This window comes from Neofelis nebulosa, chromosome 5 (assembly GCF_028018385.1).
Source record: "Neofelis nebulosa isolate mNeoNeb1 chromosome 5, mNeoNeb1.pri, whole genome shotgun sequence".
Lineage (NCBI taxonomy): Eukaryota > Metazoa > Chordata > Mammalia > Carnivora > Felidae > Neofelis > Neofelis nebulosa.
In genome coordinates this window covers 55,828,164-55,900,252 of record NC_080786.1, presented here as the reverse complement: position 1 = coordinate 55,900,252, position 72,089 = coordinate 55,828,164, and the positions used below count along the sequence as shown (strand labels likewise).

The following is a 72,089-nucleotide window of genomic DNA, read 5'->3' as shown; positions in this document are numbered from 1 at the left end:
TTTTTTAATTGTAAAAGTAATGAAAACCTTATTGTTTAAAAAAAAAATTAAGTATCTAAAGAATGCAGATATACACACAGATCTCTTTGACTACAACTTTGAGTCTTTAAAGTCTCACTCTTCTTAATCTAACTAAAGACATAAGTGCATATATCCTAATGTCTTTCTTGCTAATAAACAGTATGGCTTTTCTCCCTAGAGTTTTCTAAGGACTTTTAAACTCAGTTTAAGACTTTGGGGAGGGGCGCCTGGGTGGCTCAATCGGTTATCCATCCAACTTCAGCTCAGGTCATGATCTTGTGGCTCATGGGTTCAAGCCCTGCTTCAGGCTCTGTGCTGACAGCTCAGAGCCTGAAGCCTGCTTCGGATTCTGTGTCTTCTTCTCTCTCTATCCCTCCTCTGCTGGTGCTCTGTGTCTGTCTGTCTCTCTCTCTCTCTCTCTCTCTCTCTCTCTCTCTCTCTCTCTCAAAAATAAAATAACCATTAAAAAATAATAAATAAAAAAATAAAGACTTTGGGGGGATAAAAGACTGTGAAAAGAAGTTGCAGAAAATTTAACATCTATTATCTATCCATATATTTATTTATGATTACCAAGTTATTTATTCAGTGGCTATTTTGTTTGGGACTGTGGGTAGTACCCTAAAGTTACCACAGTGAATAAAAGACACATCACCTGTCCTTAAGAGCTTACTATCTAGTATAAGAGGTAGGCATAGAACGATAACTTATCTGCCCCATACATTTATCTCAGTCAAATTCAGATTTGCCAGATCTGCATGTGGACAAGTCTTTCGTCCTCATTTATCTTGCTCCTAATTTATTTTGCTAGAAACATCCAAGTGTGAATGCTGAGAGGGAAGCAGCCCAAGGAACACTATCCCATGATTCTTCAGACCCAGAGCCAAAAACAAAAACAAAAACACACAACCACATTTCTTATTTCATATGGCATAGAATCAGTTTTTTGAGGTGTCTTGTTGCTACTAAAATGCCTCCATTCTGAAATCCATCAATTATTGAATCATAGTAATGGAACGAAACCTTGGAGATTACGTAGTCCATGTGTCCATTGTAAAAATTGCTTCTCCAACATAAATAGTATATTTGTATATCTCCAGGGATAAGGAATCTACAAACTCATGAGGAAATCAGTTCCATTGTCAAATGGACCTTGGTTTCTAAATCAAATGGGAGTATGTTTCCCGAGGACTTCTGTGCATTTTTCCAATTTCTATTATTTGAATCCATATAAAACAAATCTACTTCTCTTCTATTAATATTCTTCAGACTCTTAAACATGTCAAGGAAGCCAAACGAGATGAATATGTTCGTGCTTTGGCGTCGTCAGGGCTTATTGAGCAAATATTACTGGCAACTTGGGTTAAAAGATGTATGAATGGCAAACAAGTCTTGAAAGTTAATGACAGAGGTATCTCCCCTGAAGCTATTTATTTATGGTTCAAAAGGTAATAGACCCAGGGATCAGCAGTTTTTCTTCCCAGAGATGATTTATATCATTTACATTACAGAACAAAGCTCTGTCTCATCCTCCTCCCTCCTTTCCTCTGTCTCTGTCTCTCTCTGTCTATCCTCCCAGAGGTGAGGAGTAACAGCTGTGCCATCAACCCCTAAACAAACTCTGAGATTCATAATTTTGGAGTTCCTGTCCCCGCTGTATGTGCAGATGACATCTTTCCTCATTATGTCAGCCCATGGGGGTTTAGGAGGTAGGGAACTGATTAAAATGTTCGTGAGTAATTAAAAGTCTGTCTCTGAGCCAGAAACCTCTTATTTCCTGCCATAATAAAATAAATAAATACAGATATGACAATTTGGCAAAAAACAGCTATTACTAAGATTTTGCTTTTTCAGGTTGAACATCCTGAGACTCCTCAAGCCTCAAGCTAATTATCAATCCCCTTAAGCACATTAATAAGAGTTCTCCATTAGCATGCCAGTTTGCCAATGTCTTTCATAAAATAGGCCCTTAAAATAAAATCATAAGCAAAATATAAGAAATTACATGTCAGTCCTTTAGTCCAACTTTACATGTTTTTATTAGTATATGGAAAAGTGCCTTTCTCTATGTCTCTGTGTTGATCGGGCATGGCGTTAGGTCTTCCTTAGACTACCTGCATTAACTTGAAAACCTATCCTCAGCTTTCTAGAAGTTTGACTGTGCATGTCTCCTATTATATTCCTTGGCAGTCTTGGAATCTTGTCTGTAGACTACTGGAAGAGGTCCATAGCATTTTGAGTCACAGCAGAGTCTCAGGAGAGGGAAAGCAGGCCCTAACATCTGCTTTCAAGTAGTCTTCAAATATGATCATATAAAATAAACTAAAATACGGATTCAACATTTAAGTAGAGTTATATATTTCTGCAAGGTGAACTCCTTAGGCAATAGTGAATGTTATGAGGGGAGGGAGATTACTTAAGGACACTTGTCTTTCTTGAACAGAAGGACAATAAAGCCAAAGTAAAAGTTTGCCTAAAATCTCAGCGTTTGGGGCTTGTGGCTTTCAATTTGCATTCGCGAAGGTTCAGAATTTGGTTAGTCAAAATGTTTGGCCAACTCTGACAGGTAATAATCATTCTTAAGCATAAGCTTTTACTCATTTGATGTGAATATTTTTGTGCCTCCTAGAAACAGCTGATGGTCTGACACATCAGGTGCTTCCCTAACACATTTACAGCTCTGAAAGTGACAATTTACTCAACACTCACATATTATCTAAAGAGAAACCTGAATAAGTAGAAAGCCATTTTAAACATATATCTCTTATTAGAAAAATTTACCCACTAATGACATGATCTTTTGCTTAGATGACCAGCGTGACTCTATTACTTTCTTGCAAAAGACCTCTATTTCATGCTATAAACAACCTCACCTACAAACTGTCGGGGATATGATTAAGTATGTGTTAAAGAGTAGTTACAATCCTTTAACTCCCAACGGTTTTTAACCATTGCCCAAGTCAATTTGAAATTTTAAAGTTATTAATTCTCCTCCATTAACAACAATGATCAGCAAGGATTCATTTATATAATTACTATAAAATAAAACACAATGGATCACTTATTTTGTTGTTACCAAAGATACAGGCACTCAAAGTAATGTTTCTTTGTTCCACATCCCCAAATTTCTCACACTCTATAGTCAGTTTCATTCTCAACAGAGGGAACAATTTTATCTATAACTGGTTGCATTCCTCTTAGATGTGCCCATATTCATTATTTTTATTCTGGTGTTCTCCTTTAGAAGTTTGCATTCGGGACTGAGCAACTTTCAAAAAGAGACACTCTGTGTCTAAACAGGGGCCCCCTTTCTTTAATGCGGGGGTTGACAGGGTCCAAGAGCACTCAAAGGGAGTTTAAGGAGCAAATGTACTTCTCCTTGAAATTGGCAACAGTCCACACTTCAAATGCCAGCCGTTCCCAGTGAGCCTGAGACTGTCAGCTAATTTCAGCTACAAAATGACTCCTATGGTGATTTCTTCCATTAATTACGCTTAAGAACTTGTTAATTGTCGGCAAGGTGTTAAAAATAACTTTTTTCAAAGGTTTGTATTAAAGCTCCTCTGCACTTTGTTGTCACTGAAAAGCCGTGATACTCACTCCAGTGAGGCGCTCAGCATCAGGTCACGTCTCCCGTCTCCTGATGCAGCTGATCCGTGCACTCAAGTGACAACGCTGTGCCACCATCTCAGCCTTTCAAAGAACCATCCAGCTCGACGTCTTTTTATTTTTCAAGATGAGGCTCTATAGAGGGAAAATATTGGGGGAGATTATTGTTGTTGTTGTTGTTGTTGTTGTTGTTGTTACCATCATCACTCTTATCAATCTCTGAAAATCAGGCCATGCGCTTTCCTGAGATCACTCTCCTTCCCCAACAACAAGCCAACAAAAATAAACAAGACAAAAAAAAAAAATAAATAAAACCGTGGCTTAGCATTCACATCAGCACTTTTAATACAGCCCAAATTAGTTTAGCTATAGCTCAAAAAACACTTCATTGTTTCAGGTTGTTAACCACAATGTCTTATAAAATGAAGCATGTTTACTGTCATTTCGCAAAAGCCATTTCTTCCTTTATGAATTTGGCAACGAAGAATTTCAAAGATACCAATGTGGGACTGTTATCGCGCCCCAGCCAAAGCCGTCAGGCCTCATTACCTCCAAGACAAAAATTACACACTAATGCATTGAATGCTTGAATAAAAACACACCGCGCACCATCTCCGTCCTGCGGTAATGGGATGACACCAGCAGCCCGCACGCTGAACTACAGCCAGCTCCCCTCCCCCTTCGCAGCCGCCGTGCACAGAAGTGCAGAGATGATACACATCCCCGTCAGAATCGAATTGTTGGATTTATTGTCAGCAGGACCAGGCAGCTGCCGCTCCTGCGAAGGCAGTGAGTGCATTCATTTTCACAAACCCCATTTCAAGGGGTCTGTCGCCGAGAAGACACGCTTCTTATCTGGCTGAATATTAGCATGGCAGCTCCCAGGCCCAATTTATCTCTTTCAAGATGGGAACTAGAAGTCAAGTTGAGGGGTTTGTTCTGATTCTATAAAAACAAATTGATTTCAGTGATTACATAATGATGTCATCCTGGCCGAAGGGGATTGATTTCTTTTTTTTTTTTTTTTAGTAGTTTTAAGTTTCCAGTCACTTTTTAAAATTCGCTTTTGTTTCCCTGTGAGGTTCATACTTCCAGACTTTACAGATAAGTCCTTGACACATTTTGCATCCCTAAAACAGACTAGTGAGGTCATATTTTAAAATCCATCACACTGACAGTGACTCTGAACTTCCTCTCCTCCTGCTTTTCATCTACTTTACACACCCGGGGGGGGAAAAAAAAAAAGAACTCCAAATTACCTCTTCCTGCCTGAATTTAAGCTGTGAACTCCAGCCTTGTCTTCCTAAATCGTTAATGTTTATGGTGGACACCTACAAGATCTAGGCTGGCAAGAAGAAAGCGATGAAACTTAAATATATGACAAATATGTTGGTCTGCCCACGGTGCAGAAAGAACCTGAGCCTCATCCTAAACTGGAAGGAGTCACTCTCTTGTCCTCGCCAGGCAAATGTATAAGCATGCCTCTCATTTTTTCTAATCTGGAAATTTCAAAAATTGCCGAAGCATGGAAAACTCATTTGGGAAAGTAAGGTAAAATAGGAAACTCATTTGGGAAAGTAAGGTAAATTAGGAAAAAAATGGGGCTTGGAGTGAAACTGACCTAGGTGGGCATCATGGTTCTAGTACTTACCAGCTAGATGACCTTGGGCAAGTTTCCTAACCTCAGTTTTCCTTTCTGTAAAATGGAAGCAATTAATGCCTAACTCATAGGCACTTGGGAGCAGTAAGAACTATAAGGTATGAAATTCACTTAAAATAGAGCATGGCACACTGGAAAAATTCAGTGGTGGTTACAGGTTATTATTTGATTGGGAATAATTATCTTAATTCATCTATTAAATATTTTCATTTGCCAAAATGTTATCAGCTTTATAGTCATGTCATAAAAATCTAGGCTATTATAGCAATATTTACTAGGTTACTGCCTCTCTCCCTACACCCCCCCCCCATCCCTTTTAATGTTGATCAGTGGCATTTAATGTCTACTCAGCTGAGAACAGCTTCCAAGTCTTAACTCTGAGGCTTTGGTAAGTGACATTGATGCACATGGTCATGTGGACATAGTTTCACTCTTAAGTCCACACCCAGTGTCCCCTACCCCATGGCTCTACCATAGCCAACCAAAAATTGATCAGAAATCAAATACTTTATTGCCACTCATGTTTTAGTTCAATATGTCACTTCTGCTATCCTAATATAATACACATTAGTGGCTTTGGAGTATAATTTAACACTTATTTTCTTAATTGAGTACCTATGATGACCAATGCAGCATATGTTAGGTGCTAGAATAGATCAGAACATAGCCTCTTCCTTCCAGGAGGGTGCATTCATTTCAGGAGGGTAAGATAAAATGATACCCAAATGGCTTAGAAGGTGAAATGGCACAAGTGCCATGTGAGAAAAATTAAATCCTAAGGAAATGGCATATATTAAGAGAACCAGAAACAGTTTATATGAAGAAGTATTTAGCATAAGCCTTTAGGTACGCTTAGGCTTTCTTTAAATTGGAAAAAATGGGCTGGCCTGGGGGAAGAATGGGTATAAAAGGAAGGACAACAATTCAGGCAGAGGACAATGTATGTATAGGGATTAATAGCTGTAGATCATATTGTAGAGGATCTCTAATGCTTTGGTAAAAATTGGTGCTGAAATTGTAAGCAATGGTTAAACACTCAAAGTGTTTGAACGTGGAAATAATACGATTTTTAAAAATTGCTTTAAAGAGATGAACCTTGTAGCAACGTGAAGGTAATATGATAATGAGGAACAAAGAGATACTGGGATTCAATAGAATCCTATTTTAGGAAATAATTAGCAAAGGCATAAGCAAACCATAAGCCCCTGGGTGATACAACATAGTTCACCTGGTGAAATACCTATTACAAAGCTTTGTTCAATTAGGTACTTGACAATTTTGAGGGGGATAGATGCATTCATATTAAATACCCAGGACATCTCTATTTTCACGAATGGCAACTCCTTATCATATTCTCTTTCCTACATATTCATGGAAAAGCCTAAGATGGCAACTCTGTCTTACCTGCCCCTCAGTGTGGCGTTGGGAACATTGGGAACACTTTCCTGCACTACAGAAGGAGGAGTGACCAAAGAGCAGACCAGTAACTGACTCCATTCCCAGAGTCCTGTTTTCTGAGATGCCATCGCAGGCCATGTAAGGCCATAGGCAGCCATGAAAAAGTAACTAAAATTTTCTACTTTTATAAGGCATTTTTTTCTCCAATGGACCAAAAATGTTCTTTTAATAATTCTTTCAATAGCCCTCTGAAGGAAAATGTTGTACAAGAATTATCATTCTGTCTTTACAGATGAGGAAAACAGAGACAGGGAGATTGAGTGTCTTGCCAGAGGCCCCGTAGCAAGTCAATTTTAGAACCAGGAATAGTGATCTTTACTGTGTCTCCCGTGTTTTGGTATCATACTATATTATTTTGAGTATGTTCCTTGTAATCCCTGTGAATGGCAGCAAGTATTAAAATGATGCCCACATTCTAGATACTGATAAATATATACCAATCTTATGAATGCCACAGATGAACTAAGCTGAGAGGAAGATCATTGGGTTTATTCCTATATCTCACTCTTTTTCATATAGTTAACTTACTTAAAAACTTCTAGTGTAACCTATACTTAGCCTTAAATTTTTACTTTTTTTTTTATCCAGTTTGTCACCAAAGCTGAAGTCTAAACAATGTAAGATTTTGCCCTATGGGATAGCATGTTTCTCAGAAACATAATTTACTTTTTCTTATTCTTGTGCCTCTCACAATAAAGGACACAAAAATGTTGTAAGCTCCAGAAATGTTATTCAATGCATTCGATACTTATATTAGTTTGAGATGATCTAGGCTATAAGTAACAGAAAACCCAACTACCAAGAACTTAAACCATAAAGATAATTATAATTTATATAGTAAGAAGTGTGGACGTTAGATGATCTCTGAAGTGATTCAGCAACATAATGCTGTCATCAAATGCCCATGCTCCTATACTGTTGTGTTTTCAATAATGATTCTTTTTGTTACCTCATGGTGACGAGAAGGCTGCTGTAGATCATGCATCAAATCCTTGTTCAAGAAGGGAAAAAAGAAATGGGAAGTGGCAGTACCAGCAAGCAACCACTAAGTGCTTCTTTATCAGGAAATAAGAATCTTTACCAGAAGCTTTCCAGAATTTTGTTTATATCTCATTGACCATGATAAGGAGGCCACTTTAGCTTAAAGGCAAGCTGGAAAGAGATTAGCTTGGCTTTATAGGCAAGAGAAAGAAAGAAAAATAAGGATGAGAACCAACTGTCATGGCCACAACTCTCATGTCAATCACTGGAGATTCATAAAACACAGTATGCATGTTCTTCATTTAACTGACTTTTACAAAGCTACCTTTTGGGTAAGGTACAAAAATAATTGTAAAGAAATTAGAGAAATGAAGGAAATAAGAGTAATAAATGGGTAAATGTTAAAGGGAAATGATTTCACAAAAAGGGAGAACTTTGATACGATTGGATAAATTAAAAGGTGTCTTTTACAAGAAAATTCCTTATGCACTTTTGAAATATGCTGTGAAAATCAGCAGAGAAATGGGGCATGTAATTCAGCTTATCTGAGCTCACATGTGGAGTTCTCAATTTTTAACTCCTCCTTTAAATAATAATGTCACGGCCAGGATTGTTTTATAAAGATAGTTTCACATGGCATTACGTATACCCTTTGAGCAAAATAACTCTTAACTTTCCAATCATTCTGTAAAACACTGGAAACAGAAGAACTCACTGAACTTTGTTTCCAGTATCTGCTTCAAGTATACTTAAGAGATTCTGGATGTCTCTGCCTGATTGGGGCCCCAACAGATAATTAAGTTTCCTGCCCACACACCTTGGGAGTCAGAAATTTTCCCCTGGGTGGTCCTAGCTACAGAAATGACTATCAGGAGTCAACAAAACTCTAACTGGCAAATATGCAAGGCAAGAAAACATTTTAAATGACACCTCAGAGCTGATAATGTAACAATTTCTGATTGCTACTGCCACTCTGCCATATGCATTTTAAATAAAAGAATTTTCCTTTTCAGCTATGCCCCGAGGCAAACCGATCCAGAGTGGCACCAAGTCATAAATTTAATAAATAAAATTATGTTGTCCATTGTGACATCTTAATGCCAGGCATACATAGGAAATGCTCTTTGTCCTTAGATTCCTAAGCTCCAGTGAGTACTAAGTGTCCTCGTTGGTAAAGAGAACAGGTGGGCTGAACTGCTGGTCCTCCACACTGTTGGTATTTACTCCCCTGAAAATAACACAATCAGCAGCAGCATAGTAACAAGTGTCTATGGAACAATTATAATGTGTCAGCCCCTGTGCTAAGCACTTTATGTAGCTCTTCATTTGTTCCTCACAATTACTCTATGAGGTAGACCACATTATCCCATTTTATAAAGAAACTGAGGGCCAGAGATATTAAGTAACCTATCTAGGATAACACATCTTAAGTCATCTGTCACAGAGCTAGCATGAGGACCGAAGGCATACAGTTCATACCGATACTCCAAAAGAAAGCTTTCTCTTTGTAGTATAGCATTCTGAGTCTACTAGAACCTCTCAAACCAGGAAATAAAAGTATTTCTAATATAAGAGTATGTTTCAGACAGTACAGGGCTAGCCATAGTGCAAATTCTTAATAAATGGTAATTAAATTGAAATGCAGTGTTTAGGGGCACCTGGTGGCTCGGTTAAGCATCCACCCTCGGCTCAGGTCATGATCTCGTGGTTCGTGAGTTTGAGACCTACGTCAGGCTCTCTGCTGTCAGCACAAAGCCCACTTCAGATCCTCTGTCTTCTTCTCTCTATCCCCCTCAAAAATTCTACAAATAATAAAATAGTTTAGCTATAGCTCAAAAAACACTTCATTGTTTCAGGTTGTTAACCACAATGTCTTAAAAATAAAGAAACATTAAAAAAAATTAAAATGCACTCTTTAGTTGCTTGTGTATCTTTATTTTCCAAGAAGCACTGCCCTTATTAAAATAAAAGTAAATACCACAGAATGGAGAGACAGGGCATTTCAAGTTACTGCCACCAGAAGGCTTCATATACCATCTGACATGAGACACATTGCCTAACAATGCAGACCCAGTGGTTACAGGCAACCAAGAGGCGTCAAACAGTTCATAGCCTAATTGCCTTCTAAGTTTTTATAACACCAAGAAAAGGCTTGACCCTCCCAAGCAAGCTTGCAGGAAAATATGTCTTCTTAAAGCCTTCTGACCTTGAAGCACTCATATCAAAAAGCTTCTTCCACCTATAGGCAGGTAAGTTTATCCATCATTCTGGGTGTGAAAGAAAATGAGTCTACTGAGACAAGTTTCACTAAAAGAATTACAGATTAAAAAAAAAAAAAAACACTTGGGTGCATTGGTTTCTCATTTCCAAAGGAATGTCATGGGAAAAGCCATGGGAAATGCCACAGTGAGAGTATTTCCAGGGCTGAACTTTCCAACTATTTACACATCTCAGGGATAACTGATTTCTAAGGAATATGAAGCTCAGTACCAAACAGCAATTAACATTCTTTTACAAAATAGCATAAAAGTTTCGGCAAATAATGACTATTACCCAAATAATATTGTTTTTAAAGTACCTATTCGTTATTTTTACAGGACTTGGTATCTCTTGTTCTACATCTTTAAAGAATTCTTTTAAAAATGCTATGCCCTGAATACCCACCCCCCACCTCCACCCGAGACACACACACACACACACACACACGTGCGTTCACACATAAAGATGTCTGTTGTAGTTAAAAGAGTGATATTTTAGAAGTCCTACCTGGGCTATTACCTATGATATGATCTCTTGCCAGCTACCATTTACCTGATTTTACTGTTTCCTCTTGTGTAAAATTGAGGTAACAGTACAATGTACACTTGGTTGTCATTATTTACAGTAGATATAGTCTATAAAATAGCCACAAACACTGAATGAGCAAATACTTAACAGCTGTTCTTAGGGAAATGCAAGTTTCGTTTCCTGCAACCCTCTGGTCATATTTCCATCAGCCAATAAATATTTACCTCTGTTATGTGTGTTTCTGTTTTAAGGCATCTTTTTAAATTTTTTTTTTTTCAACGTTTTTTATTTATTTTTGGGACAGAGAGAGAGACAGAGCATGAACGGGGGAGGGGCAGAGAGAGAGGGAGACACAGAATCGGAAACAGGCTCCAGGCTCCGAGCCATCAGCCCAGAGCCTGACGCGGGGCTCGAACTCACGGACCGCGAGATCGTGACCTGGCTGAAGTCGGACGCTTAACCGACTGCGCCACCCAGGCGCCCCTTAAGGCATCTTTTTAAATATATATTGATGAGTTATTAACACTGAACTTATGGCCAACAGCACTATAACTCATGCTGAGAGAAGCTTTCCTAATCCACATTTTTTTTCTTTCTATAAGGTACATCGCAACCTTCTTGCAGTTAAAAATGTTAGACAACACCTGAGCCTTGTGTTTGGGCACCATATTAAAGGACAAAATCACCACACACACACACAAAAAAAACGTACTGAAATGTGAAAGAACTGGCATGAAACTCAATAAACCATGAAAGGGACACGTTTCTCTATGAGAGCTGAAACAAGAAGGCAAGACATAGCTTTGTTCACCTTCAACAGAGGACATCGGCATTGGGCAACTCAAATTTCACTACACCATGCTTGTCTGCCTTGAAAGTGCTAGGAGTGTTGATTTTGGGGTTGCAAATAAATCTCAGCAAAATAGGTAAATGTGTGTAAACACAGAATTGGCTAATCGTAAGGATATACTTGGGAATATTAAAAATCAAATTCTGATTTTCTCAGATAAGATTCTTTATATTAAATAGAAGTCCTTATAGAAGTTATTTGCCATTAACATGCCAAGGGTGTGTAGATCTGCTCTAACTTTTGCATGACCTTGGGTGTCAAAAGATGAAGAGAGGACAGTGCTCCAACAAAGAGTCATGAAGGTGTTGACTTGCAAGAGCCCAAGGAGCGAAAGCAAGAACCGAAAGGCTGCTTCTGAATTGTTTATGCCACACTGCTTTGAAATGACTTCCATTCGTTCATTTATTCAGCTAACAATTTAACATCATAGGGACTTTGCCAGGCAGCGGGTACACAAGGAAGAATGCAATACAGGCACTCCTGTGCAGGACTCTTCTAAGCTTCTGTGGAATTGTACATAGGCCAGACTTTTGTAGCTCTGTGTGCTCATGTAGGAAATGGCAATACAAGCTTGTATTTGCTTCCATGTGTATCTTGTCAAACTAGACTGTACTCCCAGACAGATCACATTGGGAAAGTGGGTGAAATTTTAAGGCAAAACAATGACTACCCCCCATTCCCTGAGGGTTAATAAAAGACTATAATGCATGTGAGAGCAAGATGGAAGCTGACAAAGAAGATATTCATGTTAACCTATTATTATTATTGGTGAGGAGAACAAAGTTATATTGTTAGCATAAGTCACCAGCCTGGTAAGGTAGTTGTTTGTTTTCCCTGAATGAATGACTATTTTGAAGAAGCACCACAGATTGATTTTTAGAAGGCTACTGTTTTTTAAGACATGCTGAAAACTGCTGGTATGTGCTCTCCCCTGTGGTTTAAGGATTTTCAGACCATCAATATAACTATATAACAAAGCATTTATCATGCCTCTGTAACAGAATGGAAGCTGAAATTCAATGCCGATACAAATAATTTATATTCCGGGAATTGAATTTTTAATGTATAAAATTAAGAAACAGCAACACAAGTTCACTTGTAGATGATCTGAGTCTGAATGTACTGCCCTGAAAGTGATTCACGTCTTCTCAAACTCCCCTTGTCAGTGATGGTCGTGTCATCAATCATTCCCGTCAGTATGTGACAGAAAAGAGTTTTAAAACCTATCTCAAAGTCAGTTTTTCATCATCCTTTTCTTAACCTTAACTATCTAATTCTCAGGAGTTGGATACCGTGCATATTTTTATTCTCATTTTTACTGTAGTCTGTTTTAATGGCTCCTAGGATGTTCATTGCAGTCCATCATCAATTTCATCTTTTCTGTTTGATTATATTAAAAAAGTGAATTAAGAGAGGAAGTAATTGCACCATTTCTTCTTTGTTAATAGAAAGCTAGAGTACTTACAGGGTCTTTGTACGGCAAGGCAATAGCATTTACCACTCGTATAAATATTAAAATTCCAAGTGGAAGAACTCCATATCAGTAATCATGTGACTATAACTTTATCATGGCATTACCATCAGCACTAACGTTAACCTACACATTTCTTACGAATTGACTAATACTTCACGAATCATCATTCTTTAAGATCCTCAGTTGCTTCAACCATCCACCAAAACTAGCTAAATTAGGTTTTCATGCAAGAACAGTACCCAAGCCCTCGTTTATTTTTCTTTAGATATGTTCCACACATTCCAATGAGCTGTTGCTCCTTATTATTTAGGGTGTTACTCTTCATTGTTCCTGAATATGAAGTGAAGAGATCACAAGAGCAAGAACCTACTTAAGGAAATAGGGTTCAGAAATAGAATCATGACCCAATAGATGATACTCTGGGTACAGTTGTACCTGTCAAAAAATTATCAATCTTTCTCAATTTTCATAAAACCGGTGGGGTGAGGGAGTGGGGTGGGAGATGTGAGTGGTCAGTTATCACCCTAGAATGTGGAGCAAAAATGATCTTGAAAATGTTTAAATAAAGATCATTATCTATGCAGTCCATGATAAATATCAAATTGTTGCACAAATCTGAAATGAGCTCTTAAGAGTTTTGTCTTAAAATGTTGTTAAATGCATGGTTCAGTCAGCTGAGCATCTGACTCTTGATTTCAGTTCAGGTCATGATCCCAGGGTGGTGGTATCAAGCCCCCCATTGGGCTCTGCAACTGAGCGTGGAGCCTGCCTCAGATTCTCACTCTCTCTCCCTCTGGCCCTTTCACCCCTCATGATCTCTTTCTCTCAAAACTAAGTAAGTTTTAAAAAACAAAATATTATTAGAGTCTCTGCCCAACCCCTGAAGTTCTGAGTATTTACTTTTTTTAAACTGACTTCCAGGCATTTTTCTTTTACATGCATAACTATGGAAAGATATTTGTATAAGACAAGATTGATGTGTTTTCTATGGGATACCTATACTGAAAAATAAGGTGATGTAGCATCCTGTGGATTTTGAGACCTGGGACATGGTAATGTACAGTTATCATATGCACCTGCCTAATCCTGTGGCATGGCCCCCAAAAGGCAAGGCCAGTCATCCGTTCAGTGTTTAAGTACCAATTGAGGGTCTGCTACTTTCCAGGTGCGGTGCTGAAACAGTGCTGATAATGGGAAACAATTTGATCACATTACCTAATTTGAATGAAAATTCAAGTGAGGTTTCATTCTGTGCCCAATGATTAATACTGCCACATATCATTTCATGTCTTAATTAAAGAATGGAAAGTAAAATCATATTTTGCCTGCTGACTCTGTGTTGGGTACCATACCGGAAATGTTTTCGTTTTGTTTTCCTTGTGTTGCTGTTGTTACTTTTATGAGAGATCTCATTTAATCCTCACTGAACCCTGAAAGGAACTTCACCCAACTTTTACAGATGAAAAAGCTGAGTCTCAAAGAGCCTAAACACATTGGAACATAACACGTGATTTGGAAGTGGTAGAGATAGAAACAAAATCCAGTATGATCTGCCGTATTCCTTACCACTCTTCTTTATTTAGTCTTTGGAGCTATGAAGACTTTTCTGTCTTCAGGAATCCACTATAGCAACCCAGATGCCCTTAAGGAAACCATACCCCATGTTCCTATCAGAGCGGAAATGCCTTCATTTCCAGTCAGTGCTTCGGAAAAAATATACAGTCACCTGTACACTAGAATACAGCATTATAGCTGGAGAACAGATCAAGAGCCTAGAGTGAAGAGGGAAAAGAAATTTAAAGTTCTACTTCCAGTCTAAGAGCCAGACTAGTCTATATAATTCTTGTTCCTTGGTATTTTGTTACAGTGGATTTACCAGAAACAGATACATTCTTGAGCTACATAAGCCTACAAAATCCCTAGGAGAAAAATGGGGTTTCCCCCCTTTGGGATATCAATATATACAACTCTCAAAGTCCCTGGGAAATAATAGGTGATCCTATCTCTCACATTCTTGTATCTCTTTTGTCTCATTGATTGTAAATAGCTTTGAGTATAGACTCCCCAATGTGTTTTCCAAGTGTTTTTCTTTTGCATAAAACATGAAATTGTCAAGCGTGGAGGACTACACAGTTCACTGCAGCCACCAGAAGTCATTGATTCCTGAATTTATTTTTTCCAGATTTCAGATCTATTTTTCATGCTGCTTGTCATATAGGGTTGACATGTGTCACAAGATGCTGCTACATGTTGAAGTGATGCATAACCATCAGGCAAAATTCTCAAAGAATAATGCATTTTAAATGCTTCTCTATTGGGTCTAACGTACTCAGACAATTGCCAAAAATCAACATCTAGGGAGTAATATAAAAAAAGTTATCTCTCAATTAGACCCCTAAAAGCTAATAAACAAAAAACGAAGTAAGAGACAGTCTCCAGCTTTATTATTTTCTTACTTTAAATGCATAGAGTTAACAATGGTTATTAAAATGCCATTGAAAGGTTGATAACCTTTCAAGTCTCTTCTTCATACTTAGAGGGTTGGAGTTCCCCCCAGGATTCTCATTTAATTGTGGCACTGATTTTCTTTGAGTTATGTGCAGATCCCTTCGTTTACTAAGGATCAATTTTTCTCATCTTTCAAATCCTGTCTCTTCTCTGGAAATTATTATTAGCAAAAGGAAATGAGGACTATAAGATGAAAGTCATTTTTATCCTATAGCATGATATTTATTCAAGGATTCCTGTGATAAGGCGAATGTATGTAGTCTACATTTATAAATAAATCAGCATTACTGGGTTATGTCAATAGAATAACATTGGTACAAGGTAAGTGGTGGGGCTTGCTGTACCTGACAGCCCATGGTCTATGCATGAAATCTAGATTACGGGTCAAAAGAACTAAGTCACCATCTCTGTTTCACTGTGAAGTGTTTAAAGCAAAAATAAAGACTCATCAGGGGACACTGCCTTCTCTACTGTTGCACACACATACTATTATCTGAACACATGTCTTATACAGAAGCAGAGATAAAATGCTGGCACAATCTTCTCATTGGTCCACTGTCTTTGTACAGAGTGGACACAATGAAATGAGGCTAAAATGAGATAAACAGTAATGTGGTGAAAAAATATAGCATTCCTTCTAACAAAATGTTAGATGCTATTCATTCTCTACTAATAGTGCTCCTACTTGATACTTGGCTTTGAGTCATTTGGAAGGAAAGCTATGTAACTCACTCATTTCACATGGCTGTCTATGTGGTGCCCATTCATCTCTTCTGTGTCTCAACTCCTGCCACTTGTTCTCCTTATTTCTGCCCAATTACTAATCTATTAGGTTGAGCTATGTGAAATCACCAATATTGAACCTTTTAGACTATAAAGACAGCAATTTCATGTTTCAGCCCATAACCCTAGTTTACTGGTCTTACCATGTTACTTCTCTCTGGACTCCAGCTTTCAATCAGTTAGCTTTTCTTCACTTGCTTGCCCATTCCCAGCCCCTTCCTACCTTTACTTGGCTAATTCTGAATCATCTTTTAGGTCTCTGCCTGTATTCCTCTTTTTGCAGCAAACTTTTCACTGAAAAAAAAAGTGGGGGGGGGGAGGGCTCTGTGCTCCTCCTCATCAGAAAATATATAGGGTCCAACCTTTGCTGTTCTCACCAACAGCTATGTGCAGCATCCATTCTTTGAAACATAGCCCCATTGAATTCCTTTACCTGTTTTATTATTATGTTTCTGACAATTTATGCCACACTAGAAATACTTGCATAGATTGGGGATTTATTCATTCTTCATGGTAATTAAAATTTATTTTGGGGGCGCCTGGGTGGCGCAGTCGGTTAAGCGTCCGATTTCGGCCAGGTCACGATCTCGCGGTCCGTGAGTTCGAGCCCCGCGTCAGGCTCTGGGCTGATGGCTCGAGCCTGGAGCCTGTTTCCGATTCTGTGTCTCCCTCTCTTTCTGCCCCTCCCCCATTCATTCTCTGTCTCTCTCTGTCCCAAAAATAAATAAAAAACGTTGAAAAAAAATTTAAAAAAAAAAAAAAAACTTATTTTGATGGCATTCACCTTCCTCAGCCAATAAGCAATCACAAATAGCTGCTGCAAATGTGCTTTTCTCTAAGTTGCATAAATTCCTCAACCTCTACCCGTTTTGCTCAATTGCCTTTACATACAGACAATAGTTTCTATTATAGTCACAGAGAAAGCTATGTTTTCACCTGATTAGTCATCAGTACAATTCCAGGTGCTGCCAGTGCCTAATCTGATTCTTATCGATATGGATTGAATATCTGTTCTGACACTAGGATGCTTCAGGGAAAGAGCTCTACAAGATGCTATTATAAACCTAAATATTACTCCTACTGGAGCCTGAGCTTGAATGCTGTAAAATGGATAAAACTTCCCAAACTCAGCAAAAATCTATTGCTTACTTTTAAGGGGATGTTTCTAACACATTCCCAGTAGATTGACAATAGTATGGACTCAAGTTTTTATTCTCATTTCCAGGAAAAGGGACCACCATAGGAGTATAGCAATCACTGATATAGACGAAAAAGTCAATCAAAAAGTTTTTCCTCTAAGAAAATACACCTTGACACATCCTTTGCTCTAATTATTAACAAACTTGGACAATAAAACCATTCGGACTGCCAACAAGGTGATGTTAGGTTATTTAAGGTAATTTTTGAAGAACATTTATGGCAAAAAAAAAAAGCCACTAAATTTAGTACAGTTATAAACAAAGTTAAAGTTAAAAAATAAAAATTAAAAATTAAGAAACAAAGAACCCAGAAAAAAATAAAATAAAGTCTTATCTTTATAAAAACATAATCTTTTCCTGAAATATGTTCATAGACCTATCAAAAGGATACATGAATTCTAGGACTACAAGTTTCACATCAAAATCAACCTGATTAAACAATCTATTGAGTGAAATGTATTTATTTCATTTAATGACTGTGCAACATCGTAACCACTGTTTTACTGAGTACCAAGAATACAAGGTCAGTGAACACAAGTTGGCACACAGAAGCTTTCAGTCTAATACAGAGTAAGAATAAACAAACGAAAAGGAAAATGTATCTAACAAGCACCATGTTTCATGAGTCTACCAATTGTGACACATGGCAAGAGTTCACGAGGACATATTTCTGTAGGACTTTAGCAGATCACACAATTTCATAGGACAGTCTTAACACATCTCTTGTCACATTGAGTTGCTTCCGCCAACAAACATATTCCACCAACAGACAAATACTTAAGAGAACCACCTTAGCTCTATTTGGCCATACCAGAGATTTTGGATATTTGCCAGTTGTTAATTGCTTTTGATTAATTAGCCACAGAGACATACCAAGGTGGACAAATGTTACTGAGATTTATGCTCAGAATCATTTTTCCATGCCTCTACTTTCCAAAGGTTCACAGGGGTTTCCTTTACATCCAACACCAACATCTCCCACACACACTCAAAGAGTTTAAAATTAAAAGGCCTTTCATGTGGTGGCAAATAATAACAGTAATGATCATAATCGCCTGACGATCCAGAAAAGATCATTAAAAAGGATTATTGTGCTATAACATAACAAAAGAAAGCAGCAGGCAGAGAAAAATGAATAGGGAACTTTAGGTATGTATTTTAACAAAAGACAGGATTGATTTTTTTTTTTCTTGGAACTAAAGCTTTGAGATGAACTTAATTTTTACACAGAAAAACCCAGGCTGAGAAAAAGATTTCTTAAGTCAGGGGGGAACTTTTCTTTGTCAGTGGCCTTTAAAGTTGTTGAGCTGAACTTATCAATGGGGTCGATTCCACTGCACCTTGTAAGTACATATGGATAGTTTTTTTCAATTTAAACTGAACACCTACCTTTAACACCAAGAGCCACCAATAATGCAGAGTGGGATTTTGCCCAAAAGGTGAAAAAAGAAATTCTTAATCTTACGCACCTTGAGTTTGAAAACCTACTTATATCATCTACTGAATACTTTTAGGGCTGGGGATGTGTATTTTTTTTTCTAAAAAATAAAAATACGTAAAGTCATTATCTAGAGAAGATACAAAGTACTTGCCAACAGTGACAAAACAAAATAAAAGTTCATGTGCCAGGTGATCCTGATTAATGTGCTCAATTGCTATGTTTTGAAAATTTAGGACAAGGACTTCCTCTCCTGACCAAGATGGAGTAACAGGAGCCATGTTTACTTTTCTGACTAAAACAACTAATAACCTAGAATATTTAAAGGAATAGTTATTAGACATTGGACATTAGGCAGTGCATAACTGTGATTCCTGAGAAAAAACAAAGTGAGCCCCATGATGGTCACTTACTTCCTCAAAAAAGTTTCCAAACTGCAGCAGCTAGATGGAGACCAGATACAGCCTCACCATCCCACTAAATGAGGAGATAAGCTGGGAGTCCAGGGAAGACAAGGCAGCTTTGAAGGGAAAAGAGAGAGCTGAACATAGAGAAAACTCCCAACACAGCAGGGCTCCCAATCTAGTCTTAGACTGATTAACTCATGCATGTGAGGAAGCTACTTGAGGCCAGGATAAGAACCATGAGAATGGATTCAGAGGAGCAATCATCAGAGTTTACACAGGGCTGGAAATAATTTGTATTGTCACCAGCCAGAGTGACAAAAGTTCTTGTAATCCACAAGATATCAGGTACAGTACTCATGATGAGCGACAGAGTGCCTCATTAGTGGAGCAAAATCCAAATTAAACTAAACAGAGATGTGCCCCTCCACCCAACAAATGTGAAAAGATCCAAAAGGATCAAAAACTGAAGTGGGTCTCTGAACAAAATTCATGCCTATTTATAGTAATTAAAAAAACATCCAGCACCCAACAAGGTAAAATTCAATTTTGATATCCAAGGGTATCAAATCAAAAATTAATAGGCATGCAAAGAAGTAGGAAAGTAAAACCTGTAACAAGAAGAAAAATAAATTGATAGAAACACACCCAGAAATCACATGGATGATAGAATCTGTAGACAAGAACATTCAACCAGCTATTCAAACTATATTACAGATGTTCTAGAAGGTAGAAGGAGATTGAACATGTAAAGTGCAGACACATATTCAAATCAAAATTCTAGTAATAAAAATTATAGTTTCTGAAAGGAAAAGCACATGGGATAGGATCAGCAGCAGATTAAAAACTAAAGATTATTGACCTTAAAACATAGAAACAGACACTAATGAAAATGAAATACAAATAGGAAAGTATAGGGGAAAAAGGAAAAGCATGCATCTGTGAGCTAAGAGACAACTTCAGGAAGTCTACTATACAAGGAGTTAGAGCCTACAAAGGAGAAGAGAAAGAGAAGTGGAAGAGAAAAAAAATATTTAACAAATAATAGCCAAAATTTTTCTTAGTTTTATATGAAGTATAAATCCTCTTCTCCAAAAATTTCAACAAATCTTTCATTCTAGACACATCAAGAAAACTACCCAAGGTAATACCATCAAATTGCTGAAAAAGTGACGATGAGACATTCTTAAAAGTACACTTTTTATACAGGGGAAGAAGGATTATCTATCTCTCTTTTGAAACAATGCAATCCAAAATACAGTAATGTCGTATCCATAAAGAAGTGAAAGAAGAAAATTTAATCCACAATTCTATACCCAGCCTTACTAGTTTTTTTTCAAAAATGAAAGAGAAATAATTACTCTTCTGGCCATCAAAATGTTGAAAGAATTCACCACCACCAGATCTGCACTGCAGCTAATGTTAACGGAAGTCCTTCGGAATGAAAGAAAATGATACCGAACTGCAATATGGATTTATACAAAGAAATGAAGAGCACCAAAAGGAGGAAAAACCCGTATCATATAAAAGGAGGCTAAAAATTGAGACCCTAATGCAATAGATACTAAAGATTAGCCGGATTCCCACGTGCAACATTTAGAATGGAGAAAGCCAAGAACTACTGTGGTGAGTCCCGCACCCTCAGCCAGATAAGATACGAAAGGTGGTCAGAGGCTTAGGAGGGAGAATGCATTGCAGGCTATTTATTGGCAGAGTGTTGCCAAACAGGTTCCTGCTACCTCCTTTAGGGGGGAGTATGGAGTCCTTTTCCCTTCACCTCAAGCTTGGGGAAAGGAATGCATATGGAAACACTTGGAGAATTTGTCCTTGGAGTCATGGAGTGTTTGTCCCTAACTCACAGCTGAGAAACTTTAAGCCACCTAAAGCTGCAGAATAGAAATGAATGTATAGTTTGTCCTGACTCATGGTTCTAAGAGCAAGGGATATGTGGCTATTTCCCCGGGGTAAGCACGGACAGTAGCGAAGAGAGCCAGTATGACATGATCTTAGGTGCTGTCGTACAGAGCAGTCCTGAAGGATGGTCAGATGACAGCAGCAAGAACATGGATGTATAAGTGAACACCAGATTTCAGGAAAAGGCATCACAAGAAACTATCTGGAAGAGAGAAGCATCGTCCAGGTCAAGAGAATTGCAGAAAAGTGATCTACAGTGCAGCAGTGGAAATTAATTCAGCAAAGTACCCCCAGTGTCATCTTTAAACATTGGCTAAACTAAAAGGATACAAAGTCACTGAGCCAAGAATCACCCTAAATCTTTGCTCTCTCTCCTCAACTTTTTTCATCTGTTACAATTTATCAGGGTACAAAACAATAGCCATCACAAGTAGGGCAGGAGTTCTATGGGGAGAGAAAGCAAAATCAACCACACTCCTCCTCTTGGAAGGCAGAAAGCCACCAGCTTCAGGTCAAAACACACAAAGGGGAATGAGACGTACCTTTGAAGAAAGATTATGTTGAATTTTACAAAGTATGAAAAAACACCCTGTTAAAAAAAAAAAAAAGTCAAGACACCTGGGTGGCTCCATCAGTTAAGAGTCTGACTCAGTTTTGGTGCAGGTCATGGTATCTCAGCCTATGAGTTCGAGCCCTGCATCAGGCTCTGCACTGACAGTGTGGAGCCTGCTTGGGATTCTGTCTCCATCTTTCTGCTCCTCCCTGACTTTCTCTCTTACTACTTCTTAGTAAGGAGAAAAATCATGTCTTCCATCATTTTTTTAAAGGTTATTTTGAAATCTGTTGAGTTTTGAAAGAAAATATATATACGTATATCTACTTATGGGTATGCAGGCAATTTTTGAAGGTACACACCAGGAAATGGTAACTAATTAAATTTTGGTCTTTTCCCAGAAAAAGCCCAAACATTGAGGACAGGGAAGTTTCACTTCTATCTTTTTTACCGTTTGAACCTTCTTCTTTCCTCACCAGGTACATTGTGGCATTCACTGTCAGTTGCTACTCAATACCCATTCACCCCTTCGTGCTAAAGGAATCCTGATTTTGTTCAGGACAGCAATGTACCAACCCACAAGAAATGGATCTCAAATAAGCTACACTGGATTCCCTGTGAAACTAGAGGAAGCATGTATTTCACTTCTAAAACAAAAAAAGTCACCAATAAATACATTGCATGGCACCACCTTTCCCCTGTTTTCTCCATCTGCCATGAATGCAGACTGATGGCTGGAGCTGGAGCGAACATCTTACAGCATTGGAAAAGGACAAAAGCATCACAGAGACTTTGATCCTGACCTCATGGAACCTGTAAATAGAAACCAGAACCTCCCAACCTCTTGTTATCTAAGATTACAAGTGTCCCTCGGGTGTCAGCAGTATCACTCAATAGCTTGTTAGAAATGCAGAACCTCAGGGGGCACCTGGGTGGCTCAACAGGTTAACTCTGACTCTTAGCTTTGGCTGAACTTCCGAGGTTTTTGAGTTTGAGGCCTGACTCAGACTCCATGCTGACAGTGTAGAACCTGCTTGGGATTCTCTCTCTCTCTATCTCTCTCTCCCTCTCTCTGCCCCTTCCCTTTTCCTGCTTGCTCATGCATGCTCTCTCTCTCTCAAAATAAACTTGAGAAGAGAAGAGAAGAGAAGAGAAGAGAAGAGAAGAGAAGAGAAGAGAAGAGAAGAGAAGAGAAGAGAAGAGAAGAGAAGAGAAGAGAAGAGAAGAGAAATGCAGGAGCTCAGGCCTCACCCCAGACCTACTGAGTCTGAAACAGCATGTTGAGAAGATTCCCCAGGTGAGTCATAGACACATCAGAATATGAGAATCAGTGTTCTACAAAAAAAAAGAAAGAAAGAAAAAAAAAACTTCCTGTTTAAGTCATCAGGTATGTTAACTGGAGTTGACATTATTTAAATCATACATGTATGCATTGTGTTCTCAATAAAAAATAAAACTACTTGAAATGATATAGTATAATAATAGAAAAATACTTACATAAACTTTTTAAAAGATGTTTAGGTGCTATTTATTTCCCTTCAGCACAGGTAGCAAAGAGCAAAAACTATAGTTGCAAATGAGGTTTCTAATCCTTTCAGAATGAAAAAAAAAAATTCAAATAAATTCCAATGCTAAAGTTTCAAATGAACTCCAAATGCCACCCTGTATTAAGGCTTAACATTAAACAGCCTCCAATAATGGCATAATATAGATATATAGCTATAATCAATTATTTTTTAATTTTGCCAAATTGTTCTTGTTTACTCTAGATTTGAATTTAATCAAATGTAAGCTCTGTGATAATTTTATCAAGATACACTTTTTGTATATAGGGTTTTTTTGGGGTTTTTTTGTTGTTGTTTTGCTTTTTTTTCTTTGTTTGTTTGTTTGTTTTTCTGGTTTAAACCCTAGATGCTATTTTAAAGCACGGACTGAAATCACCTGCGCTAGTAAAAACAAACTCCCACCACCAGCATTTTCCATTTCTGCTGGCTGTACAATTGAACTGCTTATGTATCCTGGCTCTGCTGTAAAGAAATTTTGGGCTCAAATCCCAGGATTGATTCCACTACAACAGGATTGTCAGCTACAGAATTCTGTAAACGTTTCCTTCCTTCTACATTTATTTAACCCAAAGATTTGAAGTCTTGGTCACCTAAAGTTTTGCACTAACCAAAATTTCACAGGATAACTAAGAGAAGCAGAAGAGGTGGCTGAATCAATTTTGTCCCCATATTCTGAACATATTCACAGAACAGAAAATGTATCTATTTGATAACCCAGAAAGCTATACAGTATATTCTATAAATATATTTTGTAAATGTGCATGCAAGGTTGAAGCGGAACAAGGCTCAAGGAAAACACTTATGCATGTAATCTGCATCAAACAGGTAACAGCCACACTGCCATTGAGATTTCCTATCCACATTTTATGTAAAGAAGAGAGGAAAATGATATTAAAGTAACTGCACTTTGGTTTCACACTGATACTGAAAATATGAAAACGATTAGAACTACATAAAAATTCCATGAAACTGATGATGCATTGAAAAAGTGTGTTGTTTTTAATTTCTGACTACCTTCAGTGCCCACTTCTAGTGGCCATTTTTCAATAGGTAAAGTCTGAAGGATATCATACATCTCACAGCACTCTATTTTTCTCTATTTTCCATATGTATATATCTGTGTCTCCTACTTGGCTAGGAGCTCCGACCCTAGGATTGTGCCCAGCTCCTAGTAAGCACTCCATTTTTGTTTTCTATTTAGTTTCGTGTTGGGCTCACTCTGCTGCCACTGCTTATAAAAATGGTTGTTCTGATGTGCTTCAACTTTATCCATTTTATCCACAGATGCCCTAGAATTTTCTCGCTTGCCTCTAAGAGACTAGTTTTAAAGGTGAAAATCAGGACTGAAATGATAAAGTTGCCATGGGGCTAGGTGGGGTTAAAATCTAAGAACTTGAGTGCTCGCTTCGGCAGCACATATACTAAAATCTAAGAACTTGGATTTCTGTCTGCCAATAATTAGTGGAAAGACTTTGGGTAATTCTTCTTGTGGTAGAGCCACTCCCTAAGGAATGTGGTGAAAACCTCAAGACAGGGGAAGGCAACCTGTCTATGTGTGCATGGGAGACATTCCTCATGACTCTGTAACATGAGACCACCCAGACTGTATGTTACCATATATGGGAGACAAAGGAGCAAAAATTGAACACAATGCTACACCCCACTGCACTTGGGCTCAGCCGTTTCAGCTATGGCCGCACCCATGCCAACACAACAAATTTGCTTCCTGCACAGAAAAGCCTCAGTGTCCCATCTCTCTGTGCAAGAATCCTGCTACATCCTAACCTCTCTGGGTTTCATGTTCTCTGTAAAATGAGGGTTTTGCTCTACATTTAGTAATCTTCAGGGTCCCTCCTCATCTTCAACCTTTTGAGCTCTCTACTCTTCCAGTCTTCCAACCCCACCCTCAACACCCTCGTTGCCAAGCACAGGACTAAGAAAATAAGCTTAGACGGGATCACTCAGAGTTCATGGCTCATAACATTCAAAATCCAATCACAAAAGGCCTTTCTAACCTGATCATTTTTTAAACTACAGGTAAAAGGTCGAAGTCCAAGTACAACTTTTAATGGGTAAGCACTAAATTGTCCTACCTTTAAGTGATGCTCCAATTCAGAAACAAGTTTCTCCTCCAAGATTAATTACCGCTGTCTGACACTATTACCCATTGAAATGTTCTATAAGACCACAATACCAAGAGTTTCAAAAAGTGTCACACACCAGCAATTCCTATTACTGAAAACATGAAGATGACAATTGAATATAAAGGGAGGGGGGAAGCTGCCCCCAGGTGGTTTTTCTGAGCTTAGCTTGCACCTCAACAGGGGATGATGAAAGCTGGCACTGACCTTGGCAGGACTACCCAGAACATCTTTCTATTAAGTTAAGGTTTCCTGTAAAATGCTTTGGAACAGAGGAAATAGAGAGGAATTCTGTTGTCAACAACCAAATGTGCTGCTTAGTGTCACCTTTTCAGTTTCATGACATACACATTTGCATAGCAATTGCTTGAGAAAATCTTTCTTTTCCCTTCTAATTGGATTGAATTGCTCCTAGATCTTTCTTCTAGTCCCAAAAGCGATAATGAGGGGGTGGAATATCTTAAGCTAAAAGGTAGAATTATTTAAAGCACTCACTTTGGATTCCAAAGCCACTGTAGGTGTTTCCTCTTTCTCACTCTCTCTCCTTCCTCTTTTCCTCCCTCCTTCTCTTTTCTTCTTTAATGAGTTTCCTGGGGGTATATTTTTCCTTACGGATATCCAATAACTTTGTTTTCACGTTGTCTTTGGGTGTGTGATTGGTCATGTGTGGCACTGAGCTGTGCTAACGTACAGATCAGTAGGAGCCCCTACATTAGGAGAACCTTACAGTTTTTATAAGCCTTCTGACACCCATTTCTTGAGCTACACAACCCTGGGTGTGGAGAGGAGAAAAGAAAACTGTTTTGAGGCAAGATCTGTTCCTGGTACTTTGAGGAAACCTTTCTCAGGGCTCTTCACATGGCTTTGAAAAGGAAGCAGAAGGCAAGCTGAGGGCAAAACACAAGCTAGCACACACTGCACCCCACCCCCTCAGATGGGATATGTATGATATTTCTCAGGCATTTCTGGCTGCCCAAGAACAAAGGAAAGGAAAGGAAAGGAAAGAAATGGTTACTTGATAGAGATCACAGAACTGCAGGAACTGAGTCTCCATCAGTTTACAAATATCTTAGTAAATTACAAGAAAAAGTCAATCTTATCAATACCCTAATCTCCAGAAACCATAGACTCAGTTTCCTGGAGCTCCAACATCACCCTCCCCTCCACAGTGATGTGGGGAACAGAGCCAAGAAGGAAATGGCAGGTAAAATTAAATTTCCTTATAACCTGCAGCCCATTGACAAATACTTGAGGTAAATACAGAGTTTACCATTTCTAGAAGGAACACAACCTTAGCTTGACAATAGCAAGGCCTCCAGTATCTTAAGAGTCTTCTGTAGCATATCAAAGTCCATCTGGAGGCCTCCCTTTTGCCTTTATCTCCCCTAACTCCACAGTATATAACCAGTCACTCTTCACAACCCCAGTGCTGCTCTTTATGCCCAAGGGCCCTGTCCCCATGCTTTAATAAAATCATCTTTTTGCACCAATGGTATCTTCAAGAATTCTTTCCTGGCTATCAGCTCCGAACCCCTACCATTCCAAAACCCCATCAGTTTTATAGAACTTTTCTACCTTTTCCCCCTTCTTTTTCCTCTCCCCCTTTACCCCTTCTTACCCTCTCCCCTCTCACTCTCTGAGAATGCCAAAAAGAGATCATCTCAAATAAGGATATATGCAAAATAATAGGGTCCAGATGCAAACCAAAGGAGAACATCTTTTAGCATGAAAAGGGTAAGATCTTAAAGGGGCACATCAGTTATACACTCGGTTAGAGGACATTCCAAGGAAATGCGAAGAAAACCATTGTGGACAGGGACCAGAATTTTATATTCTTCATCACCCTCACAACAAATAAAAGTACCATCAACAAAGTAAGAGTGTAATAAAGAAACAAAACATAGCAATAAAGAAAGGTCAAAAAGAGTCTAATTTGACAGAGGATTCTTAAATGGGAAGAGGCAACTGTTCATTTAATTCCAATGTGCTTCTTGTTCCCATTTTAATAAAGGACAACCGTGTGGGGGGAGGGGGGCACAGGGGATGCTTTGAGTAACCTGAAGGGGTACAACACATTTATAGATGTCCAGTTCACATGATGGCCACTGCTCTTTTAACCATTTAACACCATGGGTGTCAGGGAATAGATTAGAGGAAAAATTTAGTTTCCAAAGATCTATTATTATATAGGGGCCAAGGGCCACCCACCCATGATAAGCCACTTCAGCATAAAAGGTTATTTTGAGTTAAAGAATAATCAAAACCCAGTAGATTTAGGAAAAGCTCTGTATCTCCCCCTCAACTGCCTAAAAAGAATTTAGATGGAGAAGATGCTCCAGGAAGGAGCTGTCACCATAGATAACTACATTATGACATGAACCAGACAGGGAGGAACCCGGAAGACCTGTTTGATCAGTCTTCTACATCCTATTGTTTCCCGAATGGCTCAGTGAAGATTTGTGTACCAAACATCTACTCTTGTTCATTCCTCCTGAGGGTAGCATTCCTTCTCTTTGAAGACCCAGACCTCTACTCCCTTCTCCTCAATTCAGAATGACACATGTACCTCATTTAGCCTGTTTTTGGAATTTCCATGTCTGTCTGAATTCTTTGTACATAGGCTATGAAATTCGACTTTCTCCTGTTCATCGGTCTCATGTCAATTTGGTTCTTAGTTCAGCTACAAGGACCTCGAAGGGGACAGAGATTCTTGCTCCCTGACAATTTCATTATAGACCATATTAATAAAATGAATGCATCCTTTTTTCTCAGATTTCAAAAGGAACACATGTGCCTCCATTCATTTAATTTCTCAATTACTCATTTTACCATAAAAGATCACTAAGTTAAATGCTTTGAAATAAAATTGAATTACCACTTCCCTTCTGTTGAAGTTTTCAATTTAATATTTCATAAGAAAGTTTATATTTTAATTCAAGGCTGCTATTAGAACAATAGGTGAGATAATGTCATTACAGGACAGGAAGGCAGATAGCCTCTACTTTCCTTGAAAGAATTGTTGAAAATAGTAATTTCTTGAAAAGTATAATCTGAACTTCTTCTATTCATTAAGAAAAAAATTAAGAAAAATTACTTTTTAATACAGAATACATTTATTTCGAGCATATACATTTTCTGTATACTCTCATTAAAATCCAACATGAGTATTATCCAATGCCTATTAAAATTAAACACACACCTTTAGGTGTAGGCCTCCCCATGTGAATGCCAACACAGGACAAGCTATATACTGTCAAAGTCTCTACCGTCAACTAGGTCATTCTTGCTTCTTCCAGATTGCTCCATGAACTACTGGCCAAGACAGATTTGTTGCCATTGACCATACTGCTGGGATGGAATTGGTAAATATTACTCACCAAAACTTCAGAGTTTTGGAATGCTAAGGTCACCAATTTCATGTACAGCTGATGTGGTTTTGGAATGGTGGGGTCCCAGAGCTGATAGCCAAGAAAGAATTCTTGAGATGTTTTTGGTGCAAGAAAGGTGATTTTATTAAAGCACTGGGATAGGACCCTTGGGCAGAAGAGTTGCACTGGGGTTGTGAAGAGAGGCTGGTTTTATACTATGGAGTTGGAGGGGTAAGGACAAAAGGGAGGCCTCCAGAAGGACTTTGGTATGCTAAAGAGAACTCCAAAAAATTCCAGGGGCCTTGCTATCCTCTAGCTAAGGTTGTTTTCCCTCTGGCAAAGCATTAACATTACCACAGTATGCAGTTCCTGGAGAAATGGTGTAGTCTATATTCACCTCAAGTATTTGTCAATGGGCTGCAGGTTATAAAGAAATTTAATTTTACCTACCACTTCCTTCTTGCCTTTGTTCCCCACATCACCAGGGAGGGAAGGGTGATGTCTGGGCTCCAGGAAACTGAGTCTACAGGTTTCTGGAGATTAGGCTATTGATAAGATTGCCTATTATAATTTACTAAGATATTTACAGACTGTTGGGAGACTCATGTCCGGCAGGACTGCCATCTCCATCAGTTAACCACTTATTGTCTTTCCTTTGTTCTTGGGCAGCCAGGAATGCCTGAGGAATATCACACATATCCAACCTGTGGGGGCGGGGTGTGTGCTAACTTGTGCTTTGCCTTCCGCCTGCCTTATGCTCCCTCATCACAGTCAAGGCTTGTTTTTGCCCCCTCTTTTATTCCTTCATATGTATGTATGTATGTATATGTGTATGTATTCTATCATATATTTTATCTATTCCCAACCCTCCTTCTTGTGAACATTTTTTATCGCCTCTTCTTACAGTATTTGGCACACGTGTTCATTGTAAGTGATTAATAAATAATCATTGTTTATTTTGTGTATGTGCCAAGCTGCAGTTAGGTTTAAGGTAATCTCACACACTGTAATTGTTGCAGGACGTTTTTAACACAATACTCAGGATTTGTTGTCTTGTCGCTTTGAAGAATCAAGAGGTGGATGCAAAATGAGCAGCAGGAAAGTTTATTAGAGTCTAAGATCAGAAAGTAAGCATAATAGGAATGCTCTCTTTACAGAGAGGGAACACGTAAAAGTGTCTATAGGCAAAACTATAGGCAAGGTTCCTTGTTTTATAAGGTTCTGGTCGCCCCCCTCTTCCCTTCCCCTTCGTTCCTTTTCAGGTTCTACCCTTACTGGCAGGACAACTCTACGTGCTGGATTGTCCATTCCTGATTGGCTTGACTCCATTGTGTGAGAAGTCAGACTATGTCATACCGTCCCTCCTGTAAGTTTTCCTATAACATAAGTTTTATGGTTTAGCTAGGTATTTTTTATTGTCAAATTCCTGAGGGGGACCTAAAGGGAAGGGTGTGGTGTCTGTTACATTCTTAAGAGGAACCTTATGCTTGAGGAGGCTTACTATGGTGGACACTTCCCATATTGTTCCAAAATATATGGTTTTCCCCCACCCAGAGACCTCAGGTCCTAACCTCTTTCTCTTTCTCTCTCTCTCTCTCTCTCTCTCTGCTTATTTTATCCTATCTTTTCCTATCATATAACCAGAAAATAAGGATGACAAAATGTCATTATTATCTAGGCTTTTAATAGTAGATTTAGGAGTTTAGATTTGATGCAGTAAGTGCAAAGTTCCTATTGGAACTTGAATAATGATACTTGGTATCAAATATACTTTGTCAAAGATGTTACCTGCAATAGGCCATAGGTGTAATTTTTCTTTTAAAATATTTTTAGAAAACTGTGACAATAAAAGAAGCTCTAATTATGTCTTTGTCCCAGGAATCAAGCACTACTCTAAATTCCTGAAACTGACAACATCCAGCCAATAAGCTTAACAAGAGGTCAGTACCAGCCAATAGATGTTTGAGTTGCTTCTGTATCCACTCCCCCCATACACAAACCTACCCTCACCACAACGTCCCAGGAGGCCAAGCAGAGCAAATGTTAAATCCTGCTTGCAGCATCCTAGTTAAGGAGCCTCGGTTTCTCACCAAAAACAAATTCCCATGGGAATTTGACCAAATTCAAATGACCAAAAATTAAAGTAGCAAAGGCAACCAAACTTTGGAGGGGATATTTAGATACAATTTTCTGAGACCAGATTTTTTACTTTGGATTCTACTTATTTTTGTTCATACTTAGAAGAAAGCTTCAAAGAGAAAAGGAGAAGATACATGTGGCTTATGTGTGCCTAGGAAAGAAGTTTCCTTTTAATAACACACCATTTCTTATGAAAACCAATACGTCAGGAAAACAAAATGTTAGGGAATGTTGTATAAGAAAGAATTTGCCTGATGTTCATCCTGAGTTCCTGGAAGGGAGCATCTAAGCTTTTGAAATTTACATACAAGTTTCACATTTGGGTCTCTCTGAGACCTCACCCTACATGTCTCTTCACTGACTAGTCCTGATCTGTCTCCTTTATAATACAACTACAATCATAATTATAGCACTCTGAGTTCTTAGTCATTCTAGCCAATGATAGGACCTGAGGGGACAGCAGAGGACCCTGAATTTATAGTCTGGGAACCCTGGAGCTTGCAGCTGGTATCTGAAGTGAGGGGAATTTTGTGGAGGACTGTGACCTCAGCCTGCAAGGTCTGCACTAACTCCAAGTAGTTAGTGCCAGAAGGGTAAATAGCAAGCTCAGAGAAAAATATATATATATATTAGAAGCTTAATTATTAATTCCCATTCATAACTTAATTCAGCTTTTTAAAATCACCCAGCTAAAAACATTTTAACTGGAGCATTTATTCCTTTACCACGTGCCATGTCACGTTGTATTATTCATGTAGCTGTATCTTTTTTATCTGCTCCTGCCTCGCCACAAAAATGGAATAAATAACTCAATCTGGACTATAGTAATTTTGTGATAAGTTATTCTGATAACTGCGATTGTGAGCACTGGCCATTTATAATAAAAATAATAAACTGTCAGTGTGACCTAAGCCACAGAACTTTAACTCATAATTCTTGATCTTCTTATTCCTGTATTGAAAAGTATCAATCCTCCATCTACTTGGAAATCCTTTTCAATGGTCTCATGATTATATTTAATTTACTCAACAAACCTAGCCTCCCTTATAAAGTTAACTGAAACTAAGTTCTGCATATATAAGCAAATGTCAGCATTCCCAGATCTTCTTTAGGCCAGTACCTATGTGCATTATTTGCACAGCCAAAAATTGGGGTGATCAGCAAATTGTTAAAATTCTATTGACAATTCAGTAAAAGAATACAGTGTCTTTCTCCATCAATTAGCAATGATCTAAATTAACAATAACCCAATCTAAACTCTAATTTCATTCCATTTTCATTCTGAGTAAACATCTTAACTAACTTTTCATTTAATATAATTTACCAGCAATGACTAATCAGTATATCACACAAATTTCTCCTGATGTAATTCTTCCTAGCATAATTCAATTTCTCCTAATATAATTATTATTCAATTTTTCTTCCTGTATCAAATCTTTAACCTATCACCTTTCTAACTCTAATTCTGTGTATGTGCGTGCGCACATGTGCACATGCTTATGCACACACATGCACAACAGTTCTCTAAACCATATACCTTCTATAGCACTTGAAACAATGAGGGGGTAGCAGATGTTAAAACAAATCTTTTAAGTTACTAATGTGGCAAAATCCCCCACTCTTAATACCAGGTCCCTACAGCAACAACAACAAATACAGTAACAACAAAGGTCCTCTTTAATACTCCAAATACTTCGTTTTAAAATGCAATAAATCAGTAAGTCTGGTAAGAACACTGTCACTTACCGAAGATTCCTGATGTCTTACTTGCTCTTTATTGGCATTCCCTAGGGTAGTCACTTCTCAAGAAGTGGCCTTTAAATGATAGCTAATGGCTTTCAAAAAATTTTTCATTAAATATTTCAGCCATAGTACACTGTTCACCAAACTCCTCTGACTCAATAGCTCTTATGTACAAACTTCTTTCTTTTCCATCTCAGTGGCAGATAACCATGAGTCAATCTCAGAACTTTATGGGCACATACTATTATGAAAAAAGCAAGGACTTGAAGACAGAGGCAGGTTGTACAGTATGTATGAGACCAGGGAGTGCCCACAGAGAAACAAGCCAGCTTTTGGAGAATCTGATGGCAAGAAAGCTTAAGAAATTATCAGTTACAGCAAGGCTGTGACGGGAGACCTCAAGCCCAGGCAACAGCATATTCTTTCCTTTAAGCCTCAGTTTAAAAATAATTGTGATCATTAGTCAAGAGGAGGGAATAGGCATAAGTATATAAGAAAGTGAAATGATATTTTGACCTCTTCTTTATAAGCTGAAAATATTAGCCAACTCCCATAACAAAATGCATAGCACCACCTATAGGAGTTGAGAGCCTTATGTGACTGTTGACTCTGAAAGTCTCAGAGAGAACTATTATGCAACATTTTGCAAATTTTCAGTTAAAGTAAAATGAATATCAGACATCTCAAAACACTAAATTAATTTGCACATAGTAACATCAAGAAATTTACCTTTAGTACTATATAAACCATTGTATACTTACCATATAAAAGCCCATAACGTTGAGAAACTCCAGTTATTTGGACTGATTTACAGGTCATCCTGATTTAGGACAAAACTGATATTATAAACTACCATTTTAAAACTATGTGGTTACAATAAGTACTGGGGAGAAGAAATGCTAGCTCTTCTAGGTCCCTGGAAGGCCTGTTGTAATAAATCACCAGCATGAAGCTAGGGGACGGTCCCAAGACCACCCTCACTTCTGACACCAATTGCAATTTCAGGGTTCCCAAAATCATCCTCAGGTTTAATAATTTTCTAGAAGGACTCAAGTAAGCCATTCAAGGCTGTTATGCTCATAGGTATGGTTTATAATGTGGAAGGATACAGATTAAAATCAACCAAGAAACACATGGAATGGAGCCCAGAAAAGTCACACAAACACACACACACACACACACACACACACACACACACACACACACACACAGCTTCCAGGTGACTTCTTCAACTGGAGTTGGGGAAATGCTAATTTCTCCCAGCAATGATGTGTGATAATATGCATGGAGAATGGCCAACCCAGAAAGCTCACCTGAGCTCAAGTGTGCAGAGATTTTAGTAGGGCTCCAGCAGGTGAACACAGTTGATTGCACATGTGGCAGACCTGTAGTCTCTGGAGAGAGCTGGTATGATGTGTCCTAAAGCCCTCACCATAACTAATATTGTTACACTATCTGGAGTGGATCCATGAGTCCAAGTAAACAAGAGTACTCTCATTAGGCAGAGCATTCTAAGGACTCAGTGATCAGTTCCTCTGCTAAGGGCAAACGCTAAACCTTTCTTGAGGCAAGTTTTATTCTTTACTACACAGCCAGGACTATTTTTTTTGAGGGGTCCAGATGTTAATTTTTCCTTTGAAGTTTCAGAGGAAATTTAAATTGTCACTTACTTATTTTTTAGAAAGCAATTATATATACCTGCTATAAGTGCAGCAAAAATTTATCAAGATAATCAACGTTCCTATCTTATTTTTTATACACTATAAATTAGTGACACCCATTATCAAGTAAGCTTATACTTTAAAATGGGATTAGCATATTTACGATTCTAAACATCATCAAATAGTGTATCTCTCTCCTATGGAGATAATATAATGACTGAGTAGTAAAGAAGCAGCAGCAGCAGCTATAGTTTTATACTTTTTCACCAAGAAAGGGAAGATATATTGTGGAGCATGTATAGTACTCATTTACTTAAAAGGCACTGGTGGCTCTTGGGGCCCCTCAATGGCTTGACGGTGAAGCATGGAACTCTTGGTTTCAGCTCAGGTCACGATCTCACGGTTTGTGAGTTTGAGCCCCATGTAAGTCTCTGGGCTGACAGCATGTGCAGAGCCTGCTTGGAATTCTGTCTCCCTCTGTCTCTGCCCCTCACCCACTCTCTCCCTATCTCTTAAAATAATAAACTTTTTTTTTTTAAAGGTACTGGTAGCTCTTAACAGAAATAGAAGAAACTATCCCATATGAATGTACATTTACCATGATGGAATATGTCACAACAATGACATATTTTTGCTCACAAACACACAAATGTGATGTTCCAGTATACACTAAGTCCTTTTTTAGATATTCCTTTTCTTGAGAAGAATGCTACATATGAGTTCCTAACCCGAGCCAACCTAAAGCCATGGCAACTGCTCCCCACCACCAAAAAACAAAAACAAAAACAAAACAAAACAAAACACTATTGTATGTCTATGTGTGCCAATAGAAAATTCATTGAAAAACTAGATACAATATGAAGAGCAACTCCCATCAAAAGAAATCAAGAACTAAAGACGCTGATGCATCAACTCCTTTGGCAGAATAACCCAGAAAGGAAGTATCATTATCATTGCAACACTGTGTTCCTCATACATATTTTATGAACTAAGTTTTTCACACACTTTAGAGGTTAGCAGTGCATTACATTTTTGTCTCCTGCTTGATTTAACAGAATGAAATGCCCTGAAGGCATTTATTAAAACCAGAGGAGGAAAAAAAATGCGATTACTGTTAACCTCTGCCTATAACTTATAAAGGCTTTCATGAAACAGGTATCAAAGTGCACTCCAATCACAAAGTGAAATATGAGCTACTCTGGCACTTAACAGTCACTGTTATTTAGCATTTATTTGCACACTGACAGGAAATAGGTTTGTGTCAAGCTTAAACCATGGCATCTGTGCTCCAATTTCCAACTTCCTGAGTCCAAATGCAATAGTATTTTGTAATTACCGAAACTTGTAAAGGTTTATCTTTTAGCAAATACTGAGTTGTTTGCATGTTTGTTCTTTTAACTGAACTTATGGGGCATCAACCATGTGTAAAGTGCTGTGGAATAGCAACTCCCCAAATATCACCAACAATTACCTCTACTGCTCTGACAATTGTGAGTTTTTTGCTCACTGTGTTCAAGATGGACAAAGATTGCTATATCTCGGAGAGGAAAAGGTAAAGTTGGAATTTACTGAGAATTTGAAGTTTGGTGTTACTGGGTCTTTCAATGTAAGGGAATGATTAGGATTCCTTGTGTACAAATTGTAACATCACTGCTTAGAACTGCAAGAAACAGCAGGATGAGGATTTTAAGGGCAAGGGTTTGTGAGTTTTGGGCTTCAACAATTGGTACTTCCCACTGAAGAAGGGATGGGTTTTTCTTGAAGTTTTCCCTTCCAGTAAAAACTTATGCTGTGAAGGCAATGAGTTGGTAAAAATCATGTTAAGTAGACAGTAAGCTGAATTGTGAGGAGGTAGTTTGGTCTTTAGTGCCCTGCTAGTTGCTGAAGGAATGAACAAAACTGTGTCTTCAGTGTCTGTAAAGTGGAATTATAGCATTAAAAAATTATATCTGGGTATAACCAACTTAAACAGACATACGATATGAAACCTGAGACTTACATAATCGTCAACTAAGCAAAGGGTTTCTAAATGTCATAATAAATGCATGTGTGCAAATCTCTTTGTGCCTTTAAAAATAGAATCTGACTATATCCCTTTGTTTTTGCACATACCATTAGAATTATATCAATTGCATAAAATGATGTTTGAAATGCCCTGTTGTAGAGAAGTATATGAGAAAGAGTCAGGTAAAATTCACTGGCAATGTTTAACAAAGGAAGTGAATGTTAAGGAGAGTTTTGAAAATAAAGTGGGGAACATATCTTTAAAATTGCACTGTAGATCACATATAACATGTGATACAAAGACCTCCTACCAGAAGGAAAGGGCAGGGGCCAGAGTAAAGGTGAAGAATACATTTATAAGTGGGAAGTCAGCAATCTGGAAATCAATGTTTTGAAGTGGAGAAGCAGCCATTAAATGGGCCTCATAATATGAAAGCTGCAACAGAAATAAATCTTTTCAGACTCTCCAACCTGAAGAAGCTTCCTTCTGAGGACCACATAGCTTCTTTTTGGTGCAGATAAGGGTGATTAAGTGAATAGGAGAATTGGGAAAATGGCCAAGTTGTGAATGTATTTACACAGAAAAGGAATGAAAATATGCACGTGGGAGGAAAGCAAAGATCCTAAAGGAAGGAAAAGAATTATAGACCAAGAGAGGACATAAATAAAGGGAAAAAGAGAAAGGAAAAATAGAGAAGGACATAGAGGTAGACAGAAATTGAAAGGAGCTTAGGCTAAAGGTTCAGAAGGTTGGTAAAGAATCACTGCCAGGACAAGTGTGACTGGGGAGAGATGTCTAGTACGGATTTTAGGCAGTTTTGCTATGTGATGTGTAGTGCAATTTTACTCCCGTACTAACCCCAGCACATACAATGCACACGTAAAACCACCAAGACAGGTCTTTCTTAAAAGAGTGTCTTAAAGCAAGGTCCATGCAACAGACTATAGGGCAAGGCAAATCCCAATCAAGTATTATTTAGCTGTTAAAGAAAATGAAGTCCACACTAAAGCAAAACTCAACATTCTCCAAGGTTTGGGCAAAGAGCTTTTGAAAAGGTACTGCCTGATGATAAAGCTGAGAGGGAAGGGGAAGAGAACTCATTTATTGAGTGTACAGTGTGTGTCAAGCACTTTATATTTTCTATTCCATTTTACAGTTTTCTCAGGGCCATGAAGTGAGTTTCAGTGTTCCCATACTAGAGATGAGGAAACAGACTCAGTCTTTTGCTACACCACCTTGTCTCCAGTTGATTAACATGTCATAGAGACTAAACCTTGCCATTGATGGGACTGGCAGCCACTCTTCCTTTGAATCTTTAATTCACTACTCTCAACTTATGAGAATGTGTCAACTGCCTGAGTATATCTGTCTCCTTCAAGGAACTTCTCTCACTAAAAGCCATGAGTAGCAGATGAGAAGGAGGCAATCAATAAATTGAAGGATAAGGAATAAGTAAGTTTTAGTTTGGAGGGGGGAAACCATTTCTAGTTTTTGTCTCCCAGCTCCTTCCCTATACCCTCCTCCCTCACTTAAGCCTCTACAACACTGCAAGGCAATGTTCATCCAGAGCACTGATAACACATGAAGCAAGGAAGAAAATCCCAGGGAGGAAGAAAATATAGAAGTCACACTGAACCAGAGTTTGAAGAAAGATTGTGCTGACAAAGAGTTCTAGAAAATGAAAACCCTCACTAGTGATCACAAATCAAAGGGTATCAGGATAAGGTAGAAGGAGCATTCAATTTCCATAATGTAATGCAGCCTTGGATAAATTTGACAGAATTATATACATTAGTGGGACTTATAAATGTACTCATTATAGAGAAAAAAGTAAAGGTCATACTTTATTAAATTTAGTCATAACCCAATTTGTCATCCCGGTAAATAACATAAATAAATATACAAATTAAATGCATGGCATTTGCTTTTTCATAAAAAATATACACTAGGATGATCGCTAATTTCTTAAAAGTCACCTATATAGCATTGATTCACAGTATCATCTACACCCTGAAGTAGGAAAAGCTGTGTTCATTAAAGGAAATAAGGAAAAAGAAAAGGCACCATGGGTGAATCATAGGAGTGAGAGGAAAATGAGATTATTGCTGAAGGTGTAGGCAGGGATCATATCATATAACCTTATTGAGCCACTGGAAGGATTTGGGGCTTTATCATAGGAGCAACATAAAGGCACTGTAGAGTTCTAAGCAAAAGAGTCACAACATTAGGTTTGCCTTTTGAAAAGATCATTCTGACTGCCTTATGAATAATGAATCACCAAGTGGAAAGAGTGTGCTCTTGGGAGGAAGCATTTCAAGGACGACTGCAGAATGCCAGACAGAGGTGACACTGGCTTGAACTAGGGACTTGCTAGTGGAATGGAGAGAAACTAAGACCTGCGAAAATTGAGGAGAGATTAGAATACTCCTGAGATTTGTTGGTTTCATGGATGTGTGGGGTAAGAGAGATGCTCAGAATGGATCTCAGGTAGCCCCAGTTGGATGGTCAGCACAACAGTATGCTGAGTAAGGAAGTACTGACAGCAGGTCATTAGTTCCATTTTTAGGATGTTCAGTTTGAGGTACTTGAAAGGCATCCAAGTACAGCTATAATGTACATAAACAAGATCTCGTGTTCACAGGGGAGGTAGACTAGAGACAGGAACTGGGAAACCGTCCTCATATACACAGAAATTGAACTCATGTCAATAGATAAGAGAAGCAGGAAGACAAAAGAGAATTAAAAAGTATTATGGATCAATCTGGGAAAAGTGAACACTCAGAGTTTTGGGTAGAAGAGATTTCCACAAAGATGATCCAGAGGCAGGAAGGAAAAACAGGAGTTACTGAAACTTCTGTGGCATGTATTGTGGATATTTTTGGCAGATTGTTTCTAATGTTTCTATCAACTATATAAGATTAAATGGAAAAATGTATGAATGGATATCTTAAAAATATCCATCCTGGAGAGAAATTAAGCCTGAGGACCTTCTATAAGGTCAATTTACCTTTAATGTACTCCATGCCACCTCATATTTACCCCAAAGACTGTGGACAGTATAACCCAGGAAAGTTTAACTGTGCAGACAGCACCAGTCACTGCTACACTGTATAAATATGGAATGAGTTTAACGACAAAAACATGAATTTTAATAGAACAACATGACATAAATTTTAATCAAATATACTGAAAAGAAACTTCTGGGAAACAAAAAAAAATTTTCCTTTCTTTCCTCTCATTTTGATACCTTAGCAATCAAAGCTAAAAGTAATATTTTAAAAATGTAAATTGTGGTATTTGCACATTTCAATTATCTTCCACTGGTAGATTTAATAATTTTCAAAATCTTGCTTTAGGATGAATGGAGCAAAACTTAAGAAAGCCAATAATGAGAGGAAAGCAGGAAAATGCTACCAGACTAGGTGTTGTAAATCTGAGCAGGCAGAATCCTGTCTTTATACAATTAGAAGAGATCTTTACTTGAGGGTTTAGGACTGGATGACAGATAACAATGAGTCTTTATCTCAGCTTCTTATCTGTAAATCTGAAGTAGTGTCACCTACAAGATAGGACTCAGAGGGTCAAAACAAAAGATGCCGGTAAAACTGCAGTCAGTACTAGGCTCACAGGAAGCATTCAATAAATATTCATTCTTGGAAAGTCAAATTCACATTCCAAAAAAAGAAGAAGAGGAAGAAGATTGTCGCACTGGCAAATGGAGTAAACAATAAATGAATACCACCTGGTCTTCTAAAATCCAATCAGGCTTTGTTGGAGATCTTTGTAAAGACAATCTAATACGATATCTAAAAGCCATACCACTGATACCAGACAGCCAAGGTTCAAATTCCAACTCTACCATTTACTAGCATAGAACCTGGCTTAGTAGGTCAACTTCTCCTGGCCTCAATTTTCTTATCAAATGTTAACAACAGTATCTACTTTATAGTGTTCTTGTGAAAATTAAATGAATTAACACATATAATGTAAATATATGTGAAGTTAATAGATATAAAGCACTAAACACATTCCTACATAGGGCAGGTGCTCAAAAAAGATGACCTTTTATTATCACACATGTGAAAACAGTAATTCTGTGGCAGGATGGGAGATATTAATTTCTACAATGGTCTTGCTGGTATAGGAGAGAACAAATAACAAATTTTCTCTTTTACTTTCCTCTCAGAAGAACAGACAAGGGGCATCTGGTTGGCTCCGTTGGTTGAGCATCTGACTTCGGCTCAGGTCATGATCTCACAGTTCATGAGTTCTAACCCACATTGGGCTCGTGTCTATCAGCCTTCAGCGCAGAGCCCACTTTAGATCCTCTGTCCCCCTCTCTCTGCCTCTCCCCTGCCTGCGTTCTCCCAAAAATAAATAAATAAATAAATAAATAAATAAATAAATAAATAAATAAATAAGCAAGCAAGCAAGCGAGCCAAGTCTTGTGTCCAAGGTCTAAGTTCCTTATTATTTATCCCTTTAAGTATTTGGCTGCCTTGAGATCTATAGGCATAACTGAAGAAAAACCACTAAGTTCTTAGATCATAAAGTTAAGCAAACAAATGTCCATCGACTGATGAATGGATAAAGAAGATGTGGTATATATAAACAATATTACTCAGTCATAAAAAATAATGAAATATTGCCATTTGCAACCACATGGATGGAGTTAGAGACTAATTATGCCAAGCAAAATAAGTCAGTCAGACAAATACCCTAAGATTTCACTCATATGTGGAATTTAAGAAACAAGACAGATAAACATAGGGGAAAAAAGGGGAGAGAGGCAAACTAGAAAACAGACTCTTAACTATAGAAAACAAACAGGGTTGTTGGAGGGGAGGTGGACAAGGTGATGGGTTAAATGGATGATGGGTATTAAGGAGGGCACTTGTGATGAGCATTGGGTGTTGTATTTAAGTGATGAATCATTAAACTCTAACCTGAAACTATTATTACACTGTATGTTTAACAAATTTAATAAAAAACTTAAAAAAAAAGTAAGTAAGCTAGATGTCTCTAAAAAGAGATGGGAAAGCAGATAGTGCTAGATAGCCAGGAAAGAATCACATTACCTAAAGATCAAGATTCCTAAAGACCTGAGAAACTGAGGCAAGTTCTACAAAAGCCATAGAGTTATGTCCTCAATGCCTGCAGAAGCCCAGATTGGGAGGAAGTTGCTTGGATGCCTTGGATTCTGAACACAATAACAAGTGTTTCCATCTAATCAAGTTTTTTTGTACATCCCAACTACTCATGCCTGCTATATGTCTACAGCCAGATATGGACACATCAATGTCTCACAAATTTCAGAAGGCTGATGTCCAACTGTGGAAATAGTAATAAAAATAGTAATTAACATGGCTATTGCCATTTTGGTGCACCTAAGCCCTAAGTTATCCTTATAGGCAATGGAGATCTAGAAGCCAGTATTAAGTAATATACAATTTCATATCAACACTGTTGTGTGGGGACTTGAAATCAACTTTATCTTTAAAAATATTTTAATGACCTTTATTATATCTGAATTCTGTGGGTACAATTCAAACAAGTAAGAGTTCTGTTATGAATGTGGAGTCCTATTATATTGATCTAGGTGAGGTTGTTCTAACCTTTTTCTAAACTAATTGGACATTGGCTGTTTTACACTCCTTTTTGAAGTTGCACCTAAGGATATAATGAATGTAATAAAAATGGTGCAATGTCACATACTTTCTGATAAATCATTTCTTTTTATCTAAGTATGTGACATAAAAAGGAGGACATGACATATTACTACCAAAATAAATATGTCTTAGGAGTTGAATTGGGTATGAAAATCACTTAAAGGAACAAGACCATAATATATAATCTGATGTCTATATTGAGTTTTAAGAGATAAATGAGTCTTCAAATATAGAATTGACAGGTAAACCATATTTTGCACTAACCTCAATAACCCAAGACATATTTGAAAGTTTGGAATAATGCCTTCTGGAAATTTTCAAATAGTCATAATGATTGAGAGAATTTACTCTATTTGTTTTGTACACATCATATTCCCACACGTCCATTTTAAGAAGAATATTAAGAAAAAAAGTCCTCCCAACTAATCCCTCTGTCATCACACCATCATACATAATATACTCTTTTTCCTGCTTGGAATCAAGAATTATGTGGTCAGCTCCCCTAAAGCCTATCTAAAATATTCTTGTGTCCTCTAAAGTGTTTCTAAAAAGCAAAATCCAGCAACCTGTGGCTGAGAAGAAAAAAAGAAAACATTTTTACTTGTTCTTCTCACATTACTGTCTCTATACATCACTCCCTCATGTGTCTCTTCACTCACCTATTCCCTCATGTGTATCTCTCAGGCTAAAATGTAAAGCTATAGGTTTTCTGATGTACCCCCCCCCCCAACTCTGGAAAATTTTAATGGCACTCTGACATTGAAGAAATTTCCACAAAATAAGACTTTTTGCACCTTATCTTCTTGCTCTTGTATTAATGTGGTTAGTTTTAATGTAAAAGTAAAGTAGTTTGGTTTCTGGGTCAAGAAGGTACATTTTAAAAGCTCCCTCTTCCTGTATAAACCCTGAAACGGTAAATAATAAAAAAGGTCTTTAGATTTTTTACAAAATACCTTCCTGTGCTTGGAAGGAAAAAAGAAAAAAAATCTGTCATTTAAAAAGAGCACTACCTCTCCATACACATATATATATACACACACACACTCCATATATATTTTTTTCTTCATATATATATTTTCTCCATAAATTTTTTCTCCATATATATATATATATATATATATATATATATATATTCTCTCTCTCTATATATATATATATATATTTTCTCCATATATATATTCTCCATATATATATATTTTCTCCATATATATATATTTTTTCTTCTCTCTCTCTCTCTCTCTATATATATATATGTATATGTATATATATATATATTTTCTCCATATAATGACTCCATAAAGTGACTGGGAGGAAAGAAAGGAAAAGGAACAGAGAAAAGGGATAAGAAATTAAGAGAGAAAAAGAGAAAGAAGAGAAGCAAACCGTAAGACCACTTCACACAGAAATTGCCCCAACCCAAGGCACACAAACGAGAAATCTTTTCTAGAAGTTGAGCTCATAAAGTATAATAAGTTTATGAGAAACACCTGCACCACGAAAGTTGGTACGCAAAATTCACACATAAGAGATTTTCCGTCTAAGGAAATAGATATAAAAGAAATCCATAAAGAGTTTTGAAGTTCATACCTGTGAAAATCCTCATAAATAAAGGTATAAGTACCATCCACAAAATAAAATGGGAAGTTGTAAAATATTAGACAATTATTAAGTAGAGTTAAATATTTTAAAGGCCAACTTAGAAACCTTAGAAAGGAAAAAATGCTTATTAACATTTTATTTTTTTTAATTTTTTTTTCAATGTTTTTTATTTATTTTTGGGACAGAGAGAGACAGAGCATGAACAGGGGAGGGGCAGAGAGAGAGAGGGAGACACAGAATCAGAAACAGGCTCCAGGCTCTGAGCCATCAGCCCAGAGCCTGACGCGGGGCTCGAACTCACGGACCGCGAGATCGTGACCTGGCTGAAGTCGGATGCCCAACCGACTGCGCCACCCAGGCGCCCCGCTTATTAACATTTTAAAAGGAAATGATATACTGAATAGAATTGACAAAACCAAAGAGTAAATAAATAGGAAAATCAAAAAAAGAGAGGGCAGTATGGTAACAAGATAAAAAGCTCTAAAAATTGAGGAAATACAGAAATAGACTGAAAAAGCACAATTTAAACATAAGAGAACTTCAAAAAGAATGACAAAAGAAAATGGTGAATAGAGAGAAATGATGGTAGAGAATTTCTCAGGGTTGAACAAAAAGCTTGAGGCTTAATTTAAAAAGCCTCCTAAGTATTTAGAAGGCTGAAATAACACACACGTGTGCGTGCGCGCGCGCGCACACACACACACACACACACACACACACACACATCACTGATCATGTGAAAATCAGAAGATACAACCTACTGGAGAAGTATCATTACCTACTTCAAAAGCTAATAATTGTAAGAATATCACAAAGGCAATGATTTAACATGTATGGCTACAAAATGCACAGTTAACATGTTACTCTGTAAAATATGACTTTTCATTTAGATCAAATTATTGTTCTTTAACATTTATTTTACTAAAGTTTTATTCCCAGTTTTCACATATGCAGCATGTTACATAACTTTAAGTCTGTTAACTCTATTAGTAGAAAACCCAAAACTATAAATTACATCAAAAGCAAGATAGAAATTAGACAAGATTTAAAACTGATTAACAATACACCAATATCAAGACTAAACCAACACTTAAAGGAGAATCTATAAACTTAATTGTACATGCTAGGAAGTCAAGAGAATCCCCCAAATTTTAAAGTTTAAGCCAAATAAAGCAAAAGAAGAAATAAAAAGAAATAAGTGAAATGGAAAACACACAGTAATAAGTTAAAAGACTAGTAGACAAACCTCTGATAAAATTGATCAAATAAAAAAGAGAGAAAGCACACATAAACAATATGTACATATAAAGATAGGATATGTATTTTAACTGTAGTAATTCTATGAATATTTCATATTAAATTTGAAAACATGGAAAAAAAACTTTTATAGAAAACATAACTCACCAAAACTGACTTAAGGAAAAATAGCAAATGTCAAAAAACCTTCAAACATTACCAAAAATCTCAAATTGTAGTTAAAATTCTATATGTACAAAAACTCACATGCACAATCCACCAAATTCATATGGTTTTATGGGTATGTAATGCAAAATATATAATGAACATAAATCCAATAGATTTTATAATCTGCTGCAGAGAAGTAAAATAATATTTATTATCTATCTAATTTGGTGAGGCTGATATAACCTTTATACAAAAAGAGAAAAGGATGGAATGTAAAGAAAAATCATTAGGCAATTTGACTCATGAACACAGAGCCAAATCCAACAAAATAATTAATAATAATAATAATAATAATAATAACAATAACAAACACACACATTCCCTACAACTATATGGTCAATTAATCTTCAACAAAGCAAGAAAGAATATCCAATTGGAAATTACAGTCTCTTCAACAAATGGTGCTGGGAAAATTGGAGAGCAACATGCAAAAGAGTGAAATTAGGCCACTTTCTTACACCAAACACAAAAATAAAATAAAAATGGATGAAACACAAATATAAAAACAAAATGGGTGAAACACCTAAATGTGAGACAAGAAATCATTAAAATCCTAGAGGAGAACACAGGCAGTAGTCTCTTTGACATCAGCCATAGCAACTTCTTTCTAGATATACCTCCTGAGGCAAGGGAAACAAGAGCAAGAATCAACTATTGGAATTTCATCAAAATAAAAATCTTCTGCACAGTGAAGGAAATAATCAACAAAACTAAAAGGCAACCTACAGAATGGAAGACGATATTTGCAAATGATCTATTGGATTAAGGGTTAGTATCCAAAATCTATAAAGAACGTATCAAACTCAACACCCAAAAAATAAATAATCCAATTCAAAAATGGACAGAAGAAACGAATAGACACTTCTCCAAAGAAGACATACAGATGGACAACAAACACATGAAAAGATGCTCCGCATCAGTCATCATCAGGGAAATACAAATCAAAACCACACTGAGATAACTACTTCACACCTGTCAGAACGGCTAACATTAACAACTCAGGCACAACAGATGTTGGCGAGGATGCGGAGAAAGAGGATCTCTTTTGCACTGTTGGTGGCAATGCAAGCTGGTGCAGCCACTCTGGAAAACAGTATGGAGGTTCCTCAAAAAGTTTAAAATAGAACTACCCTACAACTAGTAATTGCACTATTAGGTTTTACCCAAGAAATATAAAAATGCTAATTCAAAGGGTTACATGCACCCCAATGTTTACAGCAGTATTTTCTGCAATAGCAAAATTATGGAAACAGCCCAAGTATCCAATGACTGATGAATGGATAAAGAAAATGTGGTACATATATACAATGGGCTATTACTCAGCCATAAAAAGGAACGAACTCTTGCCATTTGCAACAACATGGGTGAAGCTAGAGAGTATTATGCTAAGTGAAATAAGTCAGTCAGAGAAAGACAAATACCATATGATTTCACCCATATGTGGAATTTAAAAGATAAAACAAATGAGGGGCACCACTAACCTCAGTCAGTTAAGTGTCCAACTCTTAATTTTGGCTCAGGTCATGATCTCACAGTTTTGAGAGTTCAAGCCCCACACCGGGCACTGTGCTCACTATGCAGAGCCTGCTTGGAATTCTCTCTCTCGCCTTTCTCTCTGTGTCCCTCTCCATCTTGTACTCTCTTTCAAAATAAATAAACTTTAAAAAGGGGGGGAGAGTGCCTGGATGACTCAGTTGGTTAAGCGTACAACTTCGGCTCAGGTCATGATCTCACGGTTTATGAGTTTGAGCTCCACGCTGGGCTCTGTGCTGACAACTCAGAGCCTGGAGCCTGTCTTTGGATTCTGTATCTCCCTCTCTCTATGCCCCTCCTCTGCTCACCCTGTCTCTCTTTCCTTCTCTCAAAAATAAATAAAACATTAAAAAAATTTTTTTTAAAGAAAAGAAAATAAATGATCACAGAGAGGGGAAAAGGAGAGAGAGAAAAAAAACAAGAAACAGACTCTTAACTAGAGAGAACAAACTGATGGTGACGAGAGGGGAAGTGAGTGGGGGGGATGGGTTAAGTAAGTGATGGGGATGAAGAAAGGCTCTTGTTGTAATGAGCACCAGGTGCTGTATGGAAGTGTTGAATCACTATTTTGTACATCTGAAACTAATATTACATGGTATAATAACTGAAATTTAAATAAAAACTTAAATATATATATAATATTTATGTCCAAAAATAATATATATTATTGTTTTGTGTTCTTAAAAATATTTGTAAATGTGTTATTGTTGTGTTTCTTGTGTTAACCCTAATGAAGCATAACTGAATATATATTGTGATTCATTGGGATTAGTGCAAGAAACACAATGATAATAGCATTTACAAATATTTTTAACACACAAAATAATAACATGTTGTTTATGGACACCTACATATACTAAAAGTAGACAAACTTGAATGGGAATAATACAGGACTAATTTCAGGAAAGTTGGCACTCCTGGAGCGGAAGGAAGGAATTGGGAATAAAGATGATGCCACTTTCACGGCATCTAATTTATTTTTCTTAAATTGGACACTTTGAAGCTAATATGGCAAATATTAGCATCTTTTTAAAAATCTTGATAATATTCATGGATGTGTTATTTTCTCTGCTTTTCTCTTTGCTTGAAGTTTTAATAATTACACATACACTGTAGTGTCTGTTTTACATACACTAAAATCTATGGGGATTGTGGAGGTTCATTGCTACATGGTTAGTGGGGACTCCCAAATGTCACTCTCTGTGGGTTTTTTTTAGAGGTATTAGTTTCTCCAAACCTCCAATTTCCTGCCTGGGGTGTTTATCCAGCTGCAGATATCTTTGCAGCCCAACATCTGTTTCCAGCACAACACCTACACCTCTCCCTCTTACATGTCAGTACAACAGAGTCCAGGATATTCTTATTTCTCCTGAAAATAAATAGTTTTCTTGAGGACAGGGCTGGACTAATCACATTACTGTGTAGGATAGGAATGGGTATCTAGGACTTTTAACTTGTCCTTTCAGCTCTTCTAAAGATCTCCCCCCTCAGTTTTCATCATATCCCTTCACCTCTATCTTTCTAGTGTCCTGGGTCCTTGAATTTCTCAGTTATTCTAGAGTTTTGACAGGCTAATCAACTGGCATTGGTGGCATCCCTCTGTATTTCCTTAGATTTTAGCTGCTCCCACTCTGTTACTCCCACCCAATAGTCCATTTCCTGTCTTCAAAACATCTAAGATCCTACCAAAGCTCACCTACTGTTACCTGCTCCCTCCATTCCCTTTGCTCCTGTGGACATGTACTTTAAAAAAAAAATGTGGGGCACCTGGGTGTCTCAGTTGGCTAAGCATTGGACTCCTGATCTCCTGGGTTCATGAGATCAAGCCGCATGTTGGGCTCTGTGCTGGCAGTGTGGAGCCTGCTTGGTATTCTCTCTCTCCCTCCCTTCCTCTCCCTCTTTCTCAAAATAAATGTAATTAAAAAAATATATAATTACTATAACTTTAGAAAAATTTTCAAAGAAGCATAGTTAAATGTGTTTTCAACATTTTCAATCAGAAAACTTGTTTTTCCAGTTTAAAATGATAGCATAAAATAAATGTATATTTCATTTTTAGTGTAAAGATTTTCCATATAGTACTATCAGATGCAAAGTTAAAGGACTGTTCTGAGATAAACCAAATAGTAGAATATTACAACTCCAACAAAGACTGACATCCTTGCTAAGACTAGTCAAACAATGCTTCAAAATACTGTAGGTATCTGTTTTGAAGTAACGAGGTAATTTACCCCAGTAGGTAGATTCTTAAATCCTTTACTAGAAGTACTAGTGTTTAAACCCCTTTCCTCTCATACTGTGGGAATAACAGGGTGTCTTTTCAACCACTAGTTTCAAACTGGTGGCTTATAGGGGCACCTGGGAGGCTCAGTTGGTTGAGGGTCCAACTCTTGACTTTGGCTCAGGTCATGATCCCAGGGGCATGGGATTGAACCCTGTGTCAGGTTCCGAGCTGAGCATGGAGCCTGCTTAAGATATTCTTTCTCTCACTCTCTCTTCCTCTCTCTCTTCCTCTCTCTCTCTCTCTCTCTCTCTCTCTCTCCCTTCTGTCCTTCTCCCCCATTCACACTCTCTTTTGAAAATAAATACAAGATGAATAAATTTTGAAAAAACCTCGTGGCTTATACACATCAGTAGTCTTACTTGGCTTATGTTTAAAATAAATTTTAACATGCATTTAGGTTAGGGCGACAGTGTCCTGTTTGAAACAAATCCCATACCCTCTATTTTCTCAACCCTCTTCTTGACTTACATATTTACATTATCTCTCTATGCTCTGTAGTTAATTTAGGTTTACAACCCTCATTTGGAATTCTCAGCAAACTGAAGCCAGAGCCTTCTAAATGAACCCAACTCTTAACAAAGAGAACAATTTTAAGGCATCAGCATTATAAAGACATCTGAAATGATACCTTCCTTTTACAGACAGTAACAAAATATAAAAGAAAAATATAGGTTCAGTAAGTCACAACAGAACTAACTGCTTTCTATGAGTATCACTTTGGATGTTTTCAGAGAAACACAGAGCAATCCCTGACTCCCTGTGCTCTTAGTCCAGATTAGTTAATGAGTAGCCTTCAAATATTTATAAGGAAAATGCTGTATTTTGCTTGGGGAGTAGCCTAAGAGTTTCAGCTAAAATTTGGTGGTTTCACCTTGAAACGTCTGCTACCTCGACTTACAACAGCTGGAGGCCAGTGCTCTGAGAAAAAGCCTGGCTAACAGAGCAAAGCCTAGCAAACATCCCATCTCAAGTTTTATGACTTCTTAATGGCTTGAATCACTTGTAGGTGTTTTTAATACCTGCTGTCAGTTTGGAAATGTTTCTCACTTGGCAACTGGATAAGGACAATAAACTTGTCAAGCAGGCAACTAACTATTCAATCTATTATTAAAAACATAAAATCCAAAGAAATGGAAAAGCTGTTTAGGTCTATGGCTGCTCACTAACACTTTTCATCCATAATGTCTTTTAAAAGCACTTCCTGAAGTTTATTCCCTTATTAAGAGAATTATCAGAGAATAAATTATGTGGCAATAATCTAGTGCTCTTTCTAAATAACAAAGAGGAGCAATAAATATGAGAAGATATTTATATTATGTGCTTTTAATAACTACTGCTAGTCACAAACACATTATTTTAATTAAGGAAAGGTTTAGCAGAAATCAGTTATGGAAAGTATCTGTGGCTAACCCTTTTGTTTCCAGAATAAAATGCAAAGGTAAATTTAAATTTTTGTTTCAGGAGAGAGTAAGTTCGTTGAATACACGAATGTCATTCCCAGACTCAGGGTTTATTTTGTTGCTCCTGAAATAAACTTCCAACTCTTCTTTCACATACTAAAATATGTACTTTCAAAATAACTCCTATCTGTTCAGTAATAAAATGAAGCCCGGTAATACTGGAAGAATTACAATTAATAAGACCTCTTCATTTTTATTCAGGAATAGGGTTAAGATACTTGAGAGACATAAACTCTACAGAGTACATCCGTGTACTATGGTTCCAAAATCACTGCTAAGAAAACTTGCAACCTCTGGATTTTAAAAGAGTTCAATCAGGTAAATATTATTAAAATTACCTATGGTACATGGACTATTTCAATATGAACACCTTATTCATTTTGACCAAAAATCCATTGGTTACCAGTTATCACTTACTTATAATAGGATTTTATTGAGGGGGGTCACAATTCAATGTATTAGAAACATGAAATGATTTAATTTTTCCTCTATCTACTCTAGGAGCTACAAACTGGTAGCCTAAAAACTTAAGCAGTCTTCTGTTTTTCCTGTAGAGTTTAAAATAAAATTGAATATGAATTTAAGTGAAGCATGCACTCTCTTACTTGTCCCAGGCTCCATACTCTCTGTGGCAGGTAGAATCCAATTGCAAAATGGCCCCTGAATTCTCATCCACTGGGACACACCCATGTATGTAATACCTCGCTTTCGACTGTGGCTAAGACCTGTGAATAGGATGGATGATGCCACTCCCACTGATAGTTACAATATATTGCCAAGGTAAAGTTCTTTCCAGATTCAGTTAAGGTTCCTTATCAGTTGACTTTAAATTATTCTAAAGGACAGTATCCTGGTGGGCTTGACCTAATCATCTGTGCTCATTCGGAGAATGTCTTGGCCCTTCCTCAAGCAGCAAAGATGCTTTCTGGCTGGCCTTGAAAAAGCAACCAGTCATGCTGCGAACTGCTTATGAAGAGGGGCAGCTGAGGGCCTGAATTCCACCACTGTAAGGAACTGAATACTGCCAACAGCTTGACTGAGCTTGGAATTAGATCCTGAGCTCCAGAGGAGAATGCAGTCTGTCTGACACATTGATTGCAGTCTTGTGAGATTCTGAGCTGAGGACCCAGCTAAGTCACTCCCACACTCCTGATCCCCTGGAAACAGTGAGATAATAAACATGTGTCATTTTAAGCCACTCAATTTGTGAAGATTTATAACTCAGCAATAGAAAAATAATATGCTCTGTATTGCCTCAATACTCACCGTGATTCACACATACCCTCTTTTCCATCTTTTTACAACTTAGAGAATTTCTTTCATGTTATCAGTTTCAGTTACTAAAACTTAGTTCTATCCAGTTCATAGTTTTAACTTCATAGAAATGTAAAGATTGTCCTCTCACCTAGTACAAGTTACAGCTGTAGCCCTGCCTGCTTGGAGTAACGTGGCTAAAGTTCTGTCTTTCCCACTTTTTTCAGGGTCTAGAGTTCTGTATTAGGTTCTGTAAGGAGGAAAAGGAGGGAGATATTACTGCATTGGTGTATGTGTTGGGAGGTTTGAGCTATGTGGTCTGATTTACTGTCTACAAAGGTGGTATTCATGCCTTTCTGAATCATGTTCAGCATCCTGAAGCCCCCGTCTGTTGCTGAGGATTCCCAGAGAAGGGCAGTTGGATTTCTCTTGGTCTCTTGCCAGTGGACTACACCCCTGTCTTTTCCACATTGAGAGAATGACTCCTTGTCCCTGAACCTGTCTGAAAGCCCAGTGTTCTTCCTCTAACCATACACTCACCCATGGGGGGAGACCTGGGTACCCACAGGTTCTCTTCTATCACTTCTGAGGAGAACTGGGACAGGATGAGGTTGCCCCCACCTCCTGGCATGTTATGCTACAATACCTTCAAGCCCTGCTGGAAATCTCCTTTAATTCTCCTGCCTTGAGAAATACATAAGAGGGAACTAGTCTTGAAATTCACCAATGCTTTCCAACTTCAGGGAACGCTTATCAGGCTCTCTCACAAAATCAGGAGTAGTACCACATTTGGTCTACATAGACTTTACTTCAATATTCATCCAGCCAGAGAATAAAAAGAAAGATTCCTTTTTTGGACACAAATACTCTGCATCATTGGTACCTTCCCTTAAAATTTACAGCACAAGAGATTTTTCTTCAAATGAGCTTTAGTTAAACTTCCTGCACAATAGGAAAATTCTTACCTCTAGTGGCATAATTAATTTATACAAGAATAAAACCAGCTATTTAAGGAAAGAAAGTTGTAAAGCATTAAAGACCAGCAACATCTATACTCTGTTATTCCTCCCCACAAATAAAATTTATACTTATTCACCATTCAAGGAAACAAATGTCAAAACATTTCCATCAATTTTTCCCTCCCACCATCTTCACCAAAAATAGAAAAGGAAGAAGCCCAGGCCCTACGTTTGATTTTCCATACAGTTAATTCTCAGTAAACAGCACCAACCGGACTGAGACCCATTCACAAAAAAATCAAAAGCTTACTCCAAGTAATTGTGGATCTATCATCTTACTGATCTCAGAGCTGAACCCACCTTCTGTCTGCCATAACTCCTAGAAAAGGCTCTGGTGCACAAGTCATCTGCCCCAGTCAGAAATGGAACAAACATCAAACCTGAAAAGCTACACATCCATTCAGGAAAGCATACATTTTCAGTGCCATCTTAAACTAATCAACTTTATTTTTTTTAGAGAAATTTTACGTTCACAGCAAAATTTAATGAAAATCGCATGCAGTTTCCATATGCCTCCATTTCCCCCATTAACACACAACCTCCTGTACTACCATTATCTCTCACCACAGTGGTACATTTGTTACAATTGAGAAGCATCCTCTGACACATCGTTATCACCCGAAGTCTATAATTTACATTAGACTTCAGTCTTAGGGTTGTACAGTCTGCAGGTTTTGATACATGTATAATGATATGTAGCCTGCATTGTAGTATGGACCATAATAGTTTCACTGCCCTAAAAACCTGTGTTGACACATAATCATACAAAGTCCAATAGTTTATATTAGAGTTCACTCCTGATGTTGCACATTCGAGGGTTTTGGACAAATGTATGTCATATATCCACATGTACAATATACAGAGTATTTTAACTGCCCTAAAAATCCTCAGTTCTCTATCCAACCCCACCCCCCCTGCCAACCCCAGCAACCACTGACCTTTTTAATGCCTCCATAGTTTTGCCCTTTGCAGAATGTCATATGGTTGGAGTCGTAGATGATGCAGTCTTTTTCAGATTGGCTTCTTTCAGTCAGCAATGTGCATTTAAACTTCCTTTACATTTTTTTTTATTGCTTGATAGCTCATTTCTTTTTAGTGCCGAATAGTCCATTGTTTGAGTGTGCCATAGTTTGTTAATCCTTTCACCTACTGAAGGACATTTTGGTTGCTTGCAACTCCTGATACTTAAGAACAAAGCACCTATAGACATCTGTGTGCGAGTTTTTATGTGGACGTATGTTTTTAATTCACCTGGGTAAGTACCAAGGAGCAAGATTGCTGGATCATACAGTTAGGCAATGTTAGTTTTGTAACAAACCGCCAAACTCTCTTCCACAGCAGATGTACTGTTTTTTATTTCCACCAACAATGAACGAGAGCTCCCGTTGTTGTTCCTCATCCTTGCCAGCATTTGGCATTGTCAATGTTTGGAATTTTGACCATTCTAATATGTATATAGTAATATTTTGTTGTTATTTTAATTTGCATTTCCCTGATGACCCAAGATGTAAAGCATCTTTATATATGCCTTCTTGCCATCTGTATATCCTCTTTGGTGAGGTATCTGTTAAACTATTTGAGTCACTTATTAATCAGGTTGTCTGTTTTCTTATTGTTGAATTCTAAGAGTTCTTTCTATTTTGATAATATCCTGTATTAGATGTGTCTTTTGGAAATATTCTCTGACGCTTGCCTTCACATTCTCTTGACATTGCCTTTTACAGAGCAGAAGTTTCTAATTTTAATAAAGACTAGCTTATCAATTCTTTCTTTCATGGATGGTATCTTTGATATTGTATCCAAAAAATCATCATCATACCCAAGGTCATTTAGGTTTTCTCCTATGTTATCTTCTGGGAGTTTTATACAGGTAGATGGTTTTATACAGGTAGATGGTTGGTTACTAAAATAACACCTAGTACATAGTAGCCAAATTTTTACTGAATCATTTTTATTTATTTACTTATTTATTTGGTATACCTGTGTGCAGTATAATAAAGAATTTGTTTGGTTTTTGCCTAAGGTTTCTGACAAGGAGTTTCAAAAGCTCTTAGAAATTCCTGAGTGATCCGAATCTTTGCAATGCTAAAGACTCCTGTGGACCCCTAAGTAGCTTCACAATGGAGCTGGTCACCAGGAAGACCAACAAATAATTATAGGGTTGAACTTTCTTCCCCTTCACCCTCCAGGGAGGGGAGGGAGACTGCAGATGGAGTTCAATAGCTCGGTCATTAATTGAATCAATTAATGAAACTCAGGGGTACTTCCTGTTTGGTGATCACATTGATATGCTGGGAGAGAGAACCACCCCAGTGCCACAGGTAGAGGGCAAGACATCTCAGTATTTGAGATGCTCTCAGACCTTGCTCTATATGTACGTCATATAATAAAGTCTAGGGCTTTCCTGAGTTGAGTTGCTCTAGTGTATTATCAAACTTGTGCTGGGTAGTGAGAACTCTCTAACTGGTGGTCAGTTGGTCAGAAATGTAAGTGGCTTCAGGATCCCAAGAACTTGTGCCTGGCTTCTAACATAAGGGTGTCTGGATGGGGACTCTATCCTTAAACCTGTGGATCCTGATCATAACTCTGGGTTATGCATCGGGAACTGCACTGAATTGCAGTTCCCCAGGTGGGACTAAAACAGAATACTGTGTTTAACAAACCATTTAATTGCATTTCCACAAGTGTGTACATTGTATTTGTCTAGTATCTACAACCAAGGCCCAGTCTCAAACTACAAACACTCACAATTAGTGCACAGAATAATTTTTAAACTAACTTCAATAAAATGACAAATAGGAGTCCAATCAACACATGTATTTTTTCCATGCTGCTGAATATTTGCCTTTATTTCCTTTTTAGCCAGTGACCTATGTATATATTTGTTTCTCTGAGTAGTATCATTAAGTAAAATTTTATAGATATAAAAATAGAATTGAGATGCCAGGAACTACAAACTTTGAAATGCATTAAGGTAAATCAAGCCATCATTAACAGTACCTGAAATATATTGTAACTACTACATCAATACATAATGGGACACTCATTAATTTTATGCATTCCATGAAGATTATATTCTAATAGTTTCTAGGTTAGCAGGGGTAAGTAAATTAGGCAAAACATTAGGCAGGCATTAGAAAAGCAGGTGATTCCTATTACATTGGGTTTTCATAAGCTGAGATAAGTAAGGATCTACAATAGAGGCAATCAATTATCTCAAAAGAAATTCAAATTCAAAAATCAATAACTGGCTTTCTTTGTGCAAGGGGAATATCTAATAGCAGCAATCAGTAACTAGGGCAACTTCTAACCTGATACATTTAGCCAAAATGATTTCAATTTCTATCTCCAAGTATGTTTTAATGCTTCTATTCCATCTTATTACTTTGAAATTTTTCATTAGAGATTCAAGGCTTTTCAGAGCTGAAAGTCACCATAGAAATTATTATAAGAGAACATCTGCTGGAGACACCTTAGGAAGTTAAATTTGAATTTGCTTTAAATATGTAATAAGGGTGATTGTTAATATTACACTAATTCTTTTGCTTAATGAAAGCAAAGTGAATAAATATAGGTGCTGTGTTTCATATGTAAGGACTGTAAAAATGGGCAGATTTTATCTTTATATCATCACATATAAAATAGATTTGTTAGCAAATCAATAGAGCAAAGGAAGAAAATGTTTCTTCTACTGGAGAGTAAAGGACAACCACTGTTTCAGTCACCACTTAACAGCAGTGTTTGCATTCAAACAATGAACTGTTAATTACAAATGATTGTTATCTGTATGTAAAAACAAGTTCTCAAAGAGATATATATATATATATATATATATATATATATATATATATATATATATAGCCCACTTCTTCCTCCCTGAATCCCATCAACAAAATATCTCTAAGCGCTTGAACCTACCCCAACTAAATTACATTTTTAAAATTTTCTATAAAAAATGAAAATATTCTATAAATTTGACTTCATAAGGTCATATTCCCTCTCAGCTAGGACAAATTAAGAAAATTTTTTCAATGTGTGCAAAGAACTAACTAGCTTAAAATCTCTTGATTACTATTCTTGCAGTGGAAAAATTTTAAGGAATCTTTTTTTAAAAGAACCCAGAAAAGAGCCCAAACTAATTAATCCCACTCCCAACAGTTTATTTAAAATTCTACATCTTTCTACTTTTTCAGTAAAGATCATTTAAAAAGAGTTCTGAAAATAAATACATAAACAAATGAGGTGCCTGGGTGGCTCAGTCGGTTGAGTGTTAAGCATCCAACTTTAGCTCAGGTCATGATCTCACGGTTCCTGAGTTCAAGTCCCGCATCGGGCTCTGTGTTGACAGCTCAGAGCCTGAAGTCTGCTTTGGATTCTGTGTCTCTGTGTCTCTGTGTCTCTGCCTCTCTCTCTCTCTCTCTCTCTCTGCCCCTCCCTCGCTCATGCTCTCTGTCTCTCAAGAGTAAGTAAAACATTTAAAAAAAATTGTTTAATACATAAACAAATGATGAATACATAAGTTAAATAATTCTAATTGCCAAATATAGATGATACCTGCTAGAAACATAGATTTTAAATTGTGTTGGGTATAACAAGACTTCTCAACCTCAGCATTATTGACATTTTGAGTTGGATAATTCTTTGTCATGGAAGGCTGTCCTGTGCATTGTTGGATGTTTAGTAACATCCCTGGTCTCTGTTCACAACATGCCAGTAATATCTACCCTGTACCTTAGTTCTGACAATCAAAAATGCCTTGGAACACTGCCAAATGCCCCCCAGGGATGGGTCCAAAATTACCCCCAATTGAGAACCACTGGATAGTTTGTTGAAAATATAGAATGCTGAGTCCCATCTCCCAGCATTCTGATTCACAAAGTCTGAAGAGGTCTCCATTATTTTTTTTTTACAACCATTCTGCATTTTTCTTATGTGGGTATTCCCAAACACCATTTTGAGAGCCACTACATATTTATTTGCAAGCAACTTCATATGGAGGGGAGAGACATTCACAAAACACTAAGTGTTCAGCAATCTGACCTCAAACAGCCCTTCTGACTGCCCAAAGTTGAGAGGCAGAAGGAAAATCACAAAATGGGCTCTCATTAATCAGTAAACTGTATATCTTTCTGAGCCTCACAGTATACAGAATGTCTTCATGAACTCTGGAGTCTCTCAACAATCCTCTGAGGGACATAAGATATTTTATAAACAGGCTTCCTACCATTTCTACCTCATTAGGAGTTACGTTTCTAGTTTCTGTGATCATGAATATCAGCACAACAAAAGCTAATCAACTCTTTCAACTAGGATGGCATCCCTAGAGGAAACAGGTGCAGGGTCATCTTATTTAAAATTATACACCTAAAATCTGCCAGAATTCAAAGCTTGGGACTTTTCACATGTAAAAGTTTTTTTGGGTTTTCTTTTTTTTCTTCCCCCCCATGATCCACACCTCCTCTCCTTCAGTAGGCATAACTAGGTCAAACAAATCAGTTCACTATAAACTGGTCATTAGGAGTTCTATACTCTTACCTATACATGTCACTAAAATCATATGTGAATATGTGTAAGCAAAGATTTTTGAATAAATTTTAGTATTTTTCCCATCAAATCATTTACAAATATAGTACTCATTTTAATTAATCTCCCATCTTCTCTGCAAGCTGAATGTTTTTGTTATCTTTTTTAGAAATCACATTACTCCTTATCTACCTTATGGTCAAATTCTCTTTTCCCATGGTCTACTGTCAAACCTATCCTGCACTGTGCAACTGACTTTTATGAACTAAATACAAGAGTGCACAGTTATTGCTGTCAAATTTATCTTCTTGATTCAACCCAAATGTCCACTCTGTATAAACCAAATAATCAAACTGGTGATAAGGCTAGATGTAAATTCCTGTGCAAGTCCGATATAACCTCTATCTTTCCTTTTAATCTTTTCCCCAATCATTATTAAGAGATATTTATACTTCTAAGGTCCTCTGAGCAAGATGAAATCATAAGGACATGTCAGGTAAATAGAACAGCACCATAAATAACTGAATGGATCAGCCCAGAGTGTATTGGCTTTCAACAGTCCACTAAATAATGCCTGAGGACATGGTATTCAAGCATCTCACTACCAGCTTTCAACTTCTCTTTTCAGACGCATCTCACCTTGATCTTCATCCTCTATGCTCTACTATGAGCCAACAGGACCATATCCTATTAGTTGAATTTCACAGGATTTCCTACCTTAAATCTTTACTCACTCTTTTGATCCACCCATTCATGAGATTCTAACTTTGCCTAATCTTTAATGTCCAACACAACCTCCTCCTCCATAAAGCTTGCCATCATTACCTCTCATTGTCCAACCTTTTAGAAAGAAATTTCTCCTCCTGAATTCTCAGAGTAATATATGAGTACATCAGCCTTAAGTTACCATCATTTGCTGATACCCTGTTCATACATTGCATTTACCTAATACCTAATACAATGTTCCGTACTTGGGAATTTTTTATTGATTTAAATGATGAGGTAATATCATATCGCAAACTTGAAACTTTTATGTGAACATTAGAAAAAGGTAGCAGCTAGAGGCAGCACAAATTACAGTAGGCTAAGAGTAAAAAAATAAGAATGAATAAGAAAATACTTCATAAACAATTCTGCATTGAGAAGGAACAGCAATAAAAATGTGCCTCTTCTAACCCAAGTTTTAAAAATGAGATTAATCAGTCTAATGGGCTTTCATAACCATTTCTAGCTTCTTATGATTTTCATTTCTAGTTACTATGATGATGAATAACAACCTAACAAAAGCTAATCAACTCTTTCAACTGTAGGGCAACACCAGAGGAAATGGAGTCTGATTTCAGAAAGAGCACTTCAGAAACGATGCAAAACCTATAGTGGTTACAGATGCCTAAGTAGGTTTGGGCCAAAATAGCAAATTACTTAACCAGTTCTCAGGTCACTAATTCATTTCAAAACCATTTGACCTGAAGTAAGCCTGGTGAGCTTAAGTCTGTCTACATGGAGATAAAAACTGTTTAGAGGTACTAGGCAATTGATTCCCCAAAGGACTCCAATAAAAAACAACTTAAGTTAGAGAAAAGAAAACAAGAAGTTCAGACCTTGAGCCACAAATTATTTATGTACTCCTATCATGATTGCTGAAACAGGATTTAAGTTGGGAAAAGCTTTTAAGTGAAAACTTAGATTTTTTCCTAGAATCAATAAATTTACCTGACTTCATCAGTTTAATAGAATAAAACAATACCAGTCAAATATATTTTAACAAACACTATTACTGCAAAAATATCCCTGCAATAAAAATTTGCTTAAGTAAACTAAACATATGCTCTTCTTAAGCAACAATCAAATGGCAAAATTCCAGTATGAAGAAGAGTTTTTTAAAAACTTCTACATTCACTTCAATAGGGTATTTTATCAAAATTGACATAAATTTGCCTTACAAAATCTAGTAATAGTTACCCACCAACATAGTTTATTATTACATGTCTCTGAATATACATACATAGATACATGAACACACTAACATCAACGTGATATATAATTAACACATGCTTGAGAGCCCAGAGATCTGGATTTTAAATTCGCCATCCTTACTTTAACTCACTTTATGCCTTATGGTCACTCTACCTCTTTAGAATTGATTTCAGATGTGGAAAAGACAGATGCTTGGACTATATGAATTTTGGACCACGAAAGCTTCCCATATTGTCTGTGCCTTCATGATCTTACATGATGGAGGTATGCAGTGCTGAGATAATCTACATCTTAACCACAAGAGTCTTAAATGTATTCTTTTTGGCACCATTATGTTAATAAAAGAAAAAAATGATATCCAAACAACAAAATAAGATTTTCCCTACACCCTACCAGCTGTCTCTAATGTTCTAGAATTCACTCTATTTCTCACCTTTCAAAAGCACAAAAAATTAAGCATTTGTTTATTCATTGAACACATCATTTTAGATCCTCTGTTTTGTGCCAGGGACTGTTCCTAGGCAGTGGGGATGCAGTGATAAACAATATAGACAAGCGATCATAAATATCACAGATCTTAAAACTCGTTGAGGAGACAGATCATAAATAAGGCAAGATAGATACGAAGTATGGTAGGAGGTGTGAAGGTGGCTGAGATATAGCAGGGTGATCAAGAAAGCCCTCTTTAAAGCCCTGAGATCTTGAGCTGACACCAGAGAATAGGTCATAAGCCAACAATGTAAAGAGCTGGTGGATGTGCATTCTTAGCAGAAGGATGTAAAGCCAAGGGCAGGGCACCTAAAATGTGCCACTTTGACAATGTTATTTTGAATAAAAGTTACTTAAGAGACATCCTGTTCGAGGACTCTCGGACCCTCCTCTGTTCCTGTGAATGCAAGAAATAAATCTCCTGTACTAAAAGTCCCCTCTTTGTGCTAATAAAAAGGAATCCTCATCACCAGAGATAGGGACCTTAAAGCAAAGAAAGCTTTATAAACAAACCTTTTTACTTTTTACTAATCTACTACCTCAACCCAAATTCCACTTAGAATTCCTTACTAATTGAAGCTCCCAAAGTTAAGGTTTTTTTTGTCCTTTCAATTCCTCACAGATTTATTGTCTTTTCATCTATACAGTATGAAAACTGCCTGCCTTGGTCATTTCTTTAGTCCCCAGTTTCAATATTGGGCCACCATGCATGCATAATAAAACTTCGGAGTTTTTTTCCTGTTAATCTGTTTAATGTAAAGATCATTCTTAGTCCAGCTAGAAGAATCTTGGCTAGAGGAAATTTTCTTCTTCCTTCACAGGGACCAGCAGAGACACAGGTCTTGGGAAGAGAAAGGCAGCGCTGTGTCGGTCATCAGGATCCACTTACAAGCAAGATCCACATGGAGCACTGGTTTAGAACTTCTATAAAGGGTTGTTAGGAATCATTTTTTCTAGATACAACAAGAAAAAACAGTCTAGGCTTTGCAAGAGTTCTTGACTCCTTTCCTAATCCCACTGGCCACATCCAGTTGATCACCAAGTCCTATTAACTTAAATCATGATAATCTGATACTAAATGCTTAAAAGTGCCAGTCATCTGAGAGTTCTATATTTAATAATTCATTTAACCCTTACAACCTCCCTGCTTTGTAGGCATATTACTATTATTATCTATAATATGTGACCCAACAAGAGGTATATGGATTGAGTAACTTTCATGAAACACAGCTAGAGAGGTAAAACTTAGGACTCTAAGCAGCATGTCTGGCTCCAGAACCCACATTCTTCTCCATTACATTTCACCAACCCTTATGTGTCAATTCTGTCTCCTCCTTACCATCCCTACTGCCTTGGCTTTATTTAATTCAAGGACTTATCTTCTCTGGACTGGTTTCTTGCAAGGACTCTAATCATTTTCCCTGACTCCACCATCTCCGCTTCCCAGAACAATACTTTTGTTCACACTGATGCCAGTGTGGCATTAAGCACATAGTTATTGGAAACTTAAAATGTGTCTGGTCCAAATTGAGATGTGCTGTAAGTATAACACCAGATTTCAAAGTGGAAGTGTGGAAGAAAGTGTGGAAGAAAGAATGTAAACTATCTCAATAATTTTCCCTTTCATCACGTGTTACTGGGTCTTATTGCTTCAGGCCCAAATGAGCTAGCAGATTCCACAAAATGTTTAAGCCCTCTAAAGAAGATATCTGCCAGGGGTGCCTGCGTGGCTCAGTTGGTTAAGCATCCAACTTCAGCTAGGGTCGTGATCTCATAGTTCGTGTGTTCGAGCCCCGCATCAGGCTCTGTGCTGACAGCTCAGAGCCTGGAGCCTGCTTCAGATTCTGTGTCTCCCTCTCTCTCTCTCTCTCTCTCTCTCTCTCTCTCTCTCTCTGCCCCTTCCCCACTCACACTCTGCCTGTCTCTCAAAACTTAGTAAACCATAAAAAAAATTCAAGAAAATATCTGCCAGCATTTTGTGAAAAATCCCCAAGACAAAGAAGGTAAGACACCTAGGACCAAAGCACGGCATATTGTTTTTCCACATGTCCTGCGACACAAATGTTGGCTACATTGTTCTGAAGAAACAGCTTCCTGAAAAAAGAGAGAAGCTGCAAAATATGATAAAATTTTGACCAGGAGAATAAAGGAGGCCAAAGGAAAGCTTCAGAACAGATTTCCAAGACACTGAGGTTGTCCTTTCTGAGAGCTTCCATCTCTAAAGTTGAGTTTATTAAAAAATGAGATTTTTCTAAGAGTAACAAATAAAACTAGATATTAAATAAAAAAGAGGGGTATGTGAAGAGATAGAATCCAAAAATGTGTAAGCAGGTGGCAAGAGGGGCTGTTTTCTAGAGGAAATATATATACATTTTGGAAAGGCTGCATTAAAGGGGCACCTGGGTGGCTCAGTTGGTTAAGCATCCGACTCTTAATCTTGGATCAGGTTATGATCTCATGGTTCATGGGTTCAAGCCCTGCATTGGGCTTGGTGCCAACAGCGTGGAACCTGCTTGGGATTCTCTATCTCTTTGCCCTTCCTCTGCTGTGCGCACGCACTCTCGCTCTCTCTCAAATAAGTAAATTTTAAAAATAAAAAAAAAGCCTGCATTAAAAAGGTTCTTGACTTACTACTTCTCAGGGTCTTGAATGTAGTGCTAATGTGCACACCCAGGGCATTGTTGGCAGTTCCCACTACCTCCTTGGACAACAGTGAGTGAACACATCTAGGGAAACACCTGCGCCCATCATCTCAGCCTCTTCTGTGTTCCTGTTCATACACGCTCTTACTAACCCAGCACGGACTCTTTACCAGCAGGACATGCCACTGGCCCCTATTTCCTGCCAACCTGCTTGTGTGTCTGAGAAAAACAAGAGAGCTCCCTGGGTACCCATTCCTTAAAACATTGTTTAAATTTTGAAATTATAATATTTGAATATATTGAGTTAAGTAAAATATATTATTAAAATTGATTTTACTCGTGTGACAAAGATGGGAGGGAGAGTGAGAGGGAAATACCCCTGATGAACAGCATACTAGTGAATTAAGGTCAACTGTACAGGAAGTTTGCTTCCCAAGGATAACTGGAACTGAGAAAGACCACTTAAAGACCATAGAAAATGATAAACCGAAACTTTGTAACTATTCTTAAATGTTTAATGCAGATTTTATATTGAACAAGTAATACCAAAAATACTATGTTAATTTTTATCTTGTGTTGAAAAGATTTATATTATAGTTGAAACTATCCTAGATTCTTAAAATAAACTATGAATATACCAATAGGGCAGGACTCATTTTTTTCTTTTTTTAAATTTATAGCCCCACAGAACTTCCCTTTGCATTTACCTTTCACAGCATGATTACAAACAAGGGTCAGTTACACAGATGTATTCAAGGGCTTCCTTAATTTTCCCAAGGTCCTCTTTATAACATTTTCAAAGTCAAATCATCCTCTTTAAAATAATTATCTTGTTCTCATTCTTGTCAATTTTTATCTTATTGTTTTCTGGTTTAACTTCCACATCCTTGCTTGTCAATAGCTTTGTTCCAATTTAAGTAATTTGTCAGTATTACTAGCATATGCTTTATCCAGTAACTTTTGTGAAAATTATATTTTTACTTTATAATCATTTAGTTTTCATTCATTGTTGTACTGCCCTAAGTTCTATCAAGAGATTGATCTTCAAAGATGTTAGAATAATGGGCCAGAGATACTAGCAATGAGCAAAGAGGACATTTGAATGATGACTAATTTTTATAAGAAAGTTTATTAAACTAAAAAAAATTAAGAATAAAAAGGGGTGCCTGGATGGTACAGTGAGTTAAGCATCCGACTCTTGATCTCAACTCAGGTCATGATCTCACAGTTCATGAGTTTGAATCCCGCATTGGGCTCTGCACTGATGGCATGGAGCCTGCTTGGGATCTTTCTCTCCTGTCTCTGTCCTTCCCTGTCTTGCGTGTGCATGCTCGCTCGCTCTCGCTCTCTGTCACTCTCTCTCAAAATAAATAAATTATAATAAAGTATATCAGTTCATAGTAAATAATTTCTGGTTACAATAACTATCTCTTCTCTATCAAATGTAGTAATTTCAGGGATACAGATACCAAAAGTGCTTATAGAAGACTTCTGTTAATTAGGAGAGCAAAATTAAGATTGTAGTCAAGACAGTAAACTGTTACATAGAAAACCATAAGAACTCAGGATATAGAACCTAGTGTATTCAACAAAATTCTTCATTTGGTAATTAGAAAAATGTTCTGTGAAACCTTTAGAGGGAACCCCTCTTAGGAGAAGGAAGTCTCCAAGAAGAGAACAGAGACAGAGGGAATATCCTGCATCCCTACATGAAATGGAGGGTGTCTTTGTTTTTCTGTGCACTACACTAGCTCCTTTAAGCAGCAGAGTCAAAACTGTGTCATTATTCCACAAGATGCACAGAAATGGCTCAAAATTCAAATCATGTTTAAGGCCTGAAGCTGAGAGAAAAAAATGTTTCTGTTTTAGAATCATAAAATACCCTATTCTGAGCAGATTGTGTGGGAGGGGCAACTGAGAACCTAGTTCACTGGTGTCCAGATTGACACCAATCTCATTAATAATGTTTTTTTTTTTCTTTTACAAAAGTTTCCCCTGCCTCAGGCTATGTAGGCGTCTAGCCCAAGGTGACACTGAAGTGGCTGGAGAAGCCAGCTGCAATCAAAGGGCTGTCAAGGATTTGCCGTCGGAGTTGACATAACCTCAGTAACTAACCACCTTTGTAAAGAGGTATTGATAACTTTAAAAATCATAACCTCAAATCACAGTGTTCTTCCAGAACTGATAGTTCAACCTTATCTATTCAGCATATAAAAAACAAAGAATTTATGAAATCTACAAAAATACCCTGTACGTATTTGGGAATGAGCTATCTCCATAAATCCATAAATATACCACATGTCCACTCCTCTTTGGCTGGGTCCACCTTCGTGCACTTGGCAGATGCTGACTCTGAGCCCGCAAAGTGTCAGACACTCTGCTAAGAGTGGGGCAGCATGGATGAAAAAGGTTCAGTGTCTTCTTCATATAACTCAGCAGATGTGTAAACCAGTTAGAGCAGATTGTCAAGCTAGTAGAACACACAGTTTGATTGTTGTTCCATTGATTTGGGATTGGTTTTATATTGATTTGGCAGAAAAATTCTATAGCATGGTCTGCCTGACTCCCAGTCCCATATGTTCTATCTTGGCACGTGCAATCACTCAACCCCCCACCTACACACTGAACTGTCTCATTAACTGTAGTAAATAAAGGGCCCAATTAAGTTAGTTCCCTCAAACCAGCCATGCCAACGACTGTGTCCAGCTTTGGTAACCCACCGCTTGGTAAGTACTGCTCTCCTGAGCTTCACTTCCTTCACTTCTCCTTCAGCTCCCTATTCTTTGTTTCCTACCACTGAACCATCTGGACAAGCCACAGACCCCATTCATCTATTTGATGTTTGATAAAGTGTGGTCAATGAACACCTACAACAGAATCACTTGCTTGCTGGGCCCCGTCTACACCAGCAGAATGAAAGTGGGGTGGAGGGTAAGAGAGAGAGAAAAAGAATGAGTTTTAGGGTGGTATGTCTGAGTCTGAATTTTACAAAGTGCCCTCAAAATGATTTCTCCATTTTACAGGATTCTGAATTCTCCTGGTTTTCCTCTTACCTCAACTGTTCATTCTTTGTCAGTCTTGTTTGCTGGTTCTTTTTTATCTGCTGGCTGGTAAGTCACTGTAAATACCACAGGACTCAGTCCTTAAAATTCCTCTCTTTCGATCCACATTTATTTCCCTGCAGTCTTATGATTTTAAATACCATCTGGTTACTCCCAAATTTATAGCTCCAGCTTGGACATCTCCCTTGAAATTCTACTGCCTTCCTGACATCCCCACTGAATGTCTTTTAGGCATCCAACACATAACATGTCCAAAATTGAGTTCCTAAGCTTCATCTTCAAATATACTCCTTCTTCTATCTTTTGCAATCTCAGCACTAGCAACTTGACAACCCAGTTACTCCAGCACAAATGTGGCATCATCTTTTACTTATAATTTCCTCCCTCTCCTGTACTCCCTGTACCTTTCTCTGCTATGCTTCCTCCACGAGCCTTATCACTATAAAACACAATGTATTTTATCTATTTATTCTGCCAACCATTTGTCACCCACAGCCCCATTAGAAGGATAAAGATTATTGCCTAATGTTTGTTTGTAGGCACTCAGTAAACTTGTGTTGAATAAACAGAGCAGTGCCTAACACACAGTAGGTACTTAATAAATATTTGGTGAAAAATAATTAATTTTTACCTGCTCATTCTTAAAATAGATTCCTTTGCAATCTCCCTCCAACCTTTCAGTTCCAGGATTACCTCCAGCCTATCTTATTTGTTTTCCAAGTCCCGGTTAGGCTACAGTGTGGAAGTCTGTCAGAGAGTAGATATGAACATGACCTCAGAGTCCGCCTGCCAGGCAACAAGTAGATACTTTCTATTATTATTCCTTTCTACATCTGTCAAATGATTGATGACCAATATTACCGAACAGTATCAGCATCACCATTACCATCATCATCAAGGTGTTGATAATACCTAGTCTGGAAAATTCTTGGCAAAATAAATTATGTGTGTATAACCAAGGGAAGAATATCTTAGGAACTCTAAAAGAAGATCTAGTTATACCAGAAGATTTTTAGTCTAAGTAATAGGCTCCAAACTGGCTGACCTCAAACTGTGTGAATATTTGTTTGGCCTACATGGGCTTTTAATTTTTTAAGTGCAATGTCAATATTTAAGTATTCGGAGATAGTATATGAAAATCTAGATTTCTGGTTTATTCTCAATGACGGATCAGATGGTCCTGGGCCTGCATTTCTGCCCAACAGGCAAGCATATCTATCACTGCTCCCTCCCGACAGGCGATGCTCTCTCCAGGTTTCCACGATTTCTATGCTGCCAGATTTACCAATTCACACTACCGTCCTGGTGTCTGTGAGCACTTAATTTGGCAACTAGGACTCACAAGTCCAGATTCTTGCAAAGAGACCTAATACTTAAGACCCAAGCTGCACAATGTTGTGAGACAAAGAAGGAAATGTATAGGCTGAAATACCATTCCTCTGGGGGAAATCCATTGGCTAAATACGGTCTCAAGTTTGGGGCTTACAATTTTTGTAACCAAACCAAACAGAAATGCCATGCAGCATTCTAATGATCTCTGATAGGTGACATTCTGTGATAAAAGCAGCAAAAAAACTTTTGGTTTTATTCAAAGCACCGAGCGGGGATTCAGAAGGCAGGAGAATGCATCCCATCACTTTCAAAGGAGTTTGCAGTGAAAACTCCCATTTCTCTTCCATTCAGCACACAGCACGCATTTGGTGACAGATGGCCATTCCAAGTGTTGTGGTCTGTCTCAATATATAATGAAAAATATATAAACCTTCTGCTGCACAGCATAGGCGTGAGGCTTAAACACCTGTTTCAAATTATTCTGATACTATAAACATTGTTGGAAATTGGAAAGCCTTGTGTTTTAAGAAAGTGAGTGGTACCATAGCCAACTACACTAAATTGAGTAGGCTTGGGTCCAGTGAGCAGTAAAAAAAGAAAATTATGCCTGCAGCTACTGGCAAACAGCTGATGGTAATAATATTACTGAGTGGGAATACAGTTAAAATCTATTGCAGTAGAAATCCTGTATATTCTCAAAGGTGTCCTTACACTAATTTCATATATTTTATTTTCCATCTCCTTTCTTTTCAATGCATTGCTTCTAGCATGATCCTTGGGGGATATATTTTAAGGTGGTGGTGTTTTGATGTTCTAATTAACAGAAAGATTAGTGACCCTCTCTACTCTTTTTCCTTTATATGTCCATCAAATGATTGATTACCAATATTACACTCAAGAAACTGACCTGCCAGCATTTCAGCTCATCTAGCAATTCCATCTAAAGAAGATATCGGAGTTCTTGTCAGTCTACAATAAAGTTGTCACTGTGCTTTCCTGATTCCTTCAGGGAAACATCTGCCTCCTTGAACCTCTCATAATGAAGCACTGTCAAATTACTGAAGGACTACACATCATCCAATAACTAACCTGGAAAGATCACTTGCCAATGGCTCCATGCCACGACAAACAGATGTTGTCTCTGTCACCTACCTGAAAAAGAGGTCAAATGTTCCACAACAGACACACTCTGCTGTCCGCCTTGTGGATATACATTAGTCATTTATTAAGCTTTTCGTTTTACCCTGGATGAAAATCAGAGGTAATTTTCAGTTTATTGAGTGACATATCAGATCATTTTAAAAGCAGACTTATCTTTAGAGTAATTATGCAATCGAATCTGACTTCAAGATTGGAGGACTGCAAATAGCTTGTCAGAATGCACGTCAATTGGCCCTGCCTTTCACGTTCATGACAGTTATATGAACACTAATCAGTCTTGCCAAAATATACAAAAATAAATTTCATATTAATAAACATTTGAAACCCACCTTATTTCCCATGTGCAAATACTCAGGGTTAGATTATTACCATGGATCAGACTGAATAAATTCTTTCAATCCTGAACCACTGGGAAAACATAGGAAAAAATGATATTTGCTAGGCTAATGGCAATTTCAATAAAGAATAGTATTTACTAAAATATATTAGGATCAAAACACTGTAGTTGACCAAAAATACAACTTCTGCTCTCATAGACCTTCATTTTAAGGGAATTTACTTGTTAAAATTTGAACCCGTACAGTAAGTTTTCAATAAAAAAAAAAAAACCTCCTTTTTTTTTTTTTTTTTTACTCTCTTTCTTTAAAAATATTTTGGGTGTGTGGTTTTCAAAAAATCAACTATTGGAAAGATGTAAAAGGGGAAAAAATTACTCTCCTCTGCTCTATATACTCACTCTCCAGAGAGAAGCAGTTGTGTATATCTCTCCAGAAATGCTACTGTCTACTTATAAATGATATTATACTCACTGTTCTGCACTTTGCTGTTTTTATTTGAGTATAGATTTTGGAGAGCTTTTTTATATTTTCATGTGAAGACAGATCATCTTGTGCAGCAGATGCATGTGTGTATATAATAACTTTTTTAAATTTTCTCTGATGGGTGCTCATTTTGTTACCTAGTTTTAACTGTTACAACAATGCTGTAATGCACAAGAGTGACTTTCTAATAGCGTTTACTTAAAAATGGAATTAGTTTCTTTGAGAAATGGAGGAAATTACCCAAGTGTCAACAAGTGAGAGCAGCCAGAAAAACTTCTAGTTTCATGATTACTTCAATCAGCCTCACTCCCAGCACAAGGACAGGCTCATAGAAATTACTTCCAAATGTTCACTTATGCCCTGTCTTTGATGGTCTCATCGTAGTCAGTTACATCTATGAACTAGGGAATTTCATGGCTATTTAAGGCAGGAATATATGCAGTTTCATAGAGCTCCTCTCTTTGCATGAAGCTCTGTCTCTGTGTGTTTGAGTTTGTGTCTGTCTCTGTCCCCTTCCCTCTCTTTTCCCTATTTCTATATGTAAATAGAGAGATAGAAAAGGAAAAATATATATTCACACATATTTCAAATAGATTTATAGGATATTTTTACTATACTTGTATTACACATTTTTGTCCCTAAACCTCTTGTATGTCCCTTTGATGTTGGGAAAGCCTAAAACATAAAAAAGTAGTATGGTTCACAGAATCTCTGGAGACAGTGAAGTTCTTAAGACATCAGGGAAATGAGAGCATGGATGCACCAGCCTAGCTCCAAAATCAACATTTAAATAAAAATCTGAAAATACTTTTCTTCAATTTCACAATGACCCTTCAATTGACAAGCCTGCTTTTAACCAAAAAATTTGATATTTCTAGGCAAAACATTGTAAGGGGATATTGAGGAAAATTGTCTGGTCATTTTTTTTTCCTGGCCATTGTTTTTAATTCAGTGGCTTTAATTCATTAACTTTTGTGTTGAAAGTTCTTATCGTCATCTCTTTATGTTCTTCAGGCATCTTATGACACTCAGCTTGTGCCCCTCCCGAGTTTCCAATATCAATCAGACAAAATTCATTAAGAGAAGGCACTCTTTACTTCTGTGAGCACCTAATCTATTTTTTTTAATTTTTTTTTTTATTTATTTTTGAGACAGGGAGAGACATAGCATGAACAGGGGAGGGTCAGAGAGAGGGAAACACAGAATCCGAAACAGGCTCCAGGCTCTGAGCTGTCAGCACAGAGCCCGATGCGGGGCTCGAACTCACTGACCGCGAGATCATGACCTGAGCCATAGTTGGCCGCCTAACCGACTGAGCCACCCAGGCGCCCCGAGTGCCTCATCTATTAATCAAAGGCTCTCCTGAATTGTAGTAAGCACCTGGGGGGGGGGGGGGGGGTCAAGTGGTTACCTTGAGCTCAAATCTGAGCTGCCTGCCAATATGTAAATGACTCACTGAGTCAGAGCAACTTTTCTTTTACAAATGAACTACATTTAAAAGTCTTTAGAGAAATTCTATAAACTTAAATAAACTTCTGGATAATCAATAATTTATTGTTTTGGGCCATTTTATTTCATATATATAGCATATATATATATATATATATATATATATATATACATGCTATGATATATATATAGCATACATATATGATATGAAATATATAGCATATATGCTATATATCAAATATGTGATATAATTGTTGTATATAAAATTATAAAATCTATGCTGCAATGTACATATATCCTTTCCCACTTAAGGATGATTCCCTTAGGCAAATACCAGATTTGAATTATTTTGGGTAATTTCTTTTTTTAAAACGTTTATTTATTTTTGAGAGAGACAGAGAGAGCATGAGCAAGGGAGGGAGAGAGAGAGAGAGAGAGAGAGAGAGAGAGAGAGAGAGAGAGACACAGAATCTGAAGCAGGTTCCAGGCTCTGAGCTGCCATCACAGAGCCCAATGCAGGGCTCAAACCATGAGATCATGACCTGAGCCAAAGTCAGATGCTTAACCGACTGAGCCACCCAGGTGCCCCGATTTTTGGTAATCTCTTTAAACATTACTATTCATTTGTTTGGCTTTCGGTTCACTTTCTTTATTCTTCCAATCTCTGGTCTTGCTTTAGTATCTCCTTTTGTTATATCTTCCTAGTATATAATAGAGTGTATATTCTTTATTTTGCCTTCATCAGGACATACTGCCTTCCCTGAGCACGAAGTAGAGCAGATCTCTTGGGGTCCTGTCAGTTTCCCCCAACACAGACTGTACCAATTGCTTAACCTAGTGACATTGGGCTGGAGAGGAAATGAGAGGGAGCTTTCATGGAAGTTATGACTCTGAAGGAAACAGCGAAATATCATGACCCTTTGGATACTAGCCCTGGGATTCAAAAGTAATAAATATATGTTTGATGGTACGTAAGATATCCCCATTACAATCTTTCAGACCTCAGCTTATCAGCTTGAGCTGCATATTAAAAGCATCTGGCAAGGGGCGCCTTGGTGGCTCAGTCAGTTAAGCGTCCAACTTCAGCTCT

At 37.5% G+C, this 72,089-nt stretch overlaps 2 long non-coding RNA genes across 3 annotated transcripts; both read left to right on the top strand.

The window, feature by feature from the left end:
• Positions 1 to 22,809: 22,809 nt before the first annotated feature.
• On the top strand, positions 22,810 to 63,072 carry LOC131511370 (uncharacterized). Of its 2 annotated transcripts, none has more exons than XR_009261489.1 (3): positions 22,810 to 22,936; positions 29,976 to 30,079; positions 61,354 to 63,072. It is a non-coding gene; the product is annotated as an uncharacterized LOC131511370 (long non-coding RNA). The 2 variants fall into 2 exon arrangements; XR_009261490.1 differs by lacking the exon at positions 61,354 to 63,072 and adding an exon at positions 30,592 to 30,654.
• A 3,032-nt stretch (positions 63,073 to 66,104) lies between these two features.
• LOC131511369 (uncharacterized) lies at positions 66,105 to 69,044 on the top strand. Its single transcript, XR_009261488.1, has 2 exons — positions 66,105 to 66,284; positions 68,468 to 69,044. It is a non-coding gene; the product is annotated as an uncharacterized LOC131511369 (long non-coding RNA).
• The last annotated feature ends 3,045 nt before the right edge of the window (positions 69,045 to 72,089 follow it).